At 33.2% G+C, this 72,089-nt stretch overlaps 6 protein-coding genes, 2 long non-coding RNA genes and 1 pseudogene across 8 annotated transcripts in view; 1 reads left to right on the plus strand and 8 right to left on the minus strand.

Annotated features, from left to right (window-relative positions):
* The window catches only part of LOC107926655 (tetraspanin-12), a 6,258-nt gene extending 3,921 nt beyond the window's left edge, over nt 1–2,337 (minus strand). The window contains exon 1 of the mRNA XM_041118070.1: nt 1,972–2,337. Coding sequence (XP_040974004.1) covers nt 1,972–2,337 — 366 coding nt within the window. The remainder of the gene's footprint in view (nt 1–1,971) is intronic.
* A 10,871-nt stretch (nt 2,338–13,208) lies between these two features.
* On the minus strand, nt 13,209–15,657 carry LOC107926664 (tetraspanin-8). Its single transcript, XM_016857557.2, has 2 exons — nt 15,034–15,657; nt 13,209–13,811 (listed from the first exon to the last, which is right to left on the minus strand). Exons 1-2 carry the CDS (start codon nt 15,538–15,540, stop codon nt 13,455–13,457), a joined length of 864 nt encoding a protein of 287 aa, XP_016713046.1. The 5' UTR covers nt 15,541–15,657; the 3' UTR covers nt 13,209–13,454.
* A 1,792-nt stretch (nt 15,658–17,449) lies between these two features.
* Nucleotides 17,450–19,056, minus strand: LOC107926624 (uncharacterized). The gene is made up of 2 exons (XR_001692227.2): nt 18,417–19,056; nt 17,450–18,169 (listed from the first exon to the last, which is right to left on the minus strand). It is a non-coding gene; the product is annotated as an uncharacterized lncRNA (long non-coding RNA).
* A 662-nt stretch (nt 19,057–19,718) lies between these two features.
* LOC107926654 (plant cysteine oxidase 3-like) lies at nt 19,719–36,403 on the minus strand (annotated as a pseudogene).
* A 3,555-nt stretch (nt 36,404–39,958) lies between these two features.
* On the minus strand, nt 39,959–40,621 carry LOC107926653 (E3 ubiquitin-protein ligase ATL59). The gene has a single exon (XM_016857548.1). The coding sequence runs from the start codon at nt 40,619–40,621 to the stop codon at nt 39,959–39,961; it is 663 nt and encodes a 220-aa protein (XP_016713037.1).
* A 3,046-nt stretch (nt 40,622–43,667) lies between these two features.
* On the minus strand, nt 43,668–45,023 carry LOC107926615 (protein STRICTOSIDINE SYNTHASE-LIKE 11). Its single transcript, XM_016857510.2, has 3 exons — nt 44,737–45,023; nt 44,388–44,657; nt 43,668–44,311 (listed from the first exon to the last, which is right to left on the minus strand). The coding sequence occupies exons 1-3, from the start codon at nt 44,967–44,969 to the stop codon at nt 43,837–43,839; spliced, it is 978 nt and encodes a 325-aa protein (XP_016712999.2). The 5' UTR covers nt 44,970–45,023; the 3' UTR covers nt 43,668–43,836.
* A 4,200-nt stretch (nt 45,024–49,223) lies between these two features.
* Nucleotides 49,224–50,815, plus strand: LOC121232074 (uncharacterized). Its single transcript, XR_005930284.1, has 2 exons — nt 49,224–49,919; nt 50,645–50,815. It is a non-coding gene; the product is annotated as an uncharacterized lncRNA (long non-coding RNA).
* Nucleotides 50,816–50,963: 148 nt separating this feature from the next.
* LOC107926630 (protein STRICTOSIDINE SYNTHASE-LIKE 12) lies at nt 50,964–53,166 on the minus strand. Its single transcript, XM_016857522.2, has 3 exons — nt 52,885–53,166; nt 52,473–52,742; nt 50,964–51,890 (listed from the first exon to the last, which is right to left on the minus strand). The coding sequence occupies exons 1-3, from the start codon at nt 53,160–53,162 to the stop codon at nt 51,419–51,421; spliced, it is 1,020 nt and encodes a 339-aa protein (XP_016713011.1). The 5' UTR covers nt 53,163–53,166; the 3' UTR covers nt 50,964–51,418.
* A 14,519-nt stretch (nt 53,167–67,685) lies between these two features.
* Nucleotides 67,686–69,450, minus strand: LOC107926651 (protein STRICTOSIDINE SYNTHASE-LIKE 12-like). The gene is made up of 3 exons (XM_016857547.1): nt 69,197–69,450; nt 68,868–69,017; nt 67,686–68,067 (listed from the first exon to the last, which is right to left on the minus strand). Exons 1-3 carry the CDS (start codon nt 69,448–69,450, stop codon nt 67,686–67,688), a joined length of 786 nt encoding a protein of 261 aa, XP_016713036.1.
* Nucleotides 69,451–72,089: the final 2,639 nt, after the last annotated feature.

Here is a 72,089-nt window from a genome sequence, read left to right on the forward strand (position 1 = left end):
AGGAGATCAGCATGATTGAGAAGAACCAGACCTGGGAATTGGTTGAAAGGCCAGTCAAAAGGAAGGTGATTGGGGTGAAATGGGTGTACAAAGCCAAGCAGAATGCTGATGGTACCTTGAACAAGCTGAAAGCAAGGCTAGTTGTCAAGGGGTTCAGTCAGAGGTATGGCTTGGACTACCTGGAGACCTTTGCACCAGTGGCCAGGCTCGACACCATCAGACTGCTGATTACCTTAGCAGCACAGCTTGAATGGAAAATCCATCAACTTGATGTGAAATCAGCCTTTCTGAATGGTTTCTTAGATGAAGACATCTATGTTGAACAACCACAAGGGTTTGAAATAGTTGGCAGAGAGCATATGGTCTACAAACTGAAGAAAGCCCTATATGGATTAAAACAGGCTCCAAGGGCTTGGTATAGTAGAATCGATGGCTACTTGACTGATCTGGGATTCGATCGAAGCAAGAGTGAGCCAACACTGTATGTCAAGAAACAAGGGACACAAATACAACTCATTGTGTCCCTGTATGTTGATGACCTTCTGGTAACAGGAGGAGATCGAGTAGTGCTGGCTGATTTCAAGACCAAGATGCAGGAAGTGTTTGAAATGTCTGATCTTGGGGAGATGTCCTATTTTCTTGGAATGGAGGTGTCTCAAGTACAGAATGAGATATTTCTAAGCCAGAGAAGCTTTGCCACAAAGATTCTGACCAAGTTCTCCATGCAAAACAGCAAGGCAACTAAAACACCTGTTGCTGTTGGAGAAAAACTATCGAGCCAAGGTGATTTTGAGAAAGTATGTGAAACAACCTACAGGAGTCTAGTTGGTTGCTTGCTATACTTGACTGCCACTAGACCAGACATCATGTATGCTGTAGGATTGCTCTCAAGGTTCTTGTATTGCTGCAATGAGAAGCATTTCCAAGCTGCAAAGAGAGTGCTGAGATATGTCAAAGGCACTTTAAACTATGGTTTGAAGTACAGCAAAGAAGGAAATCTGAAGTTGGTTGGCTACACTGATAGTGACTGGGCTGGCTCGATAGATGACATGAAAAGCACCTCAGGGTATGCTTTTAACCTTGGTTCAGCCATGTTTTGCTGGAGCTCAAAGAAGCAAAGTCTAGTAGCTCAATCTACTGCTGAAGCAAAGTATGTGGCAACAGCAAGTGCTGTCAACCAAGCCATATGGCTAAGGAAAATATTGGCTGACTTGAATGTGCATCAAGAGGAAACTACTGAGATCTTCTGTGACAACCAATCTGCAGTAGCAATTGCTAAAAATCCAGTGTTCCATGGAAGAACAAAACATTTCAGCATCAAGTTGCATGTTGTTCGAGAAATGGAGCAAGCTCAGGAAGTAAAGTTGATCCACTGTAATTCAGAGGATCAACTTGCAGACATTTTAACCAAAGCCCTTAGTGTCACAAGGTTCGAATGCCTAAGAAAGAAGCTAGGTGTTTGCTCCATGCAAACCAAGGAGGAGTGATGAAGTTGGTTCAGCATGCAGCAAACTCGACAGCATGCAGGCCATGAAGACCAAGACATGCAGGAGCTGCTGATGCAAGCTTATTTTGTTTATTTTGTAATTCCTAGTCAATGAAATGTAATCTTAGTTCATTTCTAACTAAGTTAGGTTGGTGACTGATGTAATTAGCTTATGTATGAGCTGTAAACACAACTTTGTATAAGTTTACAAGCCAAAATTTCAAGTTTCCATGTCATTAGTGGAGGTAGGTGATGTTTAGGTAATTACTTACTGTTTTTGACAAGCTTAGTGCCTGGTTTATGTATTGGCATTGTGCCATTATGCAATTTATGAATGAAGTTCAGTTTGTTCATCAATTTTTCTCTTCATTTTCTCTTAGCTTTTCTTCCTTTCTCTTGCTCGAATTCTCTTGTTTGCTCAGCAAGTCTCGAGACTTGCTCGACAAGTCTGTACTGAATCTGGTAGTTTTAGTTATAGCACCAACAGTTTTACGTTCCTTAACGAAAAATTCTTTCTCTGAAAACACTTTCCCAGCGTCATTGTTGGTGATCAAGAACACGAAGACGGTGAAACCGATGAGGCATAGTATGGATAAAAACATGACACCCAAGTAAACGAACAGGAAAAAGCTGTTCTTAAACAATGAACCGATTAACCCCAACAAAGAAACTGTGACTAAGAACCCACTAAGTATCAGCAATGGATTTGTTAAAACTTTCCGGCAATGGCTACTGCTGTTGCTGCCGTTGTTGACGATGACGAAATAAATCCCGAGAAACAAGGAAATTAATCCTAGTAACAATAACATGGTGTTCACAAACACGACAATGGAATTACTGACACGAACCATTATTTGCTTTTTTTAATTATTATTATTTCTAGGAGAAATCAAAGAAAAATACTTGCAGCTTTTTTATGTAACAGTTTCTTAGTTTTTGGTTTACGTTTTGAAAATAAAGCGGTTTCGTTTTTTAGTGTAATTATTGGTGGGCTTTGTGCATGTAGTAGTGGCATAAATACGGTTAGATTTTGAGTAATTGAATTGTAAATTTAGAATTTTGGGCACCATGATTATTTTAAAATATGAATTATTTGAGTTAAGTACATTTATGATTATTTTATTTTATTTAAATATTAGAATTTTGAGTAATTAATATATTTATGGGTTGCTTTGGTTGTCATTTGAAGTTATATTAATTTGAGGAACATAATTTTAATATATAATTTTGTAGGTTAACTTAATTTTTGATTAGTCTATCATTAATTAGAAATTAATTATTAGAGTATCTACACATATTTGTCTCATTTTTTTTAATAACTAAAGCTCAATCAACCTTAACCAAATTAAATCACTTTTAATTTGGGCTAACATTTTATGATAGTAAATAATAACATGCAATTACTCTTATTATTTATGTGATGTCCATATTTTCTAATACGCGTAACGTAGGAGCGAGCACAACAACTAATAAGGGAGTGACTTATGACAATTCAATTCAATTTATTTTATTTTATTTTATTTACTCTAGGGTTTTATTCTAATTAGATTTATATATTTATAATTATAAAAATTTAAAAATTAATATATATAGTTATACTTTATATATTTTAGTTTAATTAGTTAGGTTAGTTTATTTATTTATTTACTATTATTAAAAAACCCCAAAAATCCGATTAAACTGTGCCTTAACTTTTCATCTAAGTTGCCAATGTCGTTTGCCTTTGTTCCCTTAGCAGCAGCCAGTTGGCTCTAGCAGCTAGCCCGTTACAGCCGTCATACGAGCACCACCAAGCAGCATCGACCATCGTCGACAGGGGAGCCACGATGAAACCTCCAGCAACCGTGTGAGCAACAACCATTTGGCTCGTGCAGTGGGAGAGGATATGGCTACTTTCCCCACTCTAATTCCATCTTCTTTTAGACCCGATGGTCGCTTGCTTCCTTATGAGGATGAGGTCTCTGTTGATGATTAGGGGAGGTCCTTTCCCTTCTCTTTTGTACTTTCGGTTGTGATATTTGTTTTTGAATTTTTTTATAGTCTTGTTTTTCTATTGGGGTTAAGCCACAATTTATCCGGAGAAAGTATGAAGCTCTGTTTTAAGCTAGAACAACAAGGCAATAATTCCGGATAAAGAATGAAAAAAATTGAGATTCAAAGAAATAAGAGTTGTAAGAGAAGCAATCAGAAGCAGAAAAATAGAGAAAATTGAGAGAACAACTTCTATATTCTCATTACTTGATCATCAATATATGATGTACATATATAGAACTATTACATTTGTGAAACAATAAAAATAACTTGAAGAAGTGAACAAACATTAAATGCATCCTAATGATAACCTAGGACCTGTCTAAAACTGGTAAGTAGTTTACCAACTTTATCCAGTCAAGAAGTTTCAATCAAATCATATACAGGTCACATGTTACACAAAAGTACTTCATTCGGACAACATACGTACATTTGTAGCTACAATATTTCATCTGGGTAACATACATACTACTATTTGTTTCCACCTTTAACACTCCTCCTTGGCTACAAGGCAGTAGACTCCAATTTGCTTCTTTAAAAACTCGAACCTAGTAGCAGATAACGGCTTGGTCAAGATGTCTGCCAATTGAACTTCTGAGCAGCAATGGACCAAGTTGGTATCCTTTGACAACTTTGCCTCCCTCACAAAATGATACTTGATCTTGAAGTGTTTAGTCTTGCCATGAAACACAAGGTTCTTGGCTATTGCAACAGCTGACTGATTGTCAACTTTAATCTCTGTTGCTTCTATTTGACCAGCATTCAAGTTATCCAACAGCTTTTAAAGCCAAATTGCTTAATTAACAGCAGTAGCAGCTGTAATATACTTAGCCTCTGCAGTGGATTGAGCTACTGTCTGTTGTTTCTTTGAACTCCAACTAAAAACTCCTGATCCTAGAGTGAAGAAGTATCCTGATGTACTCTTCATATCATCAACTGAGCTAGCTCAATCACTGTCTGAATAACCAACCAGCTTTAGTTCTTCAGCTCTCTCAAACTTCACACCGTAGCCTAAGGTTTCTTTGACATACCTTAAGACTCCTTTTGTAGCTTTAAAATGAGCTACATTACAGCAATGCATGAATCTTGATAGAAGACTAACAGCATACAAGATGTCTGGCCTTATTGCTGTTAAATAGAGTAGGCAGCCAACCAAACTCCTATACCTCTTTTCATCTACTCGATCATGCTCATTGGTGCTTGAGAGTTTCTCTCCTAGTGCAATAGGAGTGCTAGCAGGTTTGCAGTTTGACATGTTAAATTTGTTTAGAACTTTCTGTGCAAATGCTTGATGGCTTATGAAAATGCCATGCTCATTCTAATTCACTTCCATACCAAGAAAGTAGGTCATCAAACCTAAATCAGTCATCTCAAAAACATTTTGCATCTGCCTTTTGAATTCTTCAATCAGCCCACTTCTGCAACTAGTAACCAATAAGTCATCCACATAAAGTGAAACTATCAGCAAGGTTTCTTTCTCAGCCTTCTTCACATAGAGTGTGGGCTCACTAATGCTTTTCTCAAAATCCCAGCCTCGACAAGTATGCATCAATCCTGTCATACCAGGCCTTTGGAGCTTGTTTTAGGCCATACAAAGCCTTCTTGATCTTGTAGACTTTGTGTTCTTCACCAGCAACCTTAAATCCATCAGGCTGTTCAATGAAGATTTCTTCCTTGAGAAATCCATTCAAAAATGCTAATTTGACATCTAATTGATGGATTTTCCACTGCTTCTGAGCAGCTAAGGCAAATAACAGCCTTATGGTGTCTAACCTTGCAACAGGTGCAAAGGTTTCAAAGGAATCAACTCCTTGCTGCTGACTATACCCCTTCACAACTAGCCTAGCCTTGTACTTGTTCAGAGACCCATCTGCATTGTTCTTGGTTCTGAACACCCATTTTTCACCTATAATCTTCTTGTTTACTGGCTTGTCAACTAGCTCCCATGTGTTATTCTTATCGATCATCTCTATTTTAGCTTTCATGGCCCTTTTCCTATATTCTTCTTTAGCAACCTCTTCAAATTTGAAGGTTCAACAATTGCAACATTACATCTTTGGTAGATGTCAGCAATGGTTCTGGTTCCTCTCACAAGAGCATCATCAAAATCTTTATTGCTCATTTTCAACTAGTTCCAAACTACTGTCAAGCTGATCTTCTTCAGTCAACTTTGCATCAGCATCAATCCAGCTCCATACTCTTCCTTCATCAAATCTAACATCCCTACTCACCAATATTTTTTTTTGCCGAGGGATCATACACCCTGTAGCCCTTCTTAGTGCTGATGTAGCCAACAAATATTCCTAGAACAACATTTCTCTCGAGCTTGGCTCTTCTTTCAGCTGGAATAAGAACATAGCAAACACAGCTAAACACCTTTAGGTGTGAAACAAAAGGCTTGATTCCATGCCAGGCTTCAAAATGAGTCTTTTCTTTCACAGCATGAGTTGGCAGCTTGTTGAGCAGGTAAACTGAGGTATTGACAGCCTCAGCCCAAAATTTGCTTGGCAGCTTGCTCTCAAATAGCAAACATCTAGCCATATCAAGTACAGTTCTATTCTTCCTCTCACATACTCTATTTTTTTAGGAGTATAGACTGTTGTTAGCTGATGGTGAATCCTAGCTTGCTCACACAGTTTCTAAAACCTTTCAGACAAGTACTCAGTGCCATTGTCAGTTCTCAAAGCCTTAATCTTGTAGCCAGACTGATTCTCAGCTAGTGCCTTGAATTTGTTGAAGGTTTCAAACACTTCAGACTACTGCTTCAAGAAATAAACCCAGCAAAACCTAGTCAGATCATTAATAAACAGCACAAAATACTTACTGTCATTTAAGGAAGAGGTCTTCATTGGTCCACAAACATCAAAATAGACTAACTCAAGTATTTCTCGAGCCTTCCATGCGACATTAGTAGGAAAAGGTAACCTAGTTTGCTTACCATCTTGGCAAACCTCACAGACAGTATCTTCAGCTTCAACTTTCGACATGTCTTTAACTAAGTTCAACTTGTGCAACTGATTAAGTGACTTGTAATTAATATGGCTTAATCTTCTGTGCCATAGACCATCATTATCAACAAGGCTGTTGTAAGCCTTCTTTTCAAGTTGATTGACATTAGGCATAAATCACCTATCAGTCATTGCTACTGTGACCAACTCCTGACCATACTTCAACAATGCATGAGCCATTCTTAAAAGCAAATGAGTAACTTTTTTCTACAAGCTGACCAATACTAAGTAGATTTTGATCTATGTTAGGGAAAAAAGTATATCAGAAATTACCTTGTTACCTAACTGTGTATTGATCACCACATTGCCCCTGCCTTTAGCTTCAATCAAGTTTCCATTACCAATCCTGATCTTTGAGGCAAAGCTTCTGTCGAGCTCCTTGAATAGTCTTTCATCAGCTACTATATGATGTGTGCAGCCACTATCTACTAGCCAGTCACATCTGACCTTACTTGATGTTGCAAAGCAAGAGGCTGTAAAAACATACTCCTCCTAAACTTGAAGATCCTCAGTAGCCTGAGCTTGCATTTGCTGCTGAGCTTGTACTTTCCCTTTGTTTTTGCACACCCTCTCAACATGTCCTAACTTTTACAGCTCTTGCACTGAACATCTGGTCTGTGCCAGCATTTTTTCTCCAAATGTGAAGTCTTTTTGTAGTGAATGCATGGTGGAAACTTTTTCTTCCCTGCATCTCTCCTTGTTTTCTCCCTTCTATCGGCCCAAGGTTTCTTCCCCTTTTGACTAGAACCTAAGCCTTCCTTGGCCTTTGCTTGGAAAACTCCTTCAGGGTGCTCTTCCTGCCTATTGGCCCTCCTTTTCTCAAGTGCATACAAGGAATTTACCAACATAGACAATGAGATGGCTGATAAATCTCTCGAGTCTTCCAACGAAGAAATCTTTGACTCAAATTTCTCAGTGTGAGTTGAATGACCTTTTCAACAACTTTGCTCTCACTAAAATCATCACAAAGAAGTCTAATGTTGTTGACTATGGCCATTATCCTATCAGAGTACTGCTTGATGGTCTTTGACTCCCTCATCTTCAAGTTCTCAAAATCTCTCCTAAGGTTGATCAGTTGCTACTGCCTTGTCTTGTCTGACCCCATAAACTTCTCCTTTAGCTTCTCCCATGCTTGCTTTGGTGAGTTACAAGCCATTATCTGAGTGAAAATCACATCAGCTACTCTATTTTACAAGTAAATCATTGCTTTATGCTTTTTGGCACACTCTTCACTGTTTGCCTCGTCTGAGCAATGGTTGGATTGGCCCTCAATGGAGGTGGTTCAGCATCATTCTCGATCACATTCCATAAATCATGTGCCTGAAGGTATGTCTTCATCTTAACTACCCAAATGTGGTAGTTTTCTCCAGTAAACACAGGTGGTGGTGGTGTAAAGCCCATCATTGCAACAAACAAACAAACCAAATAAAAATAGCTTCTGCTTCTTTTCTCTCAAACACAAGTCACTCACAAACAAAACACAACCAAGGTCCTCAAAGACTTAGGCTCTTGATACCATTTGTTGGGGTTAAGCCACAATTTATCCGGATAAAGTACGAAGCTCTATTTTAAGCTAGAGCAACAAGGCAATAATTCCTGATAAAGAATGAAAAAAATTGAGATTCAAAAAATTGAGAGTTGCAAGAGAAGCAATCAAAAGTAGAAGAAATAGAGAAAATTGAGAGAACAACTTCTATATTCTCATTACTTGATCATCAATATATGATGTACATATATAGAACTATTACATTTGTGAAACAATAAAAATAACTTGAAGAAGTGAACAAACATTAAATGCATCCTAATGATAACCTAGGACCTATCTAAAACTGGTAAGTAGTTTACCAACTTTATCCAGTCAAGAAGTTTCAGTCAAATCATATACATGTCACATGTTATACAAAAGTACTTCATCCAGACAACATACGTACATTTTTAACTGCGATATTTCATCCGAGTTGTAATACCCCTACCCGTATTCATTGCCGGAATAGGGTACGAGGCATTACCGGAGTTTACGAATTAATTTTTTTTATATTCAATATAGCCCCTTTATAAATATCTAACCTTCCCTGCAATATTAAATCGAGACCAATCCACATCAACCAAATCAATTCAACATATTTTCAAGATAAATTCATGCATATTTATAAGATAACGTCATCACATTTCTAAAACCAGGTTTGTTAACCATACTAATGGCTAACTTTACATTCATTTCACGTTAACATTTACTTTGTTAGCTTATACATGCAATTGATTTCCAAAATAAAGTTTCTTTATATACCGAAATCCTGAGGTTGACAGTGTGATGTGTCTCCGACCAAATCCGACCTCCGAGCTCTTAACACTACAAAACAGGGAAAAAGGAAACGGGGTAAGCACTTCGTGCTTAGTAAGCTCATGTAACAAGAATTATACTTACCTAATATTTTCAATACAATACAATAAACATCCATATATCCATTCAATGCATTATTACCCTAATATGCACAAACTCAACATTCAAGTTAGTACAATAATTTCCATGTACCAAGAATATATACTATGATTGATGAGCTCGTCAATACCATGATTTCCATTTCCTTGTTATTTTTCCATATTTATCCCGTTGAATTTCTTAGAATTTTCGATGGATTTTCAAAGGTACACTTTTAGTGTACAATTCCGGGTCTGTCAATTCATATTCATGTGCGCACATATGCATTTCAGAGAGCACACTCCCGCGAACCTCAACCTTGCAATGGGATTACCAGTCCAGGCTAAATCCCCTGCAATATAAACTCATAGAGTATTGTCGGGATTACCAGTCCAGGCTAAATCCCCTGCAACGACAATTACTCTAATGAGCTTGGATCTGAATTACCAGTCCAGGCTAAATTCAGACCCTAATTCGGATTACCCGTCCGGGCTAAATCCATTTTACACATATTCTTCGGGAGGGCTATATCAGGATAGGATCACCCGTCCGGGCTAGATCCTTTTTACCGTCAATTCCTTTTCAGAGATCCATCGAATTTTCCTTTCATTCAATCGGGATTTCTTCCCATTTTATCAAATATATCAATGTTTCATTAATTTTCATACAATGAACACTCAAATCATATTCACATCAATAACAGACAATCTCAAGCATTTAAGAATATAATTCAAGTTACACGAACTTACCTTGATACTTGTTTGTAAACAATAAAAATCTACTAATCCTGAACTTTTTCCTTTCCTCGATCTAGCTTCGTATTTGAATCTTCCGGATCTAAATAAATAAATTTAATTATCAATTTAATACATTTCATGTTCATATGCAATATTCTCTATAATTCAACTATTATTTATAGTTCATTCAAAGCTGTCTACTTGAGTCATAGTCACTAAATTATTTATAACTTGAGCTACGGAACTCCAAATTAAGATCCGTTAATTTTCTCTGAGACTAGACTCATATATCTTTTTACCATAAAATTTTCAGAATTTTTGGTTTATCCAATAAGTACAGTTTATTCTTTAAAGTTACCCCTGTTCTGCTGTCGACAGTTCTGACCCTTCTTCACTAAAAATTAATTATCTCTTCATACAGAATTAAAATAATGTTCTCGTTTGTTTTTCTTAAAAATAGACTCATTAAGGATTCTATAAATATAAATTTAAGCCCATAATTGTTTTTATTCAATTTTTTATGATTTTTCAAAGTCAGAACAGGGGAACCCGTATTCATTCTGACCTTGTCTCACAAAATTCATTATATCTCAAAATTTACAAATCCATTGCTTACACTATTTCTTCTATGAGAAACTAGACTCAATAAGATTTAATACCATATTTTTTTCATCTTCTAATTCGATTTATAAAATTTATGGTGATTTTTCAAAGTTAGTATACTGCTGCTGTCCAAACTGTTTTTGTGCAAGCTGTTTATTACCATTTTTTCCCTAAGCTTTTAATAAATTATAATTTCGTCCCTACTCAATTAGCCTCTCAATTGAGCTGATTTTTCTCAATCAACATTTTATTCTATCACCTTAAACTAGTTTACAACCTTTAGGAATCAGAATTTCAGCAATAGACTTTAATTCCAAGCATTTTCACTATCAGGTCCTAAAAATCAATTTCTATTGAAATTACCTAATAAAATCATCTCATAAACAAATTAAAGCTTTAATTTCATTCTATTTCATCATAAACTTACAGCACTCAACCATGGTGACTTTCAATTTCATCCATGAAATCAAAAACTAATGAATTTAATAGTAGGACCTAGTTGTAAAAGTCTTAGAAACACAAAAATTACAAGAAAAAGGCAAGGATAAACTCACTTGGTGCAAAAATTATGAAATACCAGCTTAGAGAACCCTCCTATGGCGTTTTTAGCTGCTGGAATTGAAGAGAAATGAAGAGAAATCTAGATATTTCCTATTTAGTCCTAGTTTTATTTAGTTAATTTTGTAATATTCCAATTTTACCCTTAATTTATCAATTTTTCTGCTGATTTCATACCCTTGCCGTCCAGCCCAAATAACTTTTGGGTCTAATTTCCTTTTAAATCCTTTCTCATTAGACTTTTAAGCTATTTAATCATTCTAGCAACTTTTACACCTATTACAATTTAGTTCTTTTCATTTAATTGACTACCCAAACATTAAAATTTCCTAACAAAATTTTAATACCACATTAATAACATTTCATAAATATTTATAAAATTATTTTTGACTCGGTTTTACGAGATAGAGGTCTCGATACCTTGTTTTTACCCAATTTCTTCAATAATTTTTTTTCTATCTAATCACTAAATCGGTAAAATTTTTCTATCAATATTTTCATACGATTTTCCTATCATATCGATTTTCATGCAAAAATATTGAAATAAATTTCTCTTTAAATCAGATTTGTGGTTACGAAACCACTGTTCCGATAATTTTGAATTTAGGCCATTACACGAGTAACATACATACTACTGTTTGTTACTGCCTTTAACACTTTCTCGAGAACAATGTGTTATTTAAGTTTAGGAAAAAGATACGATCGTCATTTTAGGCATATTTTTGGATTTCTAGTTGTGTTGTTTGGTTTTTAGTTAGTTTGCATATTTAGTAAAAAAAGAGATTGTTTAATAATAGTTCGATGATGATACAACATGCCTCAATACTTTCGGATCAATAGATAATTTTGCATGATGCAAATTCTGTGTCATTTTCTTGCAATTGATTGTCCTACAATTTTGAGCATATATTTAAATCTAATGGGTGTAAATGTCACTGAAATTGTGAAGCGAAATTATAGGTGAAACTTATTTGACGAAATGATTTAAGTATTATTTAGATCGTTTGTGCCTTTTAAACTAACTATACATATATGAAAACCCCAGTACCATTGTCTGAGTCTTATAGACCTTTTTCTTAGTGTATTCACCTTTTAATAGTAATTGTTTGACTTATAGTCTTGCTGAAATGAAGCCTTAAGCCTTAAGCCTTATTGCTTAATCTTTCTCAGTCCTTTGTTTGTTTACTTTTAAGTGTTAGTGCTTAAGGGATAATCTTTTTAACTTAAAGTATTAAGAGGGTTATGTAAAGAGATTTGAGGTGGAAAATTTTTAAGAGAGTGAGAATAAAGAATGATTTTGTTTTTTTGTGTCTTTATTTTATTTTCTTTGTTTATATTTTTTTAAAATGAAAAAAAATTTAATGAAAGCACTTATGTTATCATTGGAAAAAAAATTTCAAAAGTGAAGTGCTTCATTATTTCTTTAGTTGAGTACTTCTATTTAGTTGTTTTATGGAGTTCTATGTTAATTATGTTACCTTTATATCATATTTTGTCTTTAAGGAATGGAGGGATAAGGAAGTGAGCGATAAAGGGTGGAGTTGAACATGAGTTGAGCGCTTAATATGCAGAAGTGGGGGAACGATACTTCTAGCTTATATTCGATCCATAAGTAACTAGTGCTTAAAGTTTAAGCTTAAATTTACTCTTCATCCATACCTTAGAAGCTGAATAAAGTCCTATGGACCTTTAATCAAGTTTTGTTATGCATTAGTGGAGAGATAGATTGAAAGGCAAATGTGTGAGACCTTTTGCAGTAACATTTCACCCCGTCTAATTTGATTTGGCTTAATTGCTAGATTTGAAACATTCACACATGCACATACAAAAGGTATAGAGACGTACCGATTAGTTAACGCGTTGGATGAAATTGTAATTCTAAAGTTTTATTATTGATTGTTTATTTACTTATTTTTCTTTTCTTTAAAATTAGTTAGAAAATTTTATTATCGATTAATTTGGATAGGTTTTAGAGTAATATTTGGTGATTAGCGTTTTGATTAGTAATAGATCTCTGTGAGATCGACATTTTATATTACTTGGAACAATACGTTCACTTACATATGTGATTTTCGATCAACAACAACAAAACTCCAAGCCTTATTGTCTATGCCTAATTTTCTTGAGGGTTATTTTAATTTTCTTTTTCTTTTGAGATTTTATCTTTGAGTTTTTGCAGAAATTAAAGATTATTATGTGGCGGGAGTGAGTGCATAATTAGCATAAGAGAGAAAATGGTTGAATTAATTTTATAGGTTGAATAATTTATTAAACTTTACTAGAAATAACTCGAAAAAAAATCTGTGAAAATGAGAAAATAGGAGTACTAAATATAATAAATGGAATGAAAATGAATCAAAGTGTGCTGAATTAAAACTAAAATTTCCCATTTACGGCAAGTGTATATACAAACCCTAAATGTGTTACATGAGCTAAACCTATGATAATGTGTTTATTCCGTAAAATAGGGAGCATAAATATTTCACTCCCTATTTTAAAGTTTAAGCTCTTTGTCACAATTGACGGTAATAATAATATTCATTATGTTCGTAATTGTGATTTACACATCGTAGATTCAATTTCTTTCCTAATTTAAGCCGTCGATAAAATGTTTATACCATAGTTTGTGGCGGCGGAATGTAATCTGGCGGAATCTGAGGTGGCAGATATTTTGGTGCAAAGTCGGATTTAGGCTCTTTTCGTCGGCGAACACTGCATCCGATGTTGAAGATTATGAGGATAAGTACGAGGATGACTAGGTTAACGATGGCCATAAACCGCCATTGTTTCTTAATGTCAACTAAAAACCCGCCCTTACAAGACTTGCAATCGTAACAGAGCTTCTCCTTGTCGTTGCTCCATGTCAAGCAGTCTGTGTCGGGCACGTCCGGTCCCGATTTCGGCATCTCCCAAAATGTTGCATTTTTCTTTTCGTACTTGCAATACATGGGTGGCTTGCAACAACCAGACTGAAATAAAAGAATTAAAAGGATTTATCACCCTAAACTTGAAAACAACTTTAATTGTTTCATATGTGACCAAAAAAATTATGGTTTAGTCTATGTATTTTAACAAAATTTGAGATTTAGTCCCTATAATTAAAAACTTAAAAATTAAGCTATTTAACTGTTTCGATTTAACAATTTCAATTCAGTCATCCAAATAGTAAGCATTTTTGTAAAAATAAAATTATCAATTTGACATGTTGATTAAGTTACTTTTATGTAAAGTGTCATATGGTTGACAAATTTTAACAGAAATTATCAACAACGATAATATGATTGAACTAGGATTTTTAAATTAAAAATATAAGAAAATTAAAATTTTTAACTTTTAAAGTACATAAACTAAATCTCAAATTCTACAGAATTATACGGAGTAATAGCATTTTTAACCTAAGATATAAGAGTTTCGGTTAAAAAAAACTCTTTGACCCTTACTAAAATCAAAGCAATTTAATCTTTCTCAATTTTGAAAGTGAATAATTAATGTTTTTTTATCAATTGTACACATTTTTTATTAGTAAAATAATAAATTTAACGTTCAATATTTACAAATGTCAATTTGATCTTAAGTTAACAAATTTAACTTGCAACATTTATGCAAAATACATACACATCAAGGACTAAGTTTATCATGATATCAATCAAAATTATGAACAATTGATAGAAAAAATGCTTACTTTTGAAATTGGTAAGAATTAAATTGTTTCAATTTTTTTAAAGAGGACCAATTTATTCAATACCAAAATTAAAAGAGACCAGAAAGCTATTTTTACCAAGAATTTTTGAAGATGATAAAAGGTTTTAAAAAATCACATGTATCATAGAAATTTATAGGACCAATTTACAACATTATTTCTTCTTGGGAGATTTTAAAGATTAAATTGCTCTATTATTTTTTCTAAAGAAATTAATGTACTCAATATTAAAATTCTGAGGGACTTAAAAGGTGTTTTTACCAAGAATTTAAAAGATGATAAAGATTAAAAAAAAAAAGAAGAAGAAAAAAGAATATCTTATGCAAACATTAAAAACTAAATTTATAATTATATGAACAATTGATTTTGATTTGATGTTTGACACGATTAAATTACTTCAAACTTAAAAGAAGGAAATCAATTTTTTCAGTATCGAAATTAAAATGTGTTTTTACCAAAAATGATAAAAAAAGAAAAGAAAAAGAAATCACCTGTATCATAGAAAACTTTTGCTTGATGAACCCTAATTTAAAAATTGCTTTTTCACTATGAAGAGAACTGCAAATATTGGATTCACTCAAACAACTCCGTACTTTTTCCCAATGCTGCGCATCCAAATAATTTTTCCTCAGCCACCGTGAATAATCCTTCAACCGCACCGATCCCACTCCCTTTCCGGCTATCCTCTTCGCCAACTCCTTGTTCGACACGATCAATGCGAAGAACGTTAAACAAAACAATGCCAATATGATTAAAATCAACAAAACCGAATAAATCGTCAAGAAAATTGACCCATTTTTGGTACAAGAACCAATCAAGGCTAATACTGCTACAAACACCGATATTATTCCGATGATTAACAATGGGTTTCGAGCGGAGGTTTCACAAACGGTGCTGTCGTTACGGCTGAAGTAAATGGAAACGACGACGGCGATTAAGCCTAAAACCAAGGGAATGAAGTTTATACAATTGAAAATGGCGTTGCTAATACGAACCATTATTGGGTTTTTTTTGGGGGGCGAAAAAAAAACCCAATAATTTTTATTTTTCTTTGAACGATTCTTTTGTTTACATTTTATGATGAAAAATTATAGAAAGTAAAACAGTTTTTGGGTAATTGTTTGTTACTAACGACTCATATGCTTAATGGTTAAAAAAATTCAATAAAAAAATTAGAACTCTATATAAAAAAATAATCCAAACATGAATATGGGTCATAATACTATAGAGGTTGTCTATGTATTATAAGCTAAATTGTATTTATTTGCAGGTAAGTTTAGATGGACAGTACATTTACTTACTGTTAGTGTAAAAATAGTAGTGACGTTAAAATTAAATACTATAACTTGAGACAAAAATTAAGCTAAATGCACCGCACTGCACACAATCGTCCATCCAAACCCACACTTTATTTACTTTAAAAAAATATAAATTAATTTATGTATATTAGGTCAAAAAGTAAAGTGATCATTTCTATTAAAATTTTTATTTATTTCTATTGTTAAAAACTGCTGTAGGGGTGAGCGTTCGATCGAATTGAATCGAATGAAAAAATTTCGAGTTAATCGAGTTAACAAATCATATTTTATCATCCTAATTTGATTTGAAATTTTCTCGAATTGAGTCGAGTGAAATGAAATTCGAATCGAATCGAATCGAATCGAATATATTTGTTTGAGTTAAATTTTAAAAAATAATTTTAGATCCTTGTAACCACTGTCACTCACCGTAATAAAATTTGTCCACCGTAATCAATTTTTTTATTAACTTTCATCGCCTCATAATTTATTTATTAATGTTTTATATACGGGTTAACTTCTTTGCTTGCTTAGTTGTTTCAATTGTCTTCAGATTCTTGTCATTATTTATTTTGGAATTAAAAAATATATTAAATGTAAAAATTTGATTTTTCAATAAAATTTATTTTAAAGATAAAATGTGAAATTGATACTAGTATAAAATTTTAACATGAATATTTTATGGCATCATAAATAATTCAATTTTAATATAAATATTCAATATGACTAAACAATTCAATAATATAAATAATATAAAATATGAAATTTAATTTAATAAAATAAATAGTAGATATAAATAAAATTATTACTATTTATGTTTAGGGATTTTTTTGGGATAATTTTGATTTTTTATTTGGGAGTAAAGGGTGAGAAGTAAAAGTTTAAGGGGAAAATAAAAAAGTTTTGGTGAGTAATAAAAATTTGGGGGCAAAAGAAAAAGTTTTGATGGCTCTTGGAAGTAAAATTTTGAGGAAAAGTAAATGAGAGACTAAAATTTTGATGGGAAATGGATTTTGAGTAGATGAGGAGTTGGGATGGAAGGGGAGTAAAAGTTTTGAGAAAAAAGTGGGAAGGAGTAAAAGTCTTGAGGGAAAAGTAAAAATTTTGAGAGTTTGGGGTAAAAATATAAAATATTATAGTTTGATATTCGAGTTATTCGAATTTGAAAATTCAACTCGATTCGAACTCAAAATTCGAAAAAAATTCGAGTTGATTTGAATAACTTGATTCGTTTAATTTGAAATTCGAATTTTTTTCGATTTTTTCGAGTCGAATCGAATTTAACTCACCTCTAAATTGTTGTGATTGATAGAATAATTAAATAATGACACATGGTATACCATGTGTACATCACACAGATATATAAAACTAGTTTTTAACAGTAGAAATGAATGAATTTTTTAATAGAAGATCAATTTACTCTTTAATCTAACATACAAAGATTAATTTACCCTCTTTTAAATAAAGGGGGTAAAAAGCAATCTGACTCTTAATATAGAATGACAATTATAATGAATTTTTTCTAATAAGAACCATCGACAATTATAATGAATTTTTTCTAATAAGAACCATCGAGAACAAATGAGAATAAATCTCAACCCTTAAAAGATGTCAAAATAATTTTTAATTATTTTTTTAAAGTTATAGTAATTTCAAAAGTTAAAAGCTAACAATAATTAATCACAACTGATGGGCGTTGAAACCACCAAGTATAAATTCCTACGACAAAATAACAGTAAATAACAGTATAGAACAATGGGGTCGAATCCACAAGGACTGGTTGTTTAATTTCGCATTTTCTTGCTACCAAAATTACTGTCATGGTAACAGTCGTGCCCACAACCAAAACCAATATGTTGCAATGCTGGAAAATAAAAAAAGGGAGAGTTTAGTGGATAAAGATAATAATATTAAAAGAAGAAAAAGAAAATATGTATATGAAATAAAGTAAAAACTTGATTGAAAAAAAAACGAAATAAAATTAAATGGAAAAATAAAATATTTTTTAAAGCTTAGCCATAGCTTTGGTGTACTCTAATCTTGAATCAATTAGCGACAAAGAACGTCTCGATCGCCAACTTTTCCTTATGTAGTTGATCCTAGTATGACTTGTGTAGGGCCCAAATTTTGCCTGGCCCAAGATACAGACCCAAATCACTAAAATTAAAAGGCCCGATTACAAGCCCAATGACCCAAAATTTTTCAAAAAATAGCAAACCCTAGGGTTCCATTTGCCCACGCCGCAACTCTCACGCTTCAACATCCACGAACGGATTCCTAGCTCGCACGTTGCACGATCATGCACTCTTCCTCGAGGATTTCACAGCATCTGCGACTTGAGCAAAGAAATAGGCATAAACTGTTTGTATTTTGGCTATAAAGCCTTTGTTTTTCATTGTAAAAGGGACGATTTTTTAATACAAAATATACACGAAAAGAACAATAAGAGATCAGCCAAACGAATACACTTCAAAAGGTGGTTGTCATCATTATTTTATTATGTTTTTCTTTTTTTTTTCATTTTCATTTGAGTCAACGGAATACAAACTAATATTTTATAAAAGAGAGAGATGTACCTTTCGATTCGTTGGCAAAAGGGGGGGAACTTTGGCCTTCCGATGGCTGTTTACGACCACGCATGAGGCGGCGAATGAGAGCTGGGTTTTAGCCCTTCGGCTGGGAAGTGAGGGAGAAGAGATGATTCTAGGTTTTTTTTAAAAAAAAAAACAAAAGGGTAAAATATTTTTAAGGAAAAAGGGGTTTTGAAAAAAGGTTTTGGGTTTTCTAAATTTTTAATGTTTTTTAAAAAATAATAAATGTTATGTTTAATTTTAATGGCATTTTGGGGAAGGGAAAGAGATAGCCTAAGCGTGGACAGGATGGATCTGCGCATGTTTCCCTTAAATGGGTAATTTGTGCTTCTAGTCCTTCCCATTCGCGCCAGTTTTAAATTGACCCCTATTTGCACCTTATTCATTTTATTAAAATTTCCTTGTAATTTATGCGTTGTTGTGATTTGGTCCGCGCCCAGGTGCTGAGTTTTGGAGATTTGGGTCATTTTCGTTTTGGGTCCTTGAGAATTTGTGCGCATTGAGTTGTGGTCCTTAGCTTTAATTTGATGTTCTAGTTATTTATTAATTATCCCTTTAAGTTTGGTTTATTTCAATTGAGTTTTTCTATTATTTCAATGTGTTTCTTTTATTTCAATATGATCAATTTAAACATCCTCATACATTTTCTTTATATTTACACATAATTTAGTTTTTTTATATATATATTATTGCGTTATATCATTTTTTATAAATATTTTTTTCCTCCCTTTACAAATTCTTTTTTTATATATAACCGATTGGTATAAGTGATGCGACAAAAAAAGTCATACAACAACAATTTAAACAATTTAGTGACTTAAATAAAAAAGTTAACGAAAAAAGCCAAATTAAATTTAATTTGTTCAAGGTACAACATTCATTATGTGTGTTCATGCCAGTGTTATGTAATCATGTTTATATAGATTTTGACCCATTCGTTTATTCTATCATGTCAATATATAAATATATCCCAAAAGTGGATCAAACTACAAAAATGCTACTCATGAAGCAAGTGAATGGCTTTACAAGAAAACAGACCATTAAAACTAAAGAAGATGAAGATGAATAATCATACAATCTACTAAAAACTTCAAATTAGCCACATTTTTCGTTCGGTATATGTAATATTCAAAGCGCAAAGCCAGATATAAAGCTCATAGAATCGCCATTCTAATTCGCATATAGTGAGGCCATGAAAGAACATTCTCAAGCCTCCAAAAATCAAGTCGAACAAACGAGCGAACATGGTATTATCTACGAAGGAATACCAAAGAGACATATTGAGAACTAAACCTGACTAGGTGGACCAACATATACTTCTGGCTGCATATATAGATCATCCGACGTTTCCATCTCCGCAAGCCATGCATAGTCCTCTTCCTTTCCATTGCTTATCTGAGCTCAATTTCCTGCAAAATCACATTACACATCGTCATCGTTTCTCTTTTACCAAATTCCATGCAGAACAATAGAAGGGCAACAACAACAACAAAAAGGATTGACTTACCCGAGGTTGAAAACGGATAGTCGATGTAATAAGTGCACTTTCTACCGAGATCCTCTCTATACGGCGGAGCAAGTACATCAAGGACGGCACAAGGAGACACTGCAATGAAACAATGCAGATTGCCCCCACTTTTTGGGTACAACACAGAGGTCCGGCATGGTGCGGTAAAAACTTTATCCATCACCAACCTTGCTAACCTTACTGCCGAAAAGAAATTCTGTAACAAGTTTCTAAACTAAAAGAAATAGAATCATACTGGGTGACATGATTCAATGAAACATCTCTAACCATTTAAATTCAAGAATCATTAAGAGTGATTGCTAATTTTGATGGTAGATTCATACAAAACAGCAGAACTAAAATCGCCTTTTACTGCCAACATATCGGATTAACTTTTACGTATAAAAAGTAGATTAAAACCAAACCTTGAGGGCAACCTGGCTCCTTGCTTTCCCTAATACATGTTGGTTCAATACAGTCATAAGACTTCACATGCAGAGATCTGTAAAGAACTTTGCTGAATACAGTCATCTCTTGGATGGTCGTGTAGTGGAATAACTGAAGAAGTAGGAAAGCAGAATATACACATCTACATAGAATGTCATTTGTTAAACAACTCGGAATAAGATACTAGAACCTTGAGAGGATGATCTTTTTGGCCATATTTCCGATGAACCCTGTTCACAGCTTTTCAAGAGCAGCACGTAGTGATGATGCAGTATGATCAATACCTCTGAAAGATGCCTTGGGTTGCTCGGAGTGTAGGAAAATAAATGCAATTTAACGCTTTTCAATCTAGGGAACTAACTATTAGAATATACCCCATACCTTGCCCATACCTTTCCCATACCTACCCATACCTTGGAAAGGTCAAAGTTATGGGCACCAAATATTTATTTAGTGTTGGGCATGGGATAATAGCAATTTTTGGTCCCTAAGTGAATAGGGACTTTGCAAGGTGGCCTTTGAATCTCAACTATAAATAGGCCAACCATTGCTCATTCTCATTATCCCACATTTGCCATTCTCTACTTAAGGCATTGTTCTCTCTCCCTATTTGTAAAGTTTCACTTGTATTTTGGAGTGAAATATATTTGGTAGTGCCCGAGGACGTAGGCAAGATTTCCCGAACCTCGTTAAAATTCTGGTGTTCTTTACTATTTATTGTTCATATTTTGTGAATGTGATTGTAGTGATTTATTGTGCTATTAAATTACGATAGAGAGATATTCTGGCTAGAAAAGACTTGGTACTTAAGTGATCCTCGTGATCCACCTCTCTTTCCTGGGAATTGAACTTAGTGTGATTTTTTAGTACAATAATTTTACTCTTTCACACGCTTCCGCACAACAATTGGTATCAGAGCCAGATTCGTACTTGGGGAATATGACAGTTTACGGTACTATTAACGTATACAGCACTATTCACATATATGATACTATTTACGTATACAGTACTGTTCACGTATACAGTAGTTGGGATTGAGGAGAAAAATGGCAGCAACATCGTCATCAGCAAGGACTACTGTGACAAATACAAAATTTGAAGTAGAGAAATTTGACGGTACCAATAATTTTGGTATGTGGCAATGTGAGATCCTGGATGTCTTATGTCAGCAAGAGCTAAATATAGCCCTTGAAGAAAAACCTGACAAGATGGATGACAAGGAGTGGGCCAAGATCAATAGACAGGCGTGTGTACAATCCGCCTATGTTTGGCCAAAGAGCAGAAGTACTTTGTCATGAGGGAGACATCAGCGAAGAAGTTATGGGATACATTGGAAGAAAAGTTTCCAACGAAAAGTCTTGAAAATAGGCTTTATATGAAAAAGAAACTTTATCGATTCACGTATGCACCCGGTATGTCGATGGATGACCATGTGAACTCATTCGATAAAATTTTAGCAGACTTGCTAAATTTAGATGGGAAATTTGAAGATGAAGACAAGGCATTATTGTTGTTGAATTCCCTTCCTGATGAATATGATCATCTTACCACCACATTGCTTCATGAGAAGGACACGATCACATTTGATGCAGTCTGTAGTGCGTTGTATAGATTTGAGACTCGAAAGAAAGATAAAAGAGATCACAGAGATACAACTACAGAAGTCTTAACAGTAAGAGGTCGTTCACACAGCAGCAAATCTGGTAGAAGGGGAAAGTCCAAAGGGAGACCCGCCAAAGATGAATGTGCCTTTTGCCATGAAAAAGGGCATTGGAAAAAGAATTGTCCTAAGCTACAAAAGGGCAAGGCTATTTCTAATGCATGTGTAGCGGAGCATGATGAGGAGTCAGACTTTAGCTTGGTTGGCATGGCAATGGCATGTCAAACGGATGAGTGGATTTTGGATTCAGGATGTACTTACCATATGTGTCCTAATAAGGACTGGTTTTCTAGTCTTAAAGAGCTAGAATGTGGAATTGTTCTTATGGGCAATGATAGTGCTTGTAAGACAATGGGAGTAGGTACAGCCCAATTGAAGAATCATGACGGCTCAATCGAAGTCTTGACAGATGTTCGCTACGTACCTAGCCTGAAGAAAAATCTCATCTCATTAGGGGCCCTAGAATCTAAAGGGCTCACAATCACTTTGAGAGATGGATTACTAAAAGTAGTAGCTGGGCAACTGACGGTGATGAAAGGCACAAGAAGAAATAACTTGTACTTTTTAAATGGAAGTACAATTATTGGATCAGCATCAACAGTTTCTACAAAAGATGTAGATTTAGAGGCTACCAGATTATGGCATATGCGATTGGGACATGCTGGTGAAAAAGCTCTGCAGACATTGGTGAAGCAAGGCTTGTTGAAAGGTGCAAATTCTTGCAAAATGGAATTCTGTGAACATTGTGTTCTGGGCAAGCAGAAGAGGGTAAAATTTGGTCCAGCAATTCACAATACGAAAGGAATTCTGGACTACGTTCACAGTGATGTGTGGGGACCTACCAAAGTGGCTTCTTTGGGAGGTATGCACTATTTTGTTACTTTTGTTGATGATTATTCAAGAAAAGTATAGGTGTATCTAATGAAAAGAAAAAGTGAAGTTTTGGATGCATTTCTAAAATGGAAGAAGATGGTGGAGACTCAGACTGGTCGAAAGGTCAAACAACTTCGATTAGATAATAGTACTGAGTACAAAAACAATCCATTTCTACAAGTATGCCAAGATGAGGGCATTGTGCGACACTTCACTGTTCGGGATACACCACAGCATAATGGGGTGGCAGAATGCATGAATCGAATTATACTGGAGAAAGTTCGATGTATGTTGTCCAATACTGGATTGAGCAAGGAATTTTGGGCTGAGGCAGTTATATATGCGTGCCATCTAATTAACCGTTTGCCATCAACTGCAATAAATGGAAAAACTCCTATGGAGATGTGGACTGGTAAATCTGCTATTGATTATGATTCTTTACATGTATTTGGTTCCACTGCATATTATCATGTAAAAGAATCTAAGTTAGACCCAAGAGCAAAGAAAGCATGTTAGACCCAAGAGCAAAGAAAGCATTATTCTTGGGTATAACTGATGGAGTAAAAGGATATCGTCTCTGGTGTCTTGATACAAGGAAGATTGTTTTCATTAGAGATGTGACTTTTGATGAATCAACCATGTTAAAGTACAATGATTCACAAAAGGATGACAAAACCAGTAGTACTTTGCAGCAGGTGGAGCTTGAAAAGGTTAACGATGATCCAGCTAATATTGGAGGGACAAATGATGAAGAGGTTCCTACCTAAGAACCTCTACAGCAACAAGATTCAATTGTATATAGGAGGCCAAGAAGAGAGATTCATAAGCCTGCTCGCTTTGATGATATAGTGGCCTATGCACTTTCAATTGCAGATGATGATGTTCCTTCTACTTACACAGAAGCAATAAGTAACCCTGATGATGTAAAGTGAAAGCAAGCAATGAATGAAGAAATGCAGTCTCTTCATAAAAATAAGACCTGGGAGTTGGTGACACTACCCAAGGGAAAGAAGGCAATTGGATGCAAATGGGTATATGCAAAGAAGGAAGGATTTCCTGATAAAAATGAAATTCGATACAAGGCTAGATTGGTAGCAAAGGGTTACGCTCAGAAAGAAGAAATAGACTACAATGAAATGTTTTCTCCAGTTGTGAAGCATTTGTCTATTCGGATTTTGCTAGCATTGGTTGCGCAATATGATCTTGAACTAGTTCAGCTTGATGTGAAGACCGCGTTTTTACACGGTGATTTGGAAGAGGAAATCTATATGACTCAGCCAGATCGATTCAAGGTTGCTGGAAAAGAAAATTGGGTTTGCAAACTGACAAAGTCGCTTTATGGATTGAAGCAATCTCCAAGGCAGTGGTACAAGCGATTTGATCAGTTCATGAAAGGGTAGAGGTACACAAGAAGCAAATTTGATCATTGTGTGTATTTTCAGAAGCTACAAGATGGAACTTTCATATACTTGCTCTTATATGTTGATGATATGCTAATAGCATCTAAGAGCAAAGTTGAGATTGAAAGATTGAAGACTCAACTCAATCTCGAGTTTGATATGAAAGATCTAGGAGAAGCTAAAAAGATTCTCGGCATGGAAATATGGAGAGATAGAGCTCATGATAGAGTTAGCTTGTCTCAGAAGCAATATTTGAAGAAGGTACTACAGCAGTTTGGCATGAACGAGCAAACAAAACCTGTAAGTACCCCGTTGGCTTCTCATTTCAAGCTTTCTGCACAACTATCTCCTTCGACGAATACGGAACGAGAATACATGTTGCAAGTTCCGTATTCTAATGCAGTGGGTAGCTTGATGTATGCAATGGTGTGTACAAGACCCGACATTTCACAGGCAGTTAGTATAGTGAGCAGGTATATGCATAATCCTGGAAAAGGACATTGGCAAGCTGTGAAATGGATTCTACGGTATATTCAGAAGACCGTAGATGTTGGATTACTGTTCAAGCAGGATAATACACTTGGTAAAGGTGTTATTGGGTACGTTGATTCTGACTATGCCGGTGATTTGGACAAGCGAATATCAACCACCGGTTATGTGTTTACACTTGCTGGAGGACCAATAAGTTGGAAGTCTACATTACAGTCTACAGTTGCATTGTTAACCACAGAAGCCGAGTACATGGCTGTAACAGAGGCTGTAAAGGAGGCTATCTGGTTACAAGGTATGGCTAAAACCTTGGGGTTGGTTCAGGAGCATATTAACGTGTATTGTGATAGTCAAAGTGCTATTCATTTAGCAAAGAATCAGGTCTATCATGCACATACAAAGCATATCGACGTACGATTCCATTTTGTGCGGGAAATTATTGAAGAAGGGAAAATTTGTCTTCAGAAGATCAAGACTGCAGATAATCTCACAGATATGATGACCAAGGTGGTAACAGCAACCAAGTTCAAACATTGTTTGAACTTGATCAATATCCTGCAAGTTTAACAGTTGAAGAAGGCACTATCAAGTATTGTTGTCAAAGGCAGAAAGAATTGTGTGAAGATAAGATTATCCTAATCAAATCTTCAAGGTGGAGATTATTAGAATATACCCCATACATTTCCCATACCTTTCCTATACCTACCCATACCTTGGAAAGGTCAAAGTTATGGGCACCAAATATTTATTTAGTGTTGGGCATGGGATAATAACAATTTTTGGTCCCTAAGTGAATAGAGACTTTGCAAGGTGGCCCTTGAATCTCAACTATAAATAGGCCAACCATTGCTCATTCTCATTATCCCACATTTGCCATTCTCTACTTAAGGCATTGTTCTCTCTCCCTATTTGTAAAGTTTCACTTGTATTTTAGAGTGAAATATATTTGGTAGTGCCCGATGACGTAGGCAAGATTTGCCAAACCTCGTTAAAATTCTGATGTTCTTTACTATTTATTGTTCATATTTTGTGAATGTGATTGTAGTGATTTATTGTGCTATTAAATTACGATAGAGGGATATTCTGGCTAGGAAAGACTTGGTACTTAAGTGATCTTCGTGATCCACCTCTCTTTCCTCGGAATTGAACTTAGTGTGATTTTTTAGTATAATAATTTTACTCTTTCACACGCTTCCGCACAACACTAACAATGATAAAGAAATCAACTCGAACCTTATGGACATGATAGAAAGATGCATAAAACGCTTGAAATGGCAAACACTGAACCTAAAAGATTTATCCCAATGAGAATATAAAAACATAAAGAGATGAGTGTGAAATCATATGTGTAGATCAGATAAGGCTCACCGTAAAACCATCACATTCGTGAATGTGCAAATATGTAATAAGTTGAGTACACCGAGCTACACGTCCATGCCCTTAATCATCAATAGGATTTTCCTCTTTAAGTCCAACATCAGCAGGGGTAAACGTGTCTGTAAAATAGTACATCGAGCTCACAACCTATTCGATTTTTATAATAAAAACAAAGCTTCGTGCTTCCGTTTTCCAGCTATTGTATGAAGCAGCTTTTAGGGAAGCAAAGGATTAAAAGTATCTAATGTTGACATGAACATAAAATTCACTCCATAATAAGTTGCTATACAATTAGAATTGACACACATCCCTCCATTCTTAACTGGAATTCAAGATGGAATCGGTGATTATACTAGACGATGAGCAATCATAACTCATCCCTTCATTCATCTTTGTCAATCTGCAATTACATTGATATCAACGCTAACCTGAAAAAACATTTCTCTAACATGTATAACATGGCAATACTCTTCTTAAAAGACACATCGAAGCATGACAGATATTCGAAATATATAAGTACAAAAACCTGATAAGAACGTTTGAGATCAATTCTTGATTGTTCTTTAAAAGTTTAATCATATAAAATAGCATGTAATTCACACATATAGAAGTATTTGTAAGTTATTGTGTTGCTGGTTTGGGTTAAAATAAAAGAAACAAAGCTCAACAGAGGCAAGCTCAATGAAAGTACAATAATATCCCTTCACATTGGCATCTTTGTAGAAACCAGAAACTATCTAAAGTTGGCAGTAAAAGCATTATTAAAAAGTTCATCCATTGTTATTGTCATAACCATTTTTTTGTAAAACGGGAATCGACTTGGATTTTGAAAATGAACACAAAAAACGAGAGTCGCCACCGATCCTTTTGACTAGGTGTGATCGGGTCACCTCGTTGCAGTGGTTGTTTTTAATAAATAACTTGATTTATTTAAAAAAATAATTTTGGTCTACGCAAATCAAGAAAACAAGTTCGGGAGTCGGTTACGCATGAGGAAGGATTAGCACCCCCGATACGCTTAAAACTGGTACCTAGTTGATTAATTAGTGTATTAGTGTCGAAGATTGAAAACTTGAAAGAATTTAAGATACGATCCTTTTTTGTAAAGTGAACATTGAAATGTCAAAGACATTCTCGTCTCAAGGCAACGACATGTTATATCTAGTGAGTTAGGATACGGCATCTCGAACTTTTGAGAATGAGCTTGCCTTGTATTTAAAATATATATTTTGACCTCTTTTAAAAGGATATTCGGTTAGTTAGGGTGAACGAGGAAGATCGAGACCCAGTAAGTTAGGGCACGTTTCCTCGAATTCTCGAACACCGAACATTGCCTTTACTTGTAAAATATCTTGTTTCGAAGTTTCAAAGTGTCATACCCGGTAAGTTAGGGCACCACGCTTCGTATCTCCGAAAATAAGCATTTTTAAGACTTGTATCGTGATTTAAAAAGAATATTCCGTTATTTAGGTTAAGTGAGAAAAGTCGAAACCCAGTAAGTTAGGGCACGATTATCTCGAATTACCTAATAACGGATTTTGCTTTTTATGAAAGAATTGTTTTAATATATTGAGCAAAAAATAACGCGATTTATAGTAAAATGTAAAAGCAAAATATAGCATTGACATGTATAAGAATATAATAATAGTGCGACGGTGTCAAAACAATAACATGAGCAACCGTAACAGGTGAAGTAATATCAAGGCTAATAGTATGCAAATATAAACAAATGTTAAACATGGCAAAAATAATAATGACAATGATAACGAAAACGAAAACGGGAATAATAATAATGTAAATAACAATAGTGCGAAACGATGATAATGCATGGTCTTTAAACATGATAGTAATAATGTGAATATGAAGTAATAGGGAGCATAGGTATGTAAAACATATAATACCAGATTACAAATATATACGCAATATTTATTAAAAAATAGTAATAAATAATAAAAAGACTAATAATAACGATATATAAATATATAAATATATGTATTAAAACTTATACGTAATAATAGAAATAAAATGTGTACGTAGTATTAAAATATATAAAAATGCGATATTACCAAACATATATATACATAAAAACATGTGTAATATATTAAAAGTATAGACAGGGTATACATAAAAATATATATATGTGTAAAAAATGTACGTAATATAATATTAAGATATGTGCGTAATAGGAAATATAATGTATATATATTTAATGAAAACATATGTGACATACAGATACCTAAAAACAAATAATATGAAGCTATTAATAATGCTATGTATATATACATATATAATGAAAATACATACTACTACTATGTAATAATAGAAATACAAAAGAAAAAGCAATAAAAGTATTAAATTAAAGTAATAATAATATATATATATATATATATAAACTACATCTATAAATGTGTATATGTACATATAAAAATGTACACTAATATATAATGATAATAGTGATAATAATAATAATGTTAAGACGCAAAAAGTAAATATAATATGATAGTAATATTAAAATAAAGTAATTAAAATAATAATATACATATAGAAAATGTATATACATACATATGCAGTAAAATATATATTAATAGTAATAATAATAACTGTTAACATTAATGGGAGACAACATTAATGGCAAAAAATACAAAGTGGTGCAAGTTTAGCACCCTAAAGTTGACTTTGAAAAAGTGGCATGGGATATTTTTTTTTGGTCCTTGAGATAATGGGCTATTTATTGTTTGGTCCTTAAACCTCAACTATAAATAGGCCTTCTCATTTCTCATTTCAATTCATCCCAACCAATCTTTCTCTTTTAGTTTTCTCTCTTCTCCCATTTGAGAATTCTTAAGGAATTCTATTTGTTTGTAATATTTTGGAGATAGTAAAGTTATCATCTGGTGTTAGTGCCCGAGGACGTAGGTATAATTTACCGAACCTCGTTAAAACTCTTGTGTTCTTTCTTGTCCTATTTTTCTTTCAATATTTGAGGGTATAATAGTAGTATTTAATTGTGCTATTAAATTACTATAGAAGGGATATTCTGTCTAAGGAAAGACTTGGTATTTAAGAGATCCATGTGATCCACCTCTCTTTCCTGGGAATTGAACTTTGTGTGATTTTTTAGTACAATAATTTACACGCTTCCGACCCTATTGGAACAACAAGTGGTATCAAGAGCCGAAGGTTAATCGTAGTATGCTCTGTGGTTGCAGTTTAAACTGATCTTCCACATCAGAAAAGATTTCCTTAGGTATTTGAAAGATTATGGAGAAAACGGTCGGTGTAGGAGCTTCAACATCGTCCATGTGGACAAGACCGACAATTGCAAATGCAAGATTGGCCGTGGAGATCTTTGATGGCACGGGCCATTTTGGTATGTGGCAAAGTGAGGTTCTAGATGCCCTTTTTCAGCAGGGTCTAGACATTGCCATTGATGAAGAGAAACCAGATGATGTACAGGAGAAAGATTGGAAGGCGATCAATCGGTTGGCATGTGGCACAATTCGATCACGCCTTTCTCGAGAGTAGAGGTATGCTTTTTCAAATGAGACTTCTACAAATAAGTTGTGGGTGGCACTTGAAGAAAAATTTTTGAAGAAAAACAGTCAAAATAAGCTCCACTTGAAGAAAAGACTGTTTCGCTTCACATACGTCCCAAGTACCACAATGAATGATCACATCACCAAATTTAATCAGTTAGTCACTGATTTACTGAATATGGATGAGACATTCAAAGATGAAGATTTGGCTTTGATACTGTTGGGGTCACTTCCTGAGGAGTTTGAGTTCCTAGAAACTACTCTACTTCATGGCAGGAGTGATATATCTCTGAGCGAAGTCTGTGCGGCCTTATACAGTTATGAACAGAGAAAGAAGGACAAACAGAAAAACTCAGTCAGAGATACAGAAGCTTTAGTAGTCCGAGGTCGTTCATACACTCGGAAGAAAACTCAAAAGGGGAGATCAAAGTCAAAGTCCAGACTCGGGACAGATGAATGTGCTTTTTGTCATGAGAAAGGCCACTGGAAGAAAAATTGTCCAAAGCTGAAGAATAAGGGAAAAGCTGCTGTAGATGCTTGTGTTGCAAAGCATGATACTAGTGACTCTGAACTATCACTGGTTGCATCATCATCGTCGTTCCATTCAGATGAGTGGATATTGGATTCGGGTTGTACCTATCATATGTCCCCTAACCGGGAGTGGTTCTCTGATTTAGTAGAACTAAATGGATGAGTTATTTATATGGGCAATGACAATGCCTGTAAAACTGTTAGGATAGGTTCAATCCAATTAAAGAATCAAGATGGATCAACCAGAGTTCTGACTGATGTTCGGTACGTGCCCAGTTTGAAGAAAAATCTCATCTCATTGGGAGCCTTGGAATCCAATGGTTCAGTTGTTACTATGAGAGATAGGATTTTGAAAGTGACATCTGGCGCACTTGTGATATTGAAGGGCATCAGGAAAAATAACTTGTATTACTACCAAGGTAGTACAGTTATTGGAGCAGTCGCTGCAGCTTCCGGCAACAAAGAATTGGACTCAATACAGTTGTGGCATATGAAGTTGGGACATGCCAGCGAAAAATCCTTGCAAATTCTGGCAAAGCAAGGATTGTTGAAAGGTGCAAAGGCTTGCAAATTAAAATTTTGCGAGCATTGTGTTCTGGGAAAGTAAAAGAGAGTGAAATTCGGCACTGCTATCCATAATACAAAAGGTATTTTAGAATATGTTCACTCAGATGTGTGGGGGCCTTCCAAGACACTTTCATTGGGAGGAAAACACTACTTTGTTACTTTTGTTGATGACTTTTCGAGAAGAGTTTGGGTACCATGAGAACTAAGGATGAAGTGCTTAGAGTTTTTCTTAAATGGAAAACTATGATCGAAAACCAGACTGGCAAGAAAATCAAGCGGCTTAGGACGGACAATGGAGGGGAATATAAAAGTGATCCGTTCTTCGATGTGTGCCAAGAGTATGGTATTGTTCGACACTTCACAGTTAGGGATACACCACAGCAGAATGGATTGGCAGAGCGTATGAATCGAACATTGCTGGAGAAAGTTCGATGTATGTTGTCCAATGCTGGGTTGGGCAAGCAATTTTGGGCTGAGGCTGTGACATACGCTGGCCATCTTGTTAATCATTTGCCATCATCTGCATTAGAAAGAAAAACTCCTATGGAGGTATGGTCTGGAAAACCGGCTACAGATTATGATTCCTTACATGTGTTTGGAACCACTGCATATTACCATGTGAAGGAGTCAAAGTTAGATCCGAGGGCAAAGAAAGCTCTCTTTATGGGAATCACTTCTGGAGTGAAGGGATTTCGTCTTTGGTGCTTAAGCACAAAGAAAATGATCTGTAGCAGAGATGTTACCTTTGATGAATCTGCCACATTGAAAAAGGTAGCAGATAAAGATATTCAGACGAGCAATACTCCACAGCAGGTGGAGTGTACTCCAAAACAGGTGGAGTTTGAGTAGATGGGGATTTGCCCAGTTAATAAGTCTAATTCTCCAGCCACAATGGAGGAATTAGAGGCTGAAGAGGTTCTGACCCAAGAGCCACTAAGTACACCAGAACCAGTTGCAGTTGCAAGGCCACGGAGAGAAATTCGTAAACCTGCTCGATTTACTGATATGGTGGCCTACGCCCTTCCCGTTGTTGATGATATTCCTATCACTTATCAAGAAGCAATGCAAAGCTTAGAAAGTGATAAATGGAAAAGCGCCATGGATGAAGAAATGCAGTCTCTCCGGAAGAACAATACTTGGGAGTTGGCGCAATTACCAAAAGGTAAAAGGGCAATCGGATGCAAGTGGGTATTCGCAAAGAAAGATGGATCTCCTAGCAAGAAGGATATTCGCTACAAGGCAAGATTGGTAGCTAAAGGCTACGCTCAGAAGGAGGGAATTGACTACAATGATGTATTTTCCCCTGTTGTGAAGCATTCCTCCATTAGAATTTTGTTGGCCTTGGTAGCACAGTTGAATTTGGAGCTAGCTCAACTTGATGTTAAGACGGCTTTCTTGCATGGTGAGTTAGAAGAGGAGATCTATATGACTCAGCCAGAAGGATACACAGATGCTGGTGGTAGAAATTGGGTTTATAAGCTTAACAAATCGCTATATGGATTGAAGCAATCCCCGAGGCAGTGGTACAAGCGATTTGATAGCTTTATGAGAAGGCAGAAGTACACAAGAAGCAAATATGACAATTGTGTATATTTACAGAAGCTGCATGACGGATCTTTCATTTATCTACTCTTGTATGTTGATGATATGTTAATCGCTTCGAAGAGCCAAAATGAGATAGATAAGCTGAAGGCTCAGTTGAATCAAGAGTTCGAGATGAAAGATCTAGGTGAGGCCAAGAAGATTCTCGGCATGGAGATAAGTAGAGATAGACCGAGAGGCAAGCTCTGTTTAAATCAGAAGCAATATCTGAAAAAAGTATTACAATGTTTTGGTGTAAATGAAAACACAAAACATGTAAGTACCCCACTTGCTTCTCATTTGAAACTTAGTGCTCAATTATCTCCGAAGACTGAAGATGAAAGAGAATATATGGCGAAAGTCCCATATGCTAATGCAGTTGGGAGTTTGATGTATGCGATGGTGTGTACGAGGCCTGACATTTCACAAGCTGTTGAAGTTGTGAGCAGGTCTATGCATGATCCTAGAAAAGGACATTGGCAAGCTGTGAAATGGATTCTACGGTATCTTCGAAAAACCGTAGATGTTGGTTTAATTTTTGAACAGGATGAAGCACTTGGTCAGTTTGTAGTTGGATATGTTGATTCCGACTTTGATGGTGATTTAGATAAACGTCGTTCAACTACGGGGTATCTGTTTACTCTTGCGAAAGCCCCAGTGAGTTGGAAGTCTACCTTACAGTCTACAGTAGTTGTGTCTACTACAGAGGCAGAATATATGGCAGTTACAGAAGCTGTTAAGGAGGCTATTTGGCTTAATGGATTGTTGAAAGACTTAGGAGTTGTTCAAAGTCACATAAGTTTATATTGTGACAGTCAGAGCGCTATTCATTTAGCGAAAAATCAAGTCTATCATTCAAGAACCAAGCATATCGACGTAAGATATCACTTTGTGCGGGAAGTCTTTGAAAAAGGAAAAATTCTACTTCAGAAGATTCCGACAGCAGATAATCCCGCAGATATGATGACCAAGGTGGTAACAACAATCAAGTTTAATCATTGTTTGAACTTGATTAACATCCTGAGAATTTGAGCACCTTCAGGTGTATGGCGCTCGAGAGTGCATTTGTAGGCACTACAAAAGATAGCTTTATCGAATTTGGGGAGTTGAAGGAAGTGTGTGAAGATGTGATTATCCTAATCAAATCTTCAAGGTGGAGATTGTTAACATTAATGGGAGACAACATTAATGGCAAACAATACAAAGTGGTGCAAGTTTAGCACCCTAAAGTTGACTTTGAAAAAGTGGCATGGGATAATTTTTTTTGGTCCTTGAGATAATAGGCTATTTATTGTTTGGTCCTTAAACCTCAACTATAAATAGGCCTTCTCATTTCTCATTTCAATTCATCCCAACCAATCTTTCTCTTTTAGTTTTCTCTCTTCTCCCATTTGAGAATTCTTAAGGAATTCTATTTGTTTGTAATATTTTGGAGATAGTAAAGTTATCATCTGGTGTTAGTGCCCGAGGACGTAGGTATAATTTACCGAACCTCGTTAAAACTCTTGTGTTCTTTCTTGTCCTATTTTTCTTTCAATATTTGAGGGTATAATAGTAGTATTTAATTGTGCTATTAAATTACTATAGAAGGGATATTCTGTCTAAGGAAAGACTTGGTATTTAAGAGATCCATGTGATCCACCTCTCTTTCCTGGGAATTGAACTTTGTGTGATTTTTTAGTACAATAATTTACACGCTTCCGACCCTATTGGAACAACAATAACCATATGGGTGATAATAATAACGATAATAATATTTTAAAATATACATAAAAATAACAAAAGGTATGTATATACATAATAATAACAATAGTATAGCAAAAATAATAATAATATGTTAATGAATATGATAATAATAATAACAGTTAAAATAATGCTAAAAATAAAAAAATAGAGTAAAAATAATATAAAAATCAGATTAGATCTCAAAGAAGGGACCAAATTCGAAACTAAAACAGAATTTTGGGACCAATTCGAAAGGAAATATAAAAAGAGGTACTTATTTGAATACGCGAATAACATACGAGGGCGAAAAGGGGAATTTACCCGAACCCTTAAAACGACGTCGCAGGAGGGAGGATTAAATCACAAAACGTGATGAATTTTGAGGCCAATTTGAAAGAAATAAAAAGCTAATTGCAAAACGTGTGAAAAGCGGAAGGACCGCGCACGTAATTAGACCATCATATGAAAACGCGCGGATCCTGAAGCAGGTCGGAGCCAGTCCTCAGGTCAGGGTGGCTAAACGGCGTCGTTTTGGGCTTATGGGTGCCAACCAAAACGGCGCCGTTTAGTATCATCTATATAAGCCAAAATTTTGTCTTTGAAATCATTTTTGCTGTCTGTTTCAAAAAAACTAAGCCTTTTTTCTTTGTTTTCTCTGCAGGTTCGAGCTCGGTCAGCGCTCCGGCAGTCTACCACCGTCCTCTGCCGCGTCTCCAGTGCCGGCGATCGCCGTGCACGGCGGTCGGAGGTAAAAAACTTCCCTTTTCTTATTTTAAATTGTGTTTCTTTTGTTTATGTTGTATATTTATACTTATATAAGGGCATTTAATAGGTAGATTTGGCTATGAAATAACAATAAAAAAAAGGAAAGTAAACGAATCACCTTGCCTATGGCTTCTGTTTCTGAGGGCTTTTAGTTTTTTTTTATGCTGTTTCTCTCTTTTTTGATGGATAATATTGCTGTTTTTTTGCTAGAAAGATTGAATGCTTTATTTTGTATCTAAAGAATTTGCCGAGAGATACAATGGTTTTGAACTTGGCTTTTTATAGCCAATTCTTTACAACTTGCCCTCTTTGACTAATCTGTCTCTTCTCTTTTTATTGTTGCAGGCAAAACGGCAGTGGAGTAGAGGCCACTTGCAGGAGATGTGATTGGGGCGGTGGGATAAGTGATTTAGGGTTTCAAATTTTGAAACCCTAAATTTTAAGGTTAGATTGGGGTTTGGGTAGGTTTAATGTGTAGTGGGTAGTTTGGGTTTGCATTGGGCTTGTCGGTTTTGGTCTGTTTGTTTATTTGGTTTGAATTGGGCTGCTATTGGGTTTTATTTGGTGGGTTTTGGGCTAGGTTTTGGCTAGTTTGGGTCTGGGGTTATTTGGGAGCTATTTGGGCCCAAAATTGGGCTGTACAGTTATTGTTAAATACTAAATTGGTTGACAAAATAACCAAGACACATGCTAAGGTAAAGGAACTAATTTTTATCAGTAAAAATAGATGAAATTTTGAGTAGAATGACCTGTTTAGTCTTTAATCTAACGTGGAGAAAATAACTTAACTATTTTTTGAACAAAATATCTATGAAACTTTTACCAAGATGGCCTTAAAATCCATTTTTTTATAACCTTTCAAATGTTTAAGCATATTGAACCTTAATTAATTTCAATACATTGAGTACATTTCATTCTCACAATTTATACAAAAATTGAAACTCAATTCCATTTTCAAACATTATAACAAAATCCAAGTTAACAGCATAAGGGAGCAGTAATTAAGCTAGGTTGTTGACACCTCAATGACCAGGGTTCAAATTCCGATGTTATTCTCCTCGCCCAATGTGTAATCCAAGCAATAATTTCATCAATTCACAACCCACATTTTCAAGCTCCAAATAAGCTTCAAAAGATCCAATTTAGAGCTAAAATATATAAGCAAGCCCATCAGCGGTTCAAACATTCACAAGATTCCAATTTTTTTTCAATTCCATTTCCCTAATCAATCGAACCCTTTACCTAAAACATCAAATCAAGCAAAACCCAAATGCAGAATTGAGACAAACATGGCATTGACAAAGCTTTCATAATAGAAATAATAAAAAAAAGGTAGATAATGAAAAATACCCAGAAGAGAGCAGAGGATTTGGATGGATTGGGAAGAAGTAGAAGAAGACAAGCCAGAATTAGAAAATGTGGTTTCGCAAAGATCATAAAGAAGCTGAACTTCAGGGGCAGTGGTGTTCATTGTCATTTGGAATATTATACAGAGTGGATAAAATTGCTTCTGTAGAAATACCATGGCCTTATCTGTCGCATTTTTTTTAATTTATGAGGAAAGAAATGTTTTTCATTTTTAGAATTATTACAAAATGCTAATTGTGAAGAAGTCTACAGTAACGAAGTATTAGAGCACTTTTTCAGGGAATCGACAATCCATTCCTTTTATCGTCAATCTCCCATGCTTTGCAGTCTTTTCAAATAAGGTAAACTACTCAATTAATCACTCAATTTTTAGATATTTTTGCTGTAACTATTTTTTGGAAAACGGGTATCGACTTGGATTTTGACAATGAAAATGAATAGAGGAGTCGCCACCGATCCTTTTTGATGATGTGTGATCGGGTCACCTCGTAAAAGTGGTTGTTTTTAATAAATAGTTTGATTTATTTAAACAACAATTTTGGTCTACGCAAATCAATAAAACAAGTTCGAGAGTCGGTTACGCACGAGGAAGGATTAGCACCCTCGATACGCCCAAAATTGGTATCTAGTTGATTAATTAGTGTCTTAGTGTTGAAGATTGAAAACTTGGAAGACTTTTGAAGTACGATCCCTCTTTGTAAAGAAAATGCTTAAATATTAAAGACCTTCTCATCTCAAAATATGAAATGTCACATCCAGTGAGTTAGGACACAACATCTTGAATTTTCGAGAGCGAGCTTGCCTTTTATAAAATCTGTGTATTTTATTAAAAGGGTATTCGATTATTTAGAATAAACGAGAGAAATTGAAACCCAGTAAGTTAGGGCACGTTTTCTCGAATTCTCAAACTCCGAATATTGCCTTCATTTCAAAACAAATTCTTATTTCGAGATGACAAAATGTCATACCCGGTAAGTTAGGGCACAACACTTCGCATCTTCGAGAATAAGCATTTTTCAAAACTCGTATAGCGATTTAAAAGAGTATTCTGCTATTTAGGTTAAATGAGGAAAATCGAAACCCAGTAAGTTAGGGCACGATTGTCTCAAATTATCAAATACGAAATATTACTTTTATGAAATAATTATTTTAAAGTATCGAAAAGAACATGATGTGATTTATAGTAAAATATAAAAGCAAATTATGGTATCAATAATAACATATAATAATGGGTGACAATGATGAGCAATTATAAAAGAGGATAACATAAGAGCATGGTTAGTAACATGTAAACATAAACAAATGCGTGAGGAAAATGAAATGATCGAGCACATAAGTAAATTAATAAATAAATAAATAAAAGTGAATAAAACATGACAAAATAAAAATGGCAAATGATAACGAAAACGATAATTATAATGATAATTTAAATAATAATAGCATAAAATGATAACAATATGTATGGTATTAAAATATATACGTATATTAAAGATATACATAATATATACATAAAAAATATAATATTAAATATATATATAAATGATATATATGAAATATATACATAATGTAGTTATTTAAAAAAATATATACAATATATATATTTAATATTATATTTTTTATGTATATATTATGTATATCTTTAATATATGTATATATTTTAATACCATACATATCGTTATCATTTTATGCTATTATTATTTAAATTATCATTATAATTATCGTTTTCGTTATCATTTGCCATTTTTATTTTGCCATGTTTTATTCACTTTTATTTATTTATTTATTAATTTATTTACGTGCTCGATCATTTCATTTTCCTCACGCATTTGTTTATGTTTACATGTTACTAACCATGCTCTTATGTTATCCTCTTTTATAATTGCTCATCATTGTCACCCATTATTATATGTTATTATTGATACCATAATTTGCTTTTATATTTTACTATAAATCACATCATGTTCTTTTCGATACTTTAAAATAATTCTTTCATAAAAGTAATATTCCGTATTTGGTAATTCGAGACAATCGTGCCCTAACTTATTGGGTTTCGATTTTCCTCATTTAACCTAAATAGCGGAATACTCTTTTAAATTGCTATACGAGTTTTGAAAAATGCTTATTCTCGAAGATGCGAAGTGTTGTGCCCTAACTTACCGGGTATGACATTTTGTCATCTAGAAATAAGAATTTGTTTTGAAATGAAGGCAATATTCAGAGTTTGAGAATTCGAGAAAACGTGTCCTAACTTACTGGGTTTCGATTTCTCTCGTTTATTCTAAATAATCGAATACCCTTTTAATAAAATACACAGATTTTATAAAAGGCAAGCTCGCTCTCGAAAATTCAAAATGTTGTGTCCTAACTCACTGGATGTGACATTTCATATTTTGAGATGAGAAAGTCTTTAATATTTAAGCATTTTCTTTACAAAGAGGGATCGTATTTCAAAAGTCTTCCAAGTTTTCAATCTTTAACACTAAGACACTAATTAATCAACTAGGTACCAATTTTGGGCGTATCGAGGGTACTAATCCTTCCTCATGCGTAACCGACTCCCGAACCTGTTTTCTTGATTTGCGTAGACCAAAATTGTTGTTTAAATAAATCAAACTATTTATTAAAAACAACCACTTTTACGAGGTGACCCGATCACACCTTGTCAAAAAGGATCGGTGGCGACTCCTCTATTCATTTTCATTGTCAAAATCCAAGTCGATACCCGTTTTTCAAAAAATTGTTACGACAATTTTCATTTTGATCATCGAAAAAAATCTTTGTAATTTTTTATCACCATTAAATTTTCATTTTAGTCTCTCAAAACTTTAATTCCTAACAGCAGCTGACACTTTATATTTTTACTATTTTTTACCCACCACTGTGTCATCTTCTCTAACCCAATTTGGGATCCCTCTTAGCTCTCACCAACTATCTACTAGCCACCACAACTCATCACCTCAGGCAGCTCTCTCTCCCCCTTGCTCCTATCATACACAACTTACTACCATCAATAAGTGAAACACAACTTTAACATTGTCAGTTAGTTGTACGGGTTGGATTGAAAACTAATTGGTATATTGATTCGAAAAAGGAAATTAAATTAATTGACTCACAAATCGATTGAACTAAAAATAAAAAATCGATTGAATTAGAACTTTTTTTAATATATTTTTTTATTTTAATAATTGTCTAACAGGTCTCACCACCAATTTGATTATAAAATTAATTATTAAAATTAAGGAAGATGGCATTGAGGGCTTTGAGTTAACATAAATCAACTTGTCCTCTTTATTAATCCAGGTTTTTTATTCAATAGCCTTCAATCCATTAACATTAACACGAGACTTACAACTAGTCAACATAGATCATCATACTCTCTCATCTATAGATTTCATAAATGTCCTCTTCTTGACATTCCGATAGATATAATTGAAATCATTTAAGATGGGATTCGAGGTTGGATATTCTCTTATTTGAGCTATGTGTTATAAATTTACTTAAAATATTGAGCTACTTTACTAAATTGGGTGTAAAACTACGTTTAAAATTAACAAATACATGCATGAAATTTACAGGGTTGCAGATTGATACAATCAAACTACTCAGTTCTGCGTTGAATATTGGAAAAATTAAAATTCAAAATTGAACTAAAAACAAAACAAAAGGCATGAATGTGTAAGGAAGGATTGAATTTCAAAGATTTAGGAAACAGAAGGCATGGCATGACGACACAATGGACACAAATGACTGTTGGCGAGCCATTGTTGAATACATTGGGTATGAAACACATGCCCACACGGCATCCGTTTAACTTCTTCCTTTTCTTCTTCAAGGCAAATCGCACAACGAAACCCAAGACTCAAATCCGAAACTTTCTCCAATGCTTCGATGCTCGATTCACTAGCCGGCACGAACCCCAGTTCCTCCTCATCGATGTCGTAATAATCATAATCATCATAATCAAGAACATTATTGCTACTGGTAAACACTCCAAATTGCACAATGATCAAGAACTTGTTTATGTTCTTGTTGCGTTCATCTATACATATAGATTCGAGATACTTGAAGATTTCGGATTCGCGCAAGTCCACGAATCCTTCGTGGATTTCGTGCTCCCATGGGGTGAATTTCGAGCATTGCTCGAACAAGCTTTTGCACAACAGTTGGCAAAGTTTAGTGGAATCGGGGTTGTCATGGCGATCGAGAAAAGCATGGCAGTAACGAAAGCGGCCGCAACTTCCTGCACTATCGACATATTCCTCGTAGTCTTGTGGGATTTGATGTTGAGTGAGTTCAGTCATCTCTAAATCGAAATAATACGAAGTTGCAAAGTTCGAATACCACGACCCAGAATCCCTCTCCATTAAGGTTTAATTTCTTTTTCTATTCTTTTAGGATTTTCCGGTAGTTTCATGGGAGAGTCGTTTAGCGGTCCCTGTCTATATATATATATCGCAACTCCCAAGTAAAACAGGGACTAGGGAATCCTATTCCTAAAAGAAGTTCAATCCACTCTGCTTTCTTCTGGATATTTTTCATTTGGTTCAATTTCGTTATTAGTTCTTGTACTTTGTGAAAGTTTTAGATTTAATCCTTATACTTTAATTTGATCAATTTTAGTCCTTATACTTTTCGAATTTTGAAAATTAGTCCTAACACAAACATTAGCAGTTAAATCCGTTTGGTTAAATTAAATTGCTAGTCATGTATAAATTTAGTCCATATTCTTTGATTAGATCATCCTAAGTTCTTATATTTTTTGAATTTTAAAATTTTAGTCTTAACATAAATAACAACTATTAATCCACTCATATTTATAAATGATTAACTCAAGTTCATTTTAGCCTAGCACATTTTCTATTTTTTAATCTTCTTTAAAAAATATTTAAATTGTTTTAATTTAATCATTTTTTTCATTTATTAAAATTTTATATATGATCAATTTTACATTTGTTTAATGTTTTATTATATATTACTAAAAATTTAATTTTTGTGTCATAAATTATCTAGTATATAAAAAAATAAAATAGTATATTAGAAAATTAAGAAAATTAGACGTGCTAGGCTTTATCTTTAAACGTTTAAGTTTAAATCTGACTTATATTTTGAACTCGTCCAATTTTTTTATCCAAATCTAATTTTTAAATTTAATTATTTTCAACCTTTCCCAAATCTCAAATTCTGCCCTGCTTTGGGTATTTTCCATTTTCATTTTTTTTTTACTTCACTCATAAAAGCTTGGCAATGCCAAGTAATTTGTCTGCCTGATTTGATGTTTTAAGTAAAGGGTTTGATTGATTTTGGTATCCCCTTCCTTATGAAAAAATGCAATCAATGTAGTAGATTCACCAAATATATATTTGTATATAGAACTAATTATGGATGGTTGAGTCATTCTAACATTCTAAGTCTTTTTTTTTATATTTGGTTTTAGTATGAAAAAATATTTTAAATTTTTGCTCAAGCTCGACCTAAATAAAAATTGTTAAATCCTAGCCTGACTTGACTTGATTGTATTAATTTTTTTATATAAAAATAAATTTTAAAAAAAATTAATACATCAAATGCACTAAAAATATTAAAATGAATGTTTCTTAACAAATTGAAAATACATTAAAAAAATTTTATACTTAAATAACATTAAGATAATTGTAACTTAACAAATAAATGTCTCTAAAACAATAACAAATTTAACAATAAAATAATATTTATAAAATATCCAAATAATAATAATAAAATAGTAACAATATAATAATAAAATGATAGTAAAATAACAACAGAAAAAAATTTAGGCTAATTCGAGTTGAATCCAAACAAGACAATCCCTCTCGAGACTTAACCCATTAATACAAAGATGCCAAAGTGTACGGCTATTATTAGACTACCATTTTAACCCAAACTAACGACAAGGTAATATACTCAATAGGGGACGGTAATTGAGTAAAAGCGCATTTTTTTATTTTTTATTATTTCTCACAATATTGTTGCTCTCACTTTCTATTGAAGCTAAAAGTATCAGCGAAAATTCCTAAAACAAAAAGTATTAGCAAAATAAATAAACCCTCCATTCGATATAATCTTTTCAACTATAATTTTTTTTAGATAAATTATATTAGCTCAATTATGATTCTTTTTAGTTGCCAGTTATAAAAATTATAAAAATGTCAACAATTAGTAATTTATTTTTTAGTCATCCAATTATAAAAAATTATAAAATAGTTATTCAACTATTTAATTTTATCTTTTTTAATCATTCGACTATATTGAATTTTTCAGTATTTCTATTTTTTTACATCAGTTAGCTTGTGACAAAAAAAATTAAAATTAAATAGTCAGACGATTATTTTGTAACTTTTCATAGTTGAGTGACTAAAAATATAATTTACTAATAGTTAGACGATCATGTAACTTTTGATAATTGAATAAAAAAAACATAATTGGCTTACATCTACCTTAAGAGGGATTTTGTCTTGTTTCCAAGAAGATAGGGTGTTTGTTGGTTAGGCATCCATTAAAAGTGTTATAAAAATAAATTTAATTTTATATAATAATTTAATAAATATATAAATTTTAATATATCATAAATATAAATTTATTTCTTATTTAATATAAAATTATTTTACATAATTTAATTTTTAATATACATATGATTTTTATATATCCAAATTATTATTTAACAAAAATATAATTTAATTCTTAATAAAAATGTTTGAGATAATCATATATTATATTACAAACCCACTTTTTTTATATAATGTCTATAACTACTCATAACCCCTCCAAATATTTAAATAGGAAGATTATAACGCTCAAACTCACGTTTTCTTACACTGGCAACAATGTCAATGTCAATTGAGCTAATAGTCAAACGGCTTATAAACTCATTTTTAAATTAATATTTTTAATAATTATTTTTTATTCGCACCTCACTATTATTATTGCATTTGGATTCCAATGATTTAAATATTGTCACTATAATATTCAATCTCATAAATTACAATAACTAATCTTACTTCCAGTGGTAGATCCAAGGGGGGAAGGGCCCTGGCCCCCTTGAAATGAAAAATTTTCATTTAGACTTTTTATAATTTATAAAATAATAAAATTTTGATTTAATCTTTAAAAAATTATAAAGATATAATATATTAAAATAATGAAATTAAATTTTTATGATATTCAGACCCAACATTTATAAACAATAAGTTATTTTTCTTCCCCTTGTTTGTCTCCATGATTTTAAAGTTATTTCCCTTTTTGCCATCTTACTTCTTGGATTAAGATTTTCACTGCTTTTATTGATCTTATTAACTAAATATATTAAAAGTTTTTATGAGAAATTTGGGTATTTCAAGGTTAAATTTAAAATTAGGCTTCATAAAATATCATGATCACTAGTTGTAGTTGTTACTTGTAAGAAAAGCAAATCAACACTTTATTACATATTAGGAATGTCAACTTTCCCAACTCAGTCTAATTTTGCAGCATAATATAAAGGTAAAACATACATTTTCTTTTATATCTAACTTCGAGATCATAAGTGATAAGATTTGAAGCTCAAATCCAATAGATGTCACGTCATTTAAAATGAATAGATGCCTATAAAATCCACATCTGGCGATGCTACGTATAGTGCATCGCGGAACTCCTGCACTTCACTGATCAATTTATTGCCATACCATCGTTCGAAATTTACTGTTTGAAGAACCAGGCCGAGTCCACTGATCCGCTGCCCTATGGGCACCAATGTTTGCGTCGATTGTTTTACCATGGCAGCTGCCTCCCAAAAGTCACCTACTAGGGTTCTCTGGATGTTATTTGGCCTTGCCTGGAAGTTAATGATCTCGTAAGTGTCGGCTCGGGGTCCTCGGAGCCAAAACCTTATAGTATTGTTAGCATTGTAGTTGGAGACTAGAGCATATAATCCATCTTGGCTAACTGCTACCCCTGCTGGTCCTGGAAGGTTCTTTAGCAACACTGTAACTCGATTATTGGTCGGGTTATACATTAACAACCTCCCTGTCGAATCATTCGATTCCAATCCTTTCGAAGCATTTCTACAACATGTAAATTAATCAATGCTGATGTGTATAAACGAAACAAAAGTTTCCGAAACGTGAAAGAGCAACGAACCTTAGATCATAGTTAGTGGTGGAATCGGTGAAAAAAACGTTTCCGGACAATTGGTGGACATCTAAACCATTGCAAAAGCGGTAAGGCACGCCTTCTACACCGGTCGAAAGTGGGGTTGCTAGTCTTCTGCCGGACCCTAACACCATGAGACCAAGGTATGCATCACAAACATACAACTGATTCGTAGCGTAATGGAACCCTAAACCGAATGGTCTTCCACACATCGGACCCAAATCCGGATCAGTAATGCCATCGCACATCGTCTTAGTCCTATATTAGAAAATTCAAAATGAGTGAAAATTCAAATACTACAAATCCACAAACTTCAGTTTGGTGTAAAAAGGATCACCTATTTCGACCGGTAGAACCAAACTCCACAAATCCAACAGTCGGTCCGTTATATTGCAAAATTCTACCATCAGTTACACCGACGTAAAAACGTCCAGTTGCCAGCTCAAAGGCAATGGATTCGGGACCCGTGACATTCGGTGGCAATTGAATCGATCGGAACGATTCGGAAAGAACCATTGAAGGAAAACAGAAAACAAAGAAGATGATGAGTAGGGAATTAATGTAAGCCATCTTAGATATAAAAGCAAAACCCAAAGTTTATACGTTCATTGTGTTGAATTATTAGTAATTTATAAGCATTGGCAAAGGTATAAAAGGCCAAATCAAAGTGAGACGTAACGTTTTTAACATGAAATGGAGCAGTGGGTGGATGAGAAAAATGTGAAAGCAAGCAAGGATCATCAATAATATGGCGTTTTTTATGAAGTTGTGGTTGTAATTCTGGGGTTTTGAAAAAGGTAACCCTTGAAATATGGAAAACCATTTTCTTAGCTAATGGAATGTGTGTAAATATTTTTCACTTTGTGTTCTGTTCAAAATATCTGAACTCCAAGTTTAATATACAAGCCATCTTGGGTAAAAGTTCAGTAGGAGACCTTATTATAAGAGTTAGATTGTATTTTATTCTTTTTACTCAAAAAATGAGTAAACTAGTCCATTTACGTTAAATAAAAAGGCAAACTGTTTTTCTTTTAAAAATTTTATCCATTTCTACGGTTAAAAACTAGTGTGATTAATGGAATAACTAGACAATTAAACATGAGTGTGCCATGTATATCTTATTCTGACATACAATGACTAGTTTTTAACGGTAAAAATTGATGAAATTTTAATAAAATGACTAGCTTACTTTTTAATCTAACATACAAATACAAGTTAGGAAATTTGAGATTCGAATCAATCTTTTATTACTCTTTAGTTATAATTAGACATGACAAGTATTGTGTTATATAAATTTTGATATTTTTGTATATTGTATTCAGTTTTTTTTGTGTTTGTTGTGTCATGTTTACATCATATAATCACACCATGCTCATCAAAGGCGATGTCGAGAGTAGGCAAAGGCCCTAGCCATCTCAAAATGGAAAAGTTTTTGTTTGTACTTTTTATAAATTATGAAATTTTAAGTTTGATGAAATTGTATTTGGCTATTCAAAAATAGAAAATTCTATTAAATTCTTTTTTTTAAAAAAAGTTAATGTATGATAAATTTACACTTTAACCTTAATTTAATTTTAGACCATTAAAAACATTTCTATTAAGGTCAAGTATTACGGTAACATCATCTGCTCGTAAGAATAAAACTCGTCTTGCTCCTACTTTTGTCTTCAATCAAACATTTATATATAATTTGCTTAATTATTATTCGATGCACAAGTTGTGACTTTTTTCTAATGGGTACTTGTATTATTTTTGGTGTAATTTAATATTTTTTTTGACAAATAATTTAGTATTTATATTTTACAAAAGTTTATATTTTGGTAACCAAAAGCGATATTAATTTTTTAGTGTTCAATTCAGATTTTAAGGTTGATTCAATGAAAGTTAACTGTTAATATTATTAAGTTTGAAATTTTCATGATCTTGTTAATAGACTATATTTGGTGTTAATTATGGATTTTTTTTATTTTTCCTTTAATTTACCAAATACAATGTGATGGATGTGATTTAATTCAGATTTTAGAATTGATTTGATGAAAATTCATAATTAGCCAGGTTTTAGAATTGATTTAATGAAAATTCAAGTATCCAAATGTATAACTTTTGTCAAATACAGATATCACAATAGACCAAAAAAAAATACCACACTAAAAAAAATGTTAACCTCAAGTACCAAATTATATATTAAATCTATATAATTAACATATGTCTATAATGGGTAGGTTTTTATCACGATTTAATTCATCTAAAAGCTAATAAATGATTTTAAACGAAAGTTTAGTTAAATTGATAAAGTAGATATGTTAAATACCATATTACTTTTCTAATATGTGTATTTTTTTATTTTTTTATATAAAAGAAAATACTTTTAAAATAATATAATTTACTCCATAAAATATTAATATTTTAATTATTATATAACTGGGTTAGTGCTTAGTTAATTCATCATTTTCTTTTTATTCATTGATTGGTTGATTTATTACGCTAACTCAATTAAAAGCTTAATATATACTAGAAATCCTATCACAGGCCTATGCTTACGGAAATCACAAATTTAGAATACAAATATGTATTTAAATAACGTATGAAATATGTACGATATTAAAATAAAAATTAGATTAAATTGTAAGTAAACGAAATTTAAACACGTGAATATATCATATTAGGATTGCTAAATGAAGACAATTATTTTAGGTTAAAATTTTTTGTTAGTCCCCCTATTTTATTTGGTCATTTTTAGTCATTGTACTTTTCAAATTTTAAAATTCCACATCTTCACCGAACAATAATGGTTAAATTCATTAAGTGAAGTTCTACTATTTCCAAACTCTGATGCACCAAACATATTATCATATATGTAATGTCCTGTTAGCTTATTATTTCCATTTATGTTAAATCCAGTTAATGGATTACTGATTACTCTTTATGTTAAGACTGAATTTTCAAAATTTGAAAAACATAGAGACTTAGAATAATCCAATAATTAGAGAAAATGGACTAAATCTGCAATAATACGCTTAATATCGGACTAGTAATTGAATTTAACCAAACGTATTTAATTTTTACTATTTGGACTAGGACTAAAATCTCATATTTTGAAAAGTACAAGGACTAAAATTGACCAAATAAAAGTACAAAGTCTAAATCCACAACTTTTGCGAAGTATAGGGACTAATAGCAGAATTTAACCCAAATTATTTATCATGGTATTGTCATCAATCTTAAGTTGTTATTGAGTTAATTTGTGACAGCATCTCAATCAACAACATTATTAATAGTAGAAATCCTATCATATATATGCGTGTGAAAACTACACATTTAGAACACAAATATGTGTTTCAAAATAACATACAATATGTTAGAAAAAATTGTAGTACAAGGAAGAAGCTTAAGGTGAAAGAAAGAAAATTAAAAGGAAAGAAATAGATTTGAAGCGTGATTCACTATCTTTAAGACTTCAATTTTACCTCTAGGATACAACAAGTCTTAAAACAATAGAAAACAAAATAGTGAAAAGAGCATTAGTGAGTTTTATATATAGGCACATTGTTTTTCATCAAAGAATATGTCATTTGGTACAGAACTTGTGATACAAGTTACATTTTTCCACAACATTATAACTTTCCAGAAAAGATATGTTTATACATTACAAGTCTTTTTTAAAAATTATAATTATTCAAATAAAATTTTTTATGTGAAAATAAAAAATATTATTATTTCAAAATTAAAAATAATAATTATATATAAAATTGTTTGCACAGCCTAATTTAAGCTCAAGTTCCCATCTTTTGACCTTATGCATGTATACATAAAGCCTGATTAATAAACAATTCTCTATTTAATTTTTTGTTTATAATGTATATATGTTAGCAATGTGAAACCACTAACATTGTAAGCAACTAACACAATAAATAATCAAACGTGTGATTTGAAATTAATTAATTAATTAATAATAATAATAACAAATAAAATGAATGATATTAATATATAAATTGAGTATAAAAAATTTAAAATATATAAATATATAAAAATAAAACTTTGGTTGAGTCTTAACGTGAAGGTTTTGCTAATCCAATTAGCATGGTTTTAAATCTCTTAATTGGGCATATTTTTATTGGTTTTTTTAAATAAAATTACTAAAGTACTCTCACTTACTGAGGTGTGACCTAGTTGCTGGGTAACACCAACTCAGTAAAGAGTTTTATAAATAGTAAGTATAAATATATAATTGATTGAGATAATAAAATGCGCATAATAAAATTAAAATGTATAAATAAATCAAAACAATGCATTAGTGATAAGATAATTTTAAAGTTTTTCTGATGTAATTGGTATGAGCTTAAATTCTCATATATTTATTTATTTATTTATTTATTTTTAAAATTAAAAAAATTAAAAAATCTTTAAATAATAATTTATTTTAAATACAAAAAGTTATTTTTATAATTTTTCTAACTAAATTAATATTAATTAATTTCTGACACCAATTCAATGAAAAATTTTAATAATAGAATAGAGGTATATGGTTTACCATGACATGCCCCCAATCACATTGTAAGTTAAGTCGTAACAAATTGAAAAGATGCTCCTATCACGTGTAAGGTAAGACATTACAAATTGAAAAAGGGTAACCGACAATAACAACATAAATTGGATTTTGATTTCAAGTTCAACAGTAAATCAATCAATAAATGTTACTATTTTATAGAAATTTGACTTCAGATACTAAGACCACCTTGAAGGTAAAAGTTATTATATAGCAATTAATTTAGGAAAATATAAATCAGTAATAACAATACATTTAAAGTAAAATCAGGGAGTTGGGATCAAGAGTAAAAGTAAAATCACATGGGTCACTCTATTGCTTCTTCTTCAAGGTGTTGTCGTCCTCAATGATCACAGCTGTATGACTCGATTTTGGTAAGGTAGTAGCATTAATAATGATCGGATTGAAACTAGGTGGAATCCGAGGCCTATTCTCTTACTTTCGCCTACCCCCACCAATTTGGACTAGTCTTTCTCAAGGGCAGATTGTGGCTCTTTTCCATTAGTCTTCGTGATTGACCCACCATTAATTTTCCCTCCACGTGAATCCTTCACCAACCCCCTTAGAATTTGATCCCTTTAAAATCTCTCGCCTTGATTCTTTCCATTTTAAAATTGCCTTATTTTTCATTTGAGTATCTTCAATTTCCTTATCAAAACCAACTTCATTCTCATCACCATTATCTTCAAAGATTTGGAAGCGTGATTTTCTCACTCCCTCAACTAACAGTTGATCTTGTTTTCCTTTCATAGTAGTCTTCCCCAAAATATTTGGTCTTCGTCTTTGGGCTAGAGCTTGCTTCCAAGGTCCGTATAGAGAAACCAGATCCTTCATAGCACCCGCAATTGTAATCATCACAATATCAATAGTCAGCACCATCGTTGGCTTTGTCAAGTCCACTTTTTTCCCATTCCCTTGTTCCAGATAACTCTACTTAGTGTGCCCATAGCAGCCACACTCGTAGTAGATGACAGGTAAGCCCTTGTACTCCACATATTGAACATGACCATCAATACCATCAACTGTGACACCCCAAACTTAGTCGGGACGGTCCGACCCGAATTTCGAATGTCACATTAGCCACCAAAGTGACTCTTCGTTAAAACACCACAAAACACACCATTCAACCAATCACACCACACAATTGCAACATGATCCATATTAAAAAGATATCTTATTTGCATGCTTTTCTATTCAAATCATAAAAATAGCTCAAGAAAAATCAATTCCTTTGACACCTGCAAACCCACCTCGCGGCGAACTTCCAACTAGAAACCCTAGCAGCACACGGATGACTAGCTAACACCCAGCTCGCAACCTACCCTGTGAACATCGGTTCACAACTTACCTTGCGAACTCATTATTGGGCGATTTAACACATTTTTACTGGTAGCTTGTCTGTATTTTTACTAGCAAATTTTTTTGCATATTGTTATTGGTGGTTTTAACCACAACGGGCTTAAGCCTATACTATTTTGGAGTTCAGATGATGAGTTCTAGGGAACCCATGGTGTGTAGCGGATGAATGAGTAGGATTATTGCATTGAAACATTGAGCATGCCATGTTTGTATGTTGTACTGACTTGCCAAATTGGTTGAATTTTATAAATTGATGAATGATTGTTTGATTGATTAAATGCTTATTTTGTATTGACTCACACTGGGTTTTTAAGCTCACCCCCTACTTTACTCTTTACAGACAATTCTCAGGACTAGGCTTGGATTCGATATTCAGAAGTTTCTTTATGGAATTTTTGGCACATAAATTTTTATTAAAATTTCTTTTCTTATTATTTCGATATTATTCTTATTTTTATTTGAGACTGTAAGGTTTATTTAAATTTGGACTATGGTATGAGACATTTTTTAACTAGGATTTTTGCATGCATGAATTTTTTACTGCACAAACGGTAAATCTAAGCTTTGAACAAAGGATTTTTCAATGCAATCAACTAAGTTTTTTTTTAAATGGCACGATCAATATATAAATTGAACTTAATAATAGATGGCTTAATTAATTGGAGTTTCAACAATGTTTTTTTTTTTCAACCACACTAAGTTTTGAAAATTTAACGAAAAAGTGATTTTAGATTTGGACATTTTTACTGGCTAATGTAACATTCGAAATTCGGTCATAACGTTTAGACCGTCTTTTATTTGTAATTTCAACCATATTTCTTCAAAATTAAATGATAAGTTAAAACAAATCATCAAAATTAGTTTATAGGTCTAGTTGATGTCATTTAAGCTTAGATGGAGGAATTCTTAATTCTCATTGGTTGGATGAGATCAAACAAATTCGAAGTAGTTGATAATCAAATTATAATTTTTTAATTGACTACTGATATAGTTTACAATATGCGTAAATGTCGAATATGAAAAATCCGAACACCAGATCTTATTACTATAGCATTACATGAGGGGGTAGCCACTTCCTTTTATTATTAACTTCAGTTTCTAAGTTTTTTAAACTTTAATGCTTTAATAAGACACCAATGAAATCCTCTAATCTTGATACTATATAAAGCTTAGTACCAAACTCTTGAATTTCAGACACTGATTTATTTCCATACCATCGCTCAAGATTAACTGTTTCTAAAACAGTGCCATTTCCATTGATCCTTACTCCAGTTGGCAACAAACCCGAATCCATTCGTGGATCTACCCTTGAGGCCGCTATCCAGAACTTGTTTAATCGCGTCCTCTTAATGTTATCCGGGGTTGGCTGTATGGTTGCGATGACGGCCCCACCACCCTGAAGTGAAATCTTTCGAGTCCGGTTCGCGTTGAACTCAGTAACCATGAGAAATTTTTCTTCTTCATCGACTGCCACCCCGGCTGCAAATGAAAGATTCCTAACCAACACGGTCACTTGCTTGGTTCTGGCATTGTACTTCAACAGTCTCCCCGTCGAATCCATAACACTTGCTGCTATGTCGAGTTGCCTGCAAGATTAGACAAACTGTTGTTATGGGCAAATTTAGAAAAAAAATTTAAGAGCCGAATTATAAATTCTTCAGATTTTAAAATATAATTTTATCATATGTTAATTTTTTATTTATCATTTTTTATAGGATTAACCATATATATATATATATTGGAGTTAAAGTGCAATTTTATCATTTTATCATTTTATCATTTATGAATAAATTGAATTGCAATTTTCTGTCGCCCATGACTGTTTTGTTTTAGTTTGTCATCTGAGTCTTTGGAGGTCTTTGAGGGTGTACATCCAATAGTTTTTAAACCAGATCGGTGGTTAAACCATTCAAGTCACCGATTCAATACTTCAATTAGCTTGATCGGTTTGATTAAAAAAATTTATTTTAATCGGTTTTATTGGCCCATACTAATTCTCGGTCCAATTAGTTCAAAGCTACACTCTAAACTGTACCTCAACTAGTTCCCAATCCAATCGGTCCAATTCAATACTACAAATATGTCAATGTATCCATTATAAAAAATGAGTGTTAGACAAAAAATATTTGAAGTAAAATGAAGAATGAGAAAGAGGAAGATAAGATTACGTTATATCAAAAATGGAGCTGGCATCAGTGAAGTAGACATTTCCAGTAGGTTGATGGACATCGACACCGTTGCAAAAACGGTAAGGTTCACCATCTGCGGCAGTGGAAAGTTGAGTTACCAATCCTCCTCTACGACCCAAAACTCTGAATCCGAAAAAAGCATCACAAACATACAACTGATTTGTTCGGTGGTGCAATGCCATCCCTAATGGCCTTCCACAAACCGGATTTGGATTGGCAGTTTCCGTGCCGTCGCACACCGACTTTGGCCTAAATAAATTAATGTCATTATCCATATGGAATACCAATATATTAACTACTTTAATCTATTGAGTCTCACAATTTAATTCAGAATTTTTTTTTTATCCTAGAGAAACTAAGGTAAAATAAGTTAAGAGAATGCAATTTTCACCTGTTAGGAGCGGCAAATCCAAACTCTTCAAAGCCAATGGTTGGGCCTAGATATTTCAGAATTCTACCGTCGGCTATACCAGTAAAGAACCGTGGGACTGTCAACTCAAATGCAAGTGCCTCGGGACGGGTCGCATTTTTCGGCAATCGAATCTTGGTGAAGGAAATTGCTGAAACAATAGGTGAAAGAAAACAAAAGAGGATTACCAAAGTGATTTTGGTTTTGATTCTCAAGAACATGAAGTTTGTTGCCATTTTCAAACAAATGTAATTTGACATATATTTCAACATTTGGTGCTAATAAACTTAAGCTATTTATATGGGATTGTAACATAGCTTTGGCAATGCTATTTTCTACCTTTACCAGCAAATTAATTATGGTTTTAATGGGTTTAGCTTGTAGCAATGATGGGGAAGAAATGACTGGCCCGCTGAGTCAAATTAGTCATCGCAAAAATATATATATATATATATATACTTTTTATATCCTACTTCAACGTAGTAGTTGTGTTTGATAATAGTTATATTTTTTGGTACATAAAGTTAGCATTTTTAACCTTTTAATGTTTAATTCAAATTTTATAGTTGATGAAATTTAAGTGTTAATATTATTAGTTGATTATGAATTTTCATTAAATCAACTCAACCTTAAAAATAAAAAAAAAAGAATTAAGTCATCAAACTATATTTAACAAATTAAATACACAATTAAATAAATTCAAAATTAACACTAAATTTATTCTATTAATGAAATGATGAGAACTGAAACCTAATAATATTAATGATTAACTTTCAATAAATCAACCGTAAAACTTGAATTAAACATTAAAAGTTAATATTGTTTATCTTTATATAATTGCTACATTAAAAGAATCAAACTCGGGTACCAAATAATATAATAAACCAATAATAAAACAATCCAAACTTACTCCACTTTAAAAAAACCGATTTTAAGATGGATGTGTGAATTTTTAATTAATTTTTTTAATTTAAATTAGTCGAAGAGATTTTTTCTTTTTATATAGGTTAATCTGAAGGGGCACGCAGTGGTCTTGGCCCTCAAAACTAAAATCCTTTCAATTCAGTTCTCTTATAAATAGAAAAATTATAAAATAATATATATAGTGAAATTGCATTTCAACCCCCAAAATGAAAAAATTTCAATTTAGTTCTCTTATAAATAAATAAAGAAATTATAAATTAATATATAGTAAAATTGCACTTTTAACTCCTCTAAAAATGAAAAAGAAAAATTATGTTTAAGTAAATAAATAAAGTACAAAGGACTAAAGTTACCAATTTGAAAAGTACAAGAACTAAAATTGACCAAATAAAAGTACAGAGACTAAATCCACAGCTTTTGTTAAGTATAGGGGCTAATAGCATAATTTAACCCTAATTAATTATCATAGTGTTGTCATCAATCCTAAGTTGTTGTTGAGTTAATTTGTGGCACCATCTCAATCAACAACATTATTAATATTAGAAATTCTATCACACACATATGTGTATACAAACCACACATTTAGAACATAAATGTGTGTTTAAAACTAACATACAATATGTTAGAAAAAATTGTAGTACAAGAAAGAAGCTTCAGGTGCAAGAAAAAAAATTAAAAGGAAAGAAATAGACTTAAAGCGTGATTCATAGTCCTTTAAGGCTTTAATTTTACTGCTAGAATACAACAAGTCTTAAAACAACAAAAAAACATCATTATTGAGTTTTATACATAGGCACGTTGTGTTTTCATCAAAAAATATGTTACTTGGCACATAACTTGAGCTACAAGTTACATTTTTTCACAATATTACGGGCAAATTACCAATAAAAGCCCCTTTTTTTAAAAAATTTACCGAAATGGGCTAGGTCAGAAATTATTTACCGGAATGGGCCAGTTTTTACAAAACGCGTCCACGTCAGCGCGTTGTCAGGGGAAAAAGCAGGAAAATGCTTCCTCAAGGAAGCGCTTTGCCTACGTGGACAGAAAACGCTTCCTTGAGGGCGCGCTTTCTGTCCACGTAGGCAAAGCGCTTCCTTGAAGAAGCGTTTTTCCCGTGTTTTTATTAGGGTTTTCTGCAATTAGGGTTAGGATTTTGAGAATTTTGGGTTTTTAAATTTTAGGGTTTTAAGGAAAAAAATTAAATAAATTAGGGTTTAGTGTTTGTTAATTAAATTAATTACTAATTTTAAAAAATTAGATTATGGTTTAGTGTTTATGGTTTTTAAGGAAAAAATCAAATAAATTAGGGTTTAGGGTTACTTGAGTAAATTAATTATAAATTTAAAAAAATTAGATTAGGATTTTAAGGTTTAGGGTTTTAGGGTATTTAAGAAAAAAAATCAAATAAATTAGGGTTTGGGGTTTAGGGTAACTTAATTAAATTATTTGTAATCTAAAAAAGCTTCTACGTGGACGCTCTTTTGCTACAGTAATCTCTGAAAAAATAAATTTGAAAAGACGTGTCTGTGCAAATAGTGTCAAAAACGCTTCAAGCAGGATGCATTGTCAGCAAAAGTACTGAAAGAAGCTCCCATGTGGACGCTCTTTTGCTACAGTAGTATCTGAAAAAATAATTTTGAGAAGACGTGTCAGTGCAAATAGTGTAAAAAATGCTTCAAGCAGGATGCATTGTTAGCAAAAGCACTGAAAGAAGCTTTCACATGGACGCTATTTTGCTACAGTAGTCTCTGAAAAAATAATTTTGAGAAGACGTGTCTGCGCAAATAGTGGTAAAAACGCTTCAAGCAGGATGCATTTTCAGCAAAATTACTGGAAGAAGCTCCCACGTGGATGCTCTTTTGCTACAGTGGTCTCTGAAAAAATAATTTTGAGAAGACGTGTCTGCATAAATAGTGTCAAAAACGCTTCAAGCAGGATGCATTTTTAGCAAAAGTACTGAAAGAAGCTCCCACGTGGACGATCTTTCGCTACAGTGGTTTCTGAAATAACTTGGGCTATAAATGAGCCAAATTTTGTTCTCAGGTTGCATAACTTACAGCAAAAAAAAATAGAGAGGCTAAGAAGGATAAAAATTAAATATGAGTGAACGCATTAGTGCTGTTATTTACTATGATGGTGAGGTTTGTCACACCAAGAACGGTTTTATTTTTTTCGGAGAATACAATACGACTGGTTTTTAACCAGAACATAAATTTGACAGAACTTCATAAAAGGATTAGGCGTAAAATATTCGGAACAACGCCAATGAAAGTGTTGTCTATTAGGTATCGATTTTGTGCTTCTATTGATCCAGTAACATATGACTCGTTCGACATCAAAGGTGCTCGTAGCTTGGAGGCAATGGTGCAGACTCATCTTGCTAGTGGAGCACCATATATTGAGTTATATGTACAATTTGCATCGCCAAATGATACATTTGCGATAGTTGTTTGAGAGGAATACACGACCCCTGCCCGACACTCCGTTAGTGGGTTACATAACACGGAACCGCCAATTTTTGGTAGCGGTATGGAATACACAACCCTTGCACGACACTTTGTTAGTGGATGGGACATGCACCTAGGTGGTCGATGTTTGATGCTGGAAATACGTACTGGGGAACGACATCAACTTATAGTGCTTGGCAATTTACATCCAATTAGGAACGTTATAAAACGCCCAGAATAAGGGATAATGTACTCCCCATGACGTCCACCGGTGAGGGGACCTCATACGTCGCAGATGATGGTGGGTTAGATGATGAGTCCGATGTGGATCCACCTTGAGAGCCCGGACGCGATGGTACAGAAGTTGGATTATTTTCTGAACCGGAGCCTATTTCAACTGAACCTGAAGATATTGAAGGGGGTTCAGATGAAGAAGAAGATCCACAATTCAGGGCATACTCACCTCCAGCCCACATGCATAATGTTGATCTATCTACAGATGATGCATTGGAGTTTCCAGATCTACCACACAGAACGCGTAATCATACAAGTTCGTTATTGGATTCGAGTGAATTTGAAGTTGGTAAGGGGTTTTCCAATAAGGATAGTTTTCTTGGTGCATTGAAACAACATAGCATCAATAACGGTGTTAACTACCACGTGGTTAAATCTAAATCCGATAAGTTTAAAGCGAAGTGTGCAGTGCAAGACGGAAGTTGTTCATGGAAAATCTACACCTCGTTAAGGAAAAAGACAAGGTTGTGGGAGATAAAAAAGTATAAAGGTCCACATATATGTGCTGCAGGTACAGTATTTAAGGTTTTTGAATAATACTGTTATTATGTAATGTTACATTATTTAACGTACTTCGTTGACAGGTATTTCACAAGATCATCCCAAGATGGATTCAGCTATGTTGGCTAGCTTAATACTCCCCACGGTGTCCTAGGACTTCAGTGCTAGTCTTAATTGCCAATATTCTAACCAAATGGGATACACGCCCTCTTACCGCAAGGCTTGGATAGCTAAGCAGAAGGCTTTGGAGAAGATGCATAGTTGGTGGGACACTTCATATAATGAAATATGGCAGTGGTGTCAAGTGCTAGAGAGATACGTCACAGGTTGCATAACAGACCTTCAAACAGAACCTGCATACTACAACGACCGATTGCTCCGTGGATGCCAAGTATTTAAGCATCTCTTTTGGAGCTTTAAGCAAAGCCGAGATGCATTTGTATATTGTAAGCCATTGGTACAAATTGACGGTACCTTTATGTACGGTAGATATACTCATCGGCTATTGCTAGCAGTCGCATAGGATGGTAGTGGAAGAATCCTTCCAATTGCATTTGCAATAACACCGGGGGAGTCAATTGATAACTGGGATTTCTTTCTTTCTAAGTTAAGGATGCATGTTTGCCCCTAACCTGATATATGCGTTATATCGGATCGAGGCACCGGGATACTAGCTGCAATTGAGCGACAGGGAAGCCTATGGCATCGCACACACCATCGGTATTGCCTAAGGCACATTGCTTCCAACTACTACAGGCAATATCCATCTAAAGGTGAATGACGACAAGTGGCCAACATGGGTATTTAACTTTATCTCTATTAATATAATTTCGTTTGGAATATTGAATTTATTTTAAATGGAAAAGTGGTATGTAATTTTCGCTATCAACTTATATTGGCAGGGTATGAGATAAGTAAAGACTGTTTTCATGAGATGTTGGCAGTTTTCCATTCAGTTAACGAAGAGTGCCATGACTACCTATGTAATATACCTTTCGAACAGTGGACACAAGTATACGACGGCGGCCTACGATATGGTCACATGACCTCAAACCTGGCCGAATGTATAAATTCTGTTCTGAAAGGAACACGTCATTTACCGATAACATCAGTTGTGCGAGAGATATATTTTCGTTTAGCGGCACTATTTCCGAAACGAGCAGCGAGTTATGCAGGCTAAATGTAGGGAGGCCATGTATGGTGCGCAAAGGTATTGCAAGAAATTAACAAGGCGAAGGCACGGGCAAATACTATGCACACAGTGTGTCACGATCAAGACAACTTATGGTTTCGTGTGACAGAGTTTGACAAACTGCACCAAGGTATTACTGGCGGGCAATATCGTGTACACTTAAGAAATAGGACTTGCGATTGTGGGAGGTTTGACGCATTCCGTTATCCATGCGCTCATGTAATTGCAGCTTGTCAAAATCTTCGTCTGGATCCCATGAGCTATGTCGACGACGTGTACAAATTGGAATACATGTACAATGTGTGGAGACACATATTCCCACCGGTCCCAGATGAGCGTAAGTGGCCCTCTGTATCGCTTGCTCCATTTAAGCTGTTACCGGATAGAGAGTTACGGCATAAACCAAAGGGTCGACCTTGCTCGACTAGAATACGCAACAATATGGATATCTGAGAAACAACCAATCAACAGAAGTTATGTAGATGGTGTAGGAACCCAGGCCATACAAGTAGATCATGTCCAAATCGCAATAGTTGATAGTTGTTGTAATTGTCAATATGTTGTATTATTTATATTTTTTTACATGAAATAATATAAAAATATTCAAAATATTGCTTTATTTAAAGTAATTTTCATTTTATTAAAATATAAAAGTAAATTATAATTACTTTATTTAAAACAACATTTTATATTGTCACATGAAATAATATAAAAATATTCAAAATGTTGTCTTATTTAAAATAATTTTCATTTTATTAAAAATATAAAAGTAAATTACAATTACTTTATTTAAAACAACCTTTTATCTAATTACATGAAATAATATAAAAATATTCAAAATGTTGCCTTATTTAAAATAATTTCCATTTTATTAAAAATATAAAAGTAAATTACAATTACTTTATTTAAAACAACCTTTTATCTAATTACATAAAATAATATAAAAATATTCAAAATGTTGCCTTATTTAAAATAATTTCCATTTTATTAAAAATATAAAGGTAAATTATAATTACTTTATTTAAAACAACATTTTATCTAATTACATGAAATAATATAAAAATATTCAAAATGTTGCCTTATTTAAAATAATTTCTATTTTATTAAAAATATAAAAGTAAATTACAATTACTTTATTTAAAACAACCTTTTATCTAATTACATGAAATAATATAAAAAGATTCAAAATGTTTGTACAAATATATTAAAATAAAAATCAATGTCCGTACCGGTCGGATTCAGTGCCACATGAAGGTCGTCGACAGTTACGCGTTAGATTCTTCCTTTGTCCAGCTTCCGGCGGGGGTTGTGCTTGCTCCGGCGAAGATTCTGGTTGTGGGTGTTGGGAGGATGACCTGCCTTTATAGAATAGTGAATGTGGAGGTGTTTGTATCATTAATGGCGGAGGTGTTTGAAACCCATATGGTGATAGGGATTGGTAAAAAGAATAGCTCCCCGACGGTTCCTCCTGCGATCCCTCGTGCGACGGCTGCCTGTAGATCAGCGGTCCACTCGGAGTAATCGAAAATGGAGATGAACCGGGCCATGCATTCCAACCTGCTATAGGACTAGAAAAAGGAAACATATAAACGCTAGGATACATAAAAGGGCTAGGTTACGTACCTGGCATCATCTGAAGAGGCTGTTCTGTGGGTGTCGACGGTTGAACTGTTGGGCCCGGTGATTGTGTAGGTCCTGTTGCTGGGCCGGGTGATTGTGTGGGCGCTGTTGATGGGCCTGCGTCGTCGTCCCTTCTTCTAGGATTTAAAGGGCCATGTCGTTCCCTTTGGACACGCAATTGTCGCTGCCTCTCCTATTTTGACAGTAAATATGGCTTGCCATGGATCCTAAACCATGGCATGTATTCCGGCACGCACGCCAACTCTGGAACGATGATCGGTTCCCGAGTAGGTATATAATCATACCGATCTTCCCACATTTGGATATAGTGTGACCAGAATTGTAATACCCTGAAAATTTTTACAGTAAGATATTATCTTTGATATAGTAAAATAAGGAAATAAAGTGACAAAAAGGGAAATTTTGAGTTATGTCAATATTGAGAAGTATATTATGATATATTAATTCAAGAAAGGACTAAATTCTAAAAGTGAGAAAAGTTTTGTTGCATAAGAGTAAATATTCATAATTTGAAGGGTTAAAGTGTAAATATGAAAAAGTTGAAGGACCAATAGTGTAAATAATTTAAGAGTGGAATGATCTAGAAACTAAGGAAAATGGATGAATTAGGACCAAATTGAATAGATGAAAAACTATGAGGGACTAAATTGCAATTTTACCAAATTAAATGATGACTCAAGGATGGAATTTTAAAAGATAATGAAGGGCAAAATGGTCAATTGGAAGAGAGAGAAATCTATAAAGTAATAAGGATGCTAGAGATATTTTGATATTTTATAATTATTTAATTAGATAAATATTATTTTATTAATACTTTAATAAGATATTTTATTATTATTTTATTAGTATATAAAGAAAGAAAGATGAGAAATTCTCATCCATATTTTCCCATGCACTAATGTGAGAGAAAGAGAGGAAGAAAGAAAGTTTTACTTTCTTTACAATTTGGTCCTTTTACCAAAAATTTACCATTTTCACCCAAAAATCAAATGAATTTCCATAGCTACTAAGAGACAAAAATGTTAAGGAGAGCATGGGGAGTTAGAATATCAAGTTGGATTCAAGAAATAGAAGCTGGAGGAGAAAGAAAATCAAGTTAAAAATTAGTATCAATAGAACAAGTTAAGTATATCAAGATTTCAATATGTTTTTAAGTTTGTTATTATTGACAAAGCATGGAAATAATGTTATAGTAGAGTTTTCTTACATAAGGTCCTATGTTTTTGATATGTTAGTGAAGAGAAAATAAGAGAAAGTGATGAGAAATGGTTAGAAAAAAAAAATAAGGGTGTTATAACATGGTAATTAATAGCTTGCACAAAAACAGTTTGGACAGAAGCAGTAGACCAACTTTGAAAAATCACCATAAATTGTAGAAATCGAATTAGAAGATGAATAAATTGTAGAAATCGAATTAGAAGATGAACAAAATATGGAATTAAAGCTTATTTAGTATAGTTTCTCATAGAAGAAATAGTGTAAGCAATGGATTTGTAAATTTTAAGATATAATGAATTTTATGAGACATGGTCAGAATGAATTCGGGTTCCCCTGTTCTGACTTTGAAAAATCATAAAAAATTGAATAAAAATAATTAGGGGCTTAAATTTATATTTATAAAATCCTGAATGAGTATATTTTTAAGATAAACAAACAAGAACATCATTTGAATCCTGTATGAGGAGATAATTAATTTTTGGTGAAGAGGGGTCAGAATTGTCAGACAGCAGAAAAGGGATAACTTTAAAGAATAAACTGTACTTATTAGCTAAACCAAAAATTCTGAAATTTTTATGGTAAGAATATATATGAGTCTAGATTCAGGTAAAATTATCGGATATTAATTTTGAGTTCTATAGATCCAGATATAAATAATTTAGTGACTATGATGCAGATAGACAGCTTGAATATTCATAAAAGTAAATAATAAAAATTATGGATAATGTTACTTACAAGTGTGTTATCTACATTAAGGATGTGGAATGGAGAGGAGGAGGAGGAAAAATATGTATGAATATTCATCTAGCATGGCTAATTTGCATATTTTAGGCTTAGGGACTAAATTGAATAAAAGTAAAACTTTATGGGTAATTTTGTAAACATGTCAGAAATGACCAAATTGCATGAAATGGATTATTTTATTATTTAAATTACAAAATTGAATGAAATTATTAATGTAGTTCAAGATCGGGGGAAACATGTTTTAGGGATTAAATTGAAAAGTGTTGAAATTATGAAAAATTCTGATATTTTATAGAATTCATGGATTGTTATCAATATATATGAGAATAATAGGTGGAAATAAAGATTAAATTGCAAGAATTTTATTTTCCTGACCCTAAGGATGAAATCGTCATTAATTAAAAGTTTAGGGGCAAAATGGTAATTTTGCCTAGAGCATTAATTAAATGCATTAGAATATGAAATGAATAAAAATGATGATCAAATTTATTTATAAAGATCCGGACGACTCAAATATGAGACTTGATCGTGGAAAAGAAAAGATATCAGATTAATGAAATTATAAACACAAACAAGCAATGAGGTAAGTTCGTGTAACTTGAATTATATTCTTAAATGCTTGAAATGCATGTTTTTGATATGAATATGATTTGAATGTTCATTATATGGAAATTTATGAAACATTGATATATTTGATAAAATAGGAAGAAATCCCGTTTGAATGAAAGGAAAATTCGATGGATCTCTGAAAAGGAATTGACAGTAAAAAGGATCTAGCCTGGACGGGTGATCCTATCCTGATATAGCCCTCCCAAAGAATATGTGTAAAACGGATTTAGCCCGGACGGGTAATCCGAATTAGGGTCTGAATTTAGCCTGGACTGGTAATTCAGATCCAAGCTCATTAGAGTAATTGTCGTTGCAGGGGATTTAGCCTGGACTGGTAATCCCGACAATACTCTATGAGTTTATATTACATGGGATTTAGCCTGGACTGGTAATCCCACTGTAAGGATGAGGTTCGCGGGAGTGTGCTCTCTGATATGAAATGTGTAAGACCATGGTTGAAAGATACCATGGCAACCTGTGTGTAAGACCATGGTTGAAAGATACCATGGCAACCTGATATGAAATGTATAAGACCATGGTTGAAAGATACCATGGCAACCTGTGTGTAAGACCATGGTTGAAAGATACCATGGCAACCTGATATGAAATGTGTAAGACCATGGTTGAAAGATACCATGACAACCTGATATGAGATGTGTAAGACCATGGTTGAAAGATACCATGACAATGTGACATGAAAAGAATAAGACCATGGTTGAAAGATACCATGGCAACATGACAGAAAATGAGTAAGACCATAGTTGAAAGACACTTTGGCATCACGTCAAAGATAAATAAGGCCGTGGATGGGAGACGCTATAACATCTGTTGAACAATTGATATTCAGGTAAAATGTATCAGATGACGAATGGTTATATGAAATGGTTGTGTGAAATGTTTACAAGAACTGGTCATATGGAAATATATGTACAAAAGCGTTGTATGAAATAATTATGAAAATGGATAAACGAAATAAGTATAAGTACATGGAATATAATTTATGTTAAGTTTGATATAAGCTATTACCAGAATAAATATACATAAAATATATGGAAATGATGAAGCATAAAATATTGATATAATGAAATGAATGATATATGCTTGTAAAGAAACGGTAAGAGCATGATTTGTTTCATGACATGTACATATATGATTATCTTTGATATGTTGATACAAGGAAATTATGTAATTGAGACTATTATTAAACTTAAGTGCGATATGTCGAGAAAATAGATATATCAATGTTGAATTTATATGAGATATGTGCAAGTATACTAATAATGTTGTTGTTTGATGCTTATACAAGTGCCAAACTGTTGATTGAATGGTAATATATTTATTTTATATGATGCATTGAACCGAAACCCTGTTCTGGCAGCGGATACGGGTTAGGGGTGTTACAAGAATCTCGGCCAATCTATATGCAATTGCCGTAAGTTGATTTTGTGATGATCATCCAATACCTCAGTGCCACAGGAATCGGTTGTCGGAATCCAAATTGCCGTAATACTCTGTCTGATTGGTGCATCTCCACAATAGCAAAGTTGACCAATGGGACCTTCACGTGCCAAGCGTTCGGATTTTGCAAGTATTCATCCGGAATTACTGCCCGAATTGTCGGATCCTCGTATGGTGTCCATTGAAACTATATAAAAATGATGGAAATATTAGTTAAATAAAAAATACTAAATACTAAATACTAAATACAAATCCATTATTTTATTATGTATATATATATTTTTAATACTTACTTGTGCTTCCGACCGTTGCTCTAATAGAAGCCATATATCTTCAAGACAGGTAGGTAATCGAGCATAACTTGCCAAATGGTTCCACCTAATTAAATAAATTTTTAGCATACGATTATATTTTAAATCTACGTAATAATTGTAACATCTAATATAAAATTTACCTCGTTATGAGTGGGAATGTATATGGGTGGTCCACTCAAAGACGTAAAAATGGAAAGCGAAACCGTACCCATGATTGCAGTAGTGATAGGCAACCTCCGATTTTCGCTTTATTCGGTCGCGTAGCCCCGCACATCTCCCTGTACAGTGTTGCAACACGGCAGACCCCAACTAAATTCAGCAGCTACTCTAAAATCAACGAGTTTCAGCAGTCATCTCAGATGTACAAGGTTTCGTGACAAGTCCGGCATCAGATAACCTCTAATTATCTGAAGAATGTATGCTCGAGCATATTGAATTTTTCTAGTTCGATAGAATCATCATCCGGCTCCGGAAATGTGTCTCGTAACCAGCCTATCTCAATCCGACCTCCGTTAATATTATCCGAAATAGCACCCAAAAGCTCGTAGCATACCGCTCCCCAATCAGCAGAATGAACGGACCCAGTGACTGCGTCCCCGTCTACCGGCAATCCTAATTGCAAATGCACGTCTTCCAAAGTGATAGTGCACTCTCCACATGGAAGATGAAATGTGTGCGTCTTGGGTCTCCACCTTTCTATCAACGCACTAATAAGTTTCGGGTCTAACTTGCACCCCCGGTCTATCACCGCCACGTGCCAAAAACCCGCTTTTCGTAGGTAATCCTCTATCAACGGTGATGGAGGACCAGTCATGTTACGGATATAGCATTGTAATATCCGATCTACAGACTTTTATAAGAAATAATAAATAAAAATTATTTAAATTTGCATAAATGACAGAAATCTTAAATAATATTTAAATATTAAATTTAACACTTACCATTTGCATTTGTTCGACGGATATGTGTTTATCATCGAAGCGAATTAATTCTCCGGCCATTGCTAACACAATCAAATTTTTTTTATTTTAAAAAATAAATTTAGAAAAAAAATAAAATTAAAGCTTTTTTGAAAAAATTAACGAGAGTTTTGAGAGGAATTTAAGAGAAATTTGAGAGATTTGAGAGAAATTTGAAAGAATATTGAAAGATTGAAGATTGAAAGGATTTAAGTGTGAAAAAAATGAAAGGGGTGGGGGGTTTTATATATTTTTTTTACCGTTGGGGGGGTTACCAACGGTCAAAAAAGTAGTCGTTGCTACTGTTCAAACACGGAGAAAACGCTTCCTCAAGGAAGCGCTTTGCCTACGTGGACAGAAAGCGCGCCCTCAAGGAAGCGTTTTCTGTCCACGTAGGCCAAGCGCTTCCTTGAGGAAGCATTTTCTTGCTTTTTCCCCTGACAACGCGCTGACGTGGACGCGTTTTGTAAAAACTGGCCCATTCCTGTAAATAATTTCTGACCTGGCCCATTTCGATAAATTTAAAAAGAAAGGGGCTTTTATTGGTAATTTACCCCAATATTACAACTTTTCAGAAAAGATATATTTATTCATTACAAGATTATAATTATTCAAATATTGTTTATGTGTAAATAAAAAATTATTATTATTTCTAAAATAAAAATAATAATTGTATATATCATTATTTGCACCACCTAATTTAAGCCCAAGTTCCCATCTTTTGTCCTTATATACATAAAACCCGATCAATAAGCCCACTTATATGTGGGTCATACACTCAACTCAATTATCTGAAAGAATTTTTTATTTAAATTTTTTTATAATTTATATAAGTTAGCAATGTGAAATTACTAGCATTGCAAATAATTAATACAATAAATAATAAAACGTGTTATTTGAAATTAATTAATAATATAACACATAAAAATGAATGATATTAATATATAGAATTAAAGGAGGCAATAAATTGAGTATAATAAACTTAAAATGTATAAAATTATCAAAATAAAATTTTGGTTGAGAATTAAATTGAAAGTTTTGCTAACCCAATTGGCATGGTTTCAAATCCCTTAATATGTATATTTTTATTGATTTTTAAATAAAATTACTAAAGTGCCCTCACTTACTGAATTGGGATCTAGTTGTGGGTAACACCTCAGTAAAGGGGTTTATAAATAGTAAGTATAGATACATAATTGATGAAGGTAATAAAATGAGTATAATAAAATTAAAATGTATAAATAAATCAAAATAATGCTTTGGTTGAATGATAATTTTAAAAATTTTCCAATATAATTTACATGGATTTAAATATCACCATATACACATATTTTTCTTTTTATTTTTTAAATTTATTTTTATAATTTCTCTAAATCAAATTTATACTATTTAACTAATGATACCAGCTCCATTTACGGTAACATGCCCCAAGTTAAGACATAACGAATTGAAAAGATGCTCCCATCACGTGTAAGGTAAGAGATAACAAACTGAAAAAGAGTAACTGCCAATAACAACATAAAAAACGTAAGTTTGGATTTTGATTTCAACTTCCAACAGTAAATCAACCAATAAATGTTAAAAGTAGATTATATTTTTATTAGTAAGTAATCATCACCAAACTTCACTTGTTTTTCTATTATCAGGATTTGTAAACCAATGAAATCCACTAACCTTGATGCTATATAAAGCTCAGAACCAAACTCTTCCAACTCCACACACTGATATATTTCCATACCCTTTCTCAAGATTAATTGTTCTTATAACTGTGCCATTTCCATTCATCCGATTCTTAGTCCTATAGGCAACAAATTTGATTGTGTTCGTTGATTGACCCTCGCTAAAATTTCGGATTCCTAAGGTTTATGACCCCAGAGCCAAATCTTGCGACCCCTGCTGCAAACGTAAGATTCCTAAACAACGCTGTCACTTGCTTCCTTTCGACATCCTACTTCAACAACCTCCCCGTTGTCTGATATATACCGGAGTACTAAATATTTTAAGAAAAATGAAGAACCGTACCTTATCTCGTAAGTAGAACCGGCATCAGTGAAGTAGACATTTCCGGTTGGTTGATGGACGCAGACAGCATTGCAAAAACGATTACGGTTCTCCATCTGCAGTGGTGAAAAGTTGGGTATCTTACAAGCACTCATCGTTTAGGATCAAGCATGAAATATCAAATTTATGAAATCAAATTTCTATTTTTAAGTTTATAATTATTAAGTGTAAGTTTGATTAGAGTGTGATTTTACTTTTAAGTGGTGACAACCGAACATATTAACCTCTTCTTTTGTATTATTTATGAAATCGTTTTAATTAATTGATTAGAGCAAAAATTTAAACATAATTAAATGACTATTGATATACAGTAAATGTCAGAATATGAAAAATTCGAGCACCATATCTTATTACTTTTGCATTACATGATGGGGTAGCCACTTCCTTTTATTATTAACTTCAGTTTCAAGTTTTTTAAACTTTAATGCTTTAATAAAACACCAATGAAATCCTCTAATCTTGATACTATATAAAGCTTAGTACCAAACTCTTGAACTTCAAACCCTGATTTATTTCCATACCATCTCTCAGGATTAACTGTTTCTAAAACAGTGCCATTTCCATTGATCCTTACTCCAGTTGGCAACAAATCCGAATCTATTCGTGGATCTACCCCTGCGGCCGCTACCCCGAACTTGTTTAATCGCGGCCTCTTAATGTTATCTGGTGTTGGCTGTATGGTTGCGATGATGGATCTGCCACCCTGAAGTGTAAACTTTTGAGTCCGGTTCGCAGTGAACTCGGTAACCATGACAATTTTTTCTTCTTCATCGACTGCCACCCCGGCTGCCAACGAAAGATTCCTAAACAACACGGTCACTTGGTTTTGGCATCATACTTCAAGAGTCTCCCCGTTGAATCCATAACACTTAACGCTATGTCAAGTTGCCTGCAAGAATAGACAAACTGTTGTCATGGGCAAATCTAGAAAAAAAAATTAGAAGTATCCGAATTGAATTATAAATTTTTGAGATGTCAAAATATAATTTTATCATATATTAATTTTTTTTATTTATCATTTATTTCAAAGGATTAAATTTTTTTTGGAGGATAAAGTGCAATTTGATATCATTTATGAATAGATTGAATAGCAATTTTCTATGGCTCGTGACTGTTTTGTTTTAATTTGTAGTTTGAGTCTTTGGAGGTCTTTGGGGTGTTATATCCAATGGTTTTTAAACCAAATCTGCTGTCAAACTAGTCAGGACACGGGTTCATTAGTCCAATTGGTTCGAATGAAAAATTTTAAAATATCTGGTTCAATCGATTTTTAAATCGTTCAATATTTTGCCCATACTAGTTCTCGATTTAATCAATTCAAAGCCACACTTCGAACCAATCCATCAACCAGTTCTGGATCCAATCGATTCAGTCCAATTCAAACTACAATGGTTACATCTCAATGTATCCATTATAAAAAAATTAGTGTTAGTTAAAAATATTTTAAGTAGAATGAAGAACCGGAAAGAAGCAAATAAGGTTATGTTATATCGAAAACGGAACTGTTATAAGTGAAGTAGACATTTCCAGTATGTTGATGGACATCGACTCCGTTGCAAAAAGGGTAAGGTTCACTATTTGCGGCAATGGAAAGTTGGGTTACCAATCCTCCTCTAGGACCCAAAACTCCGATCCGAAAAACGCATAGCAGACATACAACTGATTTGATTGGTGGTGCAATGCCATCCCTGATGGCCTTCCACAACCCGGATTTAGATTGGCAATTTTCGTGCCGTCGCACACCGACTTTGACCTAAAATAATTAATGTCATGATCCATATCGAATAGCAATATAGTAACTACTTTGATCCATTGAGTCTCACAATCTTATTCAGAAATTTCTTTTTTTTACCCTCCATTTTCGTTTTACAGTTCATGTTCAGAATATTAAGAAACTAAAGCAAAATACGTTAAAGAGAATGCAATTTCCACCTGTTAGGAGTTGTAAATCCGAACTCAACAAAGCCATTGGTTCGGCCTAGATATTTCAGAATTCTACCGTTGGCTATACCAATAAAGAACGGTGGGATTCTCAACTTGAATGCAAGTGCCTCAGGGTCGTTCACATTTTTCGGCAGTCGAATCTTGGTGAAGGAAATTGCTGAAACAATAGGTGAAAGAAAACAAAAGAGGATTACCAAAGTGGTTTTGGTTTTGATTCTCAAGAACATGAAGTTTGTTGCCATTTTCAAGCAAATGTAATTTGATATATATCTCTACATTTGGTGTTAATAGACTTAAGCTATTTATATGGGATTGTAACATAGCTTTGGCAATACTATTTGCGACCTTTACCAGAAAACTAATTATGGTTTTAATGGGTTTATCTTGTAGCAATGATGGGAATAAATGCCTGGCCTCAAATTAATGATCGCAAAAAATTTTAATACACTATTCGTACTCCAATGTAGTATTTGTGTTTAATAATATTTATATATTTGGGTACTTAAAAGTTAAGTTATTCTTATTAATCTTTTTAATGTTTAATTCGAATTTTATAGTTGATTTGATGAAAATTTATGATTAACTAATAATATTAACAATTAACTTTCATCAACTCAACTTTAAAACTCGAAAAAGAATTACAGTCATCAAACTATATTTAACAAATTAAATAAATTTAAATTAACACTAAATTTATTCTATTAACAAAATAATGAGAACTCAAACCTAATAATAAATATTTGGGTAAAACTTTAATTAAACATTAAAAGCTAACATTGTTATCTTTGGGTATAAAAATGTATAATCTTTGATAAAAACAAGCACCATATTAGATAAAAATAATAATACAAGTGATACATTAAAATGATCAAACTCGAATATCAAATAATATAATAAACCAAAAATATTTCCAAACTTACTCCACTATAAAAGAGTGTTCATGTTTAGGGAAAAATCGATTTTAAGATGGATGTGTGAGTTTTTAATTTTTTTTTAATTTAAATTAGTCGAAGAGTTTTTCTTTTTGCAGAGGCTAATCTGAAGTGGGCAAACAGGGTACTTGGTCCCTCAAAATTAAAAAAATTTCAATTCAGTTTTCTTATAAATAAATAAAAAAATTAAAAATTAACATATAGTAAAATTACCCTTTTAACTCTCCTAAAAATGAAAAGGAAAAATTATGTTTTAAATAATATATTTAAAAGTTATTTAATGTCAAAATCATATATTTTCTTTAAAGGTTTCGTACTTTCTATCAAATAATTCAGTTTAATTTATTAGACTGTTGATTTTAAGAGTCGAATTACATGTTGCTCAAATTTTGAAGGTTTAACTAAAAATATTAGGTCTAATAAATGAATTTGGATAAAAATATTAAATTAGTATAAAATATGAGTAGGACTTGAGCTTATATATTCAAGCTTGAGTCTAGTCTGCCCCTAAATTTTTAAGTTTACAATATATATTATATATTATGTAATTATAACACATAAAAGTTAAATCTATAATAATATACAATTCAATAATGTTAATATTAAAAATATATATATGTTATATGGCCTAAATATATAGAATTTTAATAAATAAAAGATATATAAAACTTTTAAATACTAAATTAAATATGGTATGAATATATATATATTTTTTAAATGTGCTCAATATATATTTTTTAAATCATAAAAATATTATGGTGGGCTTAAAACGGATTTAAGTTGACCATTTAAAAATATGAATGAACTTGGATAAATTTTGAGACTCATATTTTGAGCCGAGCTAGCTTGGAGACAGACACGAAGTGTATTAATATCACACATAAATTCAAACAAACTTGATTTGACCTATAAATACCACTAATTTGAATCTCCCAATAATTTATCCTTCAATCTATTTTTTTAATTCATCAAAAACAATTATGTTTTGGCCACTAAATTTCAAAAAATTATTATATGGCCATTTATATATGTCACTAAGCCATTTATTCACGTTAAGAGTGTGTTGAGGGGGGTATCTCTCTTATTTGGAGAAATCTTTAAAGTGTTATCTTCCAAACAATTGATCGAATCTTCAAACAATGGAGGTATTGTGCCCGGTGTGTCTATACTCAATTTTACCTCAAGTTTTGTCTCTTTACTTCAAAGAGAGCTCAAAGAGACTCGTGGAATTTAACGGACACGTTAATTCTAGGAAGACTTAGCAGCCAGATGTTCATCTTTCAGATTGAATTTTAAGAACCTTTTTTGTATTTGTTTTAATTGAATTTTAAGAACCTTTTTTGTATTTGTTTTAATTTGCTTGATTGTATTAAGTTAGTGTTGCTGGTTGGAGCCACTAGGACTTTTAATTATCCATAATTATGGTGACGGTATGATATAAAGTTTCTAAAATTGGATCGATGATCAAATCGTTCAAATCATCGATTTGATCAAGTCTGATGAAATCATTTTTAAGCTACATGATTTAAACAATTTAACTCTTTTTCTCTATTCACAGCATTTTCGATTCTTGAGAGAAAGGAGTTCGGTTTTGTGTTTTTCGATGATTTGAGGTTAGATTCTTGATGCAATTCCATATTTGGAGAGGATTTGGTTGAGTTCGTAAAGCTTCGAGTCCTAAATCATTGGGAAACTATTAGATTTCAGTTTAGGGAAGTTTATATTAAAGTTGTCTCTGGAATTAACTTGAAAACGAACTTTATCAAGTTGCATCTTTTCATTAGATTTAGGTGTGTTCATTGTTGTTTACTATTATTCTAACTTGATTCATTATTTTGGTAATGAATTTGAAACTAAAGAAGTTAGAAAGGGAAGGAGAAAGTGTCGAAAGCACAGCCAATTTCAATTTCTGCTTATGTGCTTTATGATTATCTCAAAAGCTAAATTAG

Source organism: Gossypium hirsutum, chromosome A07 (assembly GCF_007990345.1).
Source record: "Gossypium hirsutum isolate 1008001.06 chromosome A07, Gossypium_hirsutum_v2.1, whole genome shotgun sequence".
Classification (NCBI taxonomy): domain Eukaryota; kingdom Viridiplantae; phylum Streptophyta; class Magnoliopsida; order Malvales; family Malvaceae; genus Gossypium; species Gossypium hirsutum.

Coding starts and splice junctions, on each gene's coding strand:
- LOC107926630 (XM_016857522.2), bottom strand. CDS start 53,162: ATGTCAAATTACATTTGTTTGAAAATGGCAACAAACTTCATGTTCTTG. Junction 52,743..52,884: donor GGATTTGCCGCTCCTAACAG/GTGAAAATTGCA, acceptor TAATTTATTTAG/GCCAAAGTCGGTGTGCGACG. Junction 51,891..52,472: donor AGCTCCATTTTTGATATAAC/GTAATCTTATCT, acceptor CTAATCTTGCAG/GCAACTCGACATAGCAGCAA.
- LOC107926653 (XM_016857548.1), bottom strand. CDS start 40,621: ATGGAGAGGGATTCTGGGTCGTGGTATTCGAACTTTGCAACTTCGTAT.
- LOC107926651 (XM_016857547.1), bottom strand. CDS start 69,450: ATGGCAACAAACTTCATGTTCTTGAGAATCAAAACCAAAACCACTTTG. Junction 69,018..69,196: donor GGATTTACAACTCCTAACAG/GTGGAAATTGCA, acceptor TAATTATTTTAG/GTCAAAGTCGGTGTGCGACG. Junction 68,068..68,867: donor TGGGTCCTAGAGGAGGATTG/GTAACCCAACTT, acceptor CGTGTTGTTTAG/GAATCTTTCGTTGGCAGCCG.
- LOC107926615 (XM_016857510.2), bottom strand. CDS start 44,969: ATGGCTTACATTAATTCCCTACTCATCATCTTCTTTGTTTTCTGTTTT. Junction 44,658..44,736: donor GGTTCTACCGGTCGAAATAG/GTGATCCTTTTT, acceptor TTTCTAATATAG/GACTAAGACGATGTGCGATG. Junction 44,312..44,387: donor ACCACTAACTATGATCTAAG/GTTCGTTGCTCT, acceptor TACATGTTGTAG/AAATGCTTCGAAAGGATTGG.
- LOC107926664 (XM_016857557.2), bottom strand. CDS start 15,540: ATGGTTCGTATTAGCAACGCCATTTTCAATTGTATAAACTTCATTCCC. Junction 13,812..15,033: donor AAAAGTTTTCTATGATACAG/GTGATTTCTTTT, acceptor CTTTTATTTCAG/TCTGGTTGTTGCAAGCCACC.